Genomic DNA, 52552 nt, shown 5'->3' with positions numbered 1-52552 from the left:
GCCGAAGGCCGTGGAACAGACCCAGGTGTCATGGGTTGACTGGCTTGAGATGACCGGCAGATGCACCGACTGCGCTCCCCACGATGCCAAATGCTCGACGTTTTTTTTTCCGCCCCGCGCTCCGATCATTGCTTGTGAGCGTCCCTCTTCTTACCGTCCAGTTGTTGATGGAGGGCGGACTGCCTCCAACTGCCCAGCAGCGTCCTTCACGAGCCTCCTCCGCAGAGGCCGATCTTGACACCGCTGGTACCGCTCATCAGCAAGTCCAATCGGCTACACACCCTCCTGCACCACGTCAGGCCATCTCTTCTCTAGCCCGTGTAGTCCCCCCCCCCACCCCCTGTAACCTGTCCGAGTTCCACACAGACACGGGGGCAACACAACTGTGGATTCACACTCGCGAGAAGCGTGCGTCTCTCTCCGATGGCGGCTGTGGGTTATTCCTGGGACAAGTCCCCACGTGCCAATGACAACTCTCAACATTCCAACACCCTCTGTACATCGGGAGAAATAAACCCGAAGGAGAGTGCGAGCAGGCTGCAATCAACTAAGAGTACTAATGATGACGATAATTATGATACATGTAATTATAATGAGCAGAGTACGTGCAGGAGGCGTGAGATGTGATCAATTGTCAGTGTTTGTGGGGGGTTTTTTATTTGATTTTAATGATGGCTTTAGTGCCTCATTTCAGCAGGAATAGTCCATAACGCCGTTTTCAGGAATTATCTTGGCACCCACCCACATCCGTCTCGCGAGTATCATACGATTATTGTGGATTGGCGTACCTCGAATACCCAAATGGCAATGCCTTACGCCGACAGCCTCGATTCCTCAAGTCAGCCTCGAAGCGTTCTGGGAAGAAAAAAAATACATACCTGTCAACCCATACACGGTTTACCCCGTATTCTTGTGTAGGGAAATTGAGTGTTCAGCTCCATAATTGAGTTTTCAGGTCCATACGGCATATAGCCGTTTCAATACGGGCAAGAACATGTATTTTAGTCTATTTGTGTTTCTCCCTTGTGATGGGACTTTTGTAGGGTGAACGTTGAGATTTATAAGGGGCACGGGGTGGCCAATAATGTCTGAATTGTTCTGTAATAAGGTAGGGCACTGATAAGGGGGTTGACAGGTGTGTAGTGGTGAATGCAGTGGTGAGTGTAGTAGTGGCGATTGTCCGTTTGTGAATCCGCGAATGAGGACTACGGCGGAATGAAAATCACGAAATGACGAAAAGGACTGCCACTGGCAAGACAACACGCCCGACGCTGCTCCAACCTCCACGCGCGGCCCCAACCAACTGGACCAACGTCGTCCCAAACAGCGTCAATGTTCACCGGGCAAACCCACGGGAGACTCCAGTACGTCCGACTGCGACGAGACGAAACGAACTCGTCGAGAAATAAGTATGCAGACCAAGGCAATGTGGTCACATTTTTAGAAGGCACGGCGAGATGCGTAACCGTGTATTTAAAAATAAACACATATATTGTTTCCCTTCTACGTGACGTTACCGAAAGAACCAAGAATATATATACTAGCTTGTTTGCCAGTCCTCGGACGGAAGCTGTAATATTGTCGAAAACAATTGTCCAGAGTATAATTGTATCTTGTGTAAATTTAATGGCAGGGAATCTTGCACGAAAGTATGTCATCAAACACTTCACTGCATTTCGCTGTAGCACTGTATTAATAGCAGTGAATCTGGCACAAAATGAAGTCATAAAACACTTCACTGTAGTGCACTGTAGCACTGTATTAATGACAGTGATTCTTGTGGAGCGCTGTAAATGGGCTGCGTGCACTTACCTGCAGTAGCAGACAGGGCCCATCAGGGGCAGTACCTTGCACCGGCATGGGGGTCGCTACATTCCCCAGCCCCAAAGCAGGAGGGGGCTGCGGGGTGTCCTAGGATCCCCCGAGACCCCTCCCTGGAATTCTCTGGAAGGGAGGCGTGGCCAGAGGCTCACACACCGGGGAGGTGTATAAAAGCCGGACCTCTGGAAGGGTCCGGGGCCATTCAAGACCGAAGGCAGAAGACCAGCTAGCCTAAGACCATGGGACCCCTAGCCCCGCTGTCCTTGTAAGGGCCGGGACTCTGTGGGCCAGTGGTGAGACCCTGGGAACCCCCGGCCCGACGTCCTTGTAAGGGCTGGGTCCGAGTGGGCCAGTGGTCGGGACCCTACCTTGGCTGGGTCGGGTCAGTGTAGCCTGTCCTAGGTCACTCGTAGCTGGAGGACTTAGAGCCGTAGCCCCGTGTTAGGGCACGCTAGTTCGGAGACCGTACCTCCCCAGGCAGTGGGTGAAAAGGGTCGTTGCCCTGGTGAAGGCTGTGACTGTTGCTGTTAGCGTTTATTGGAATAAACGCGTTGCCTCTACGAGTCGTCTCAGCTCTCCGTGAACCCACAACACTTGCACAAAACTACGTCATAAAACCACTTCATGTCACTGTAGCACTGTATATAACTGACCCTCAATTTGTTCAAATTCACTGCTCTCATACTTTATTCTCTTCTGCTTTCGGTCGATACAAAATCTGGAAAGTCACCGAGAAATGTCTATTTTACCAAAATATAGAAGTATATATATATTCGACTTACCTTTTGCCTCAAGTGCTGAATAAATCAATAAAGACACCAAATACACTTTGTTTGCTGCGTAAAATTATTTATTAGATTCACTTTCAAGAAAGAAACGTCAAACTTAAAGCGAATTTGCGGAAAAAAATATTTCCGCTCGATCTTCTACGTGAGTGTAAAAATCCACCCGCTCATGAATATTAATGACGGGGGGGGTGGGTGCGGCATGTGGAGTGACGTCACGCGCTCATGAATATTAATGACGGGGGGGTGCGGCATGTGGAGTGACGTCACGGGCGTTACACACAAACAGACATTCTTGGCTCATTATAGTCGTAATTTTTACCGGGTTCACTATTTTACGCCCCTCACAACAACATTAAAGAACTAACAGTGGACCCACCTAATTGACTGTTTTAATCAACGATGCCAAGGGGAATGACGAAACGAAATCCAGCGAGTTTAATTAACGCGTAGGAGGCTTTCGCGACCAAATATCATCTATAATAGAGGTTTTTTGGGTGACATCGCGTAAATATCCCCACCCCCACACACATTGTGCAAGAGCGCAGCTGCGTGGTCAACACATCAACGCCTCTATATAAGGAACGAAACAGTAAGACTACACAAATCTGGCTGTCGCCTGATGAAGCTAGTTGTAATTACTGGCGAAACGTCGTACTCAGATTGTAAATGTTGTGCCTTGTCTCTCCAACACACAACCGGTGTGCTGTACTAGTGACGAATTGGTACGTTATGTTTATGTGACAGCCCTTACTAGTTGGCTGTGTCGGGTGGTGGCGGGTTTTAACGACACATTTATATATTTACGCGATCTAACCCAAAAAAAAGCTATTTTGGAAACGCAGCGACTAAAAGCTCAACTAAAATCCCACGTCAGGTTGTCGTGACTAGAATTTAAAAAAACAACAACACGGTCTGTCTAAATTATCACCGCCGCTGACTCACGACCGTGCATAACGCAAATGTAGAAATCACACTTCGAGCGTATGACCGTATTCTCCTGATTATAAGACGTTCCACAAAGTCAGACGCACTCCAAATATGTGCTCGGTCAGACAAAGACTGCCCGTATAGCCTTTGGCAGACTGTTGGGGCAAGTGCTGTTTGCGAGCACCTCTGAAGGTCGTGCGGCACGGCACACGATGGGGTTGAGCGTCAAGCGCCATGCCCGGCCGCCTTTGTCTCCTTGGTGGCAATGTTTTTTAAAGTTTTTTTGCACATCGTACCGGGTACTCATTTGAGGCTGAGTCGACCTAGAGGAGGCCCAGGACCGGTTCACTGGTGTTGACCGTGAGCGGGAATCGAACTCGGGCTCGCCGGGTTCGTAGCGCAGCGCGCTAGCCGCTATTCTGTCGCTATTTGTCGGTCAGACACAGGCACACACATTTACCGGATATGTAAAATCATACCGAAGATGTTTGCTCTGAAGTGCGGGTGTACTCAGTGCGCAAATAATCGAGAGAATGCGGTATTGCTGCGTGATATATCGCGCAGCGGTGGCTATAGTGTTAGAGCGATCTGGGGAAAGGGTATCTGAGAACAAAATGAACATTAAATGCAACTCCTGACCTAAATAAAGCCCATCTGAAATGCATGAATATTCACTTAACATTATAATAGATTTGTACGGTGCTCGAATCGTCTGGGGAAACGCAGCAAATTGAAAAAACTGACCATTGATGAGTCGGCCAGGACTGCAGTTGTACTTAGCTGGGCGAGCAGAAATGTTGGCTTTGGGTCCGACAACCTTGGTGCTCGATGTGAGTCTCGTAAACTGGACAACTCCCACTGCGGGAGCCACCGACAGCGTCTTTGTCTGTGCTGTAGATGATTATCAAAGCGGCCACGAAACTCGATTCACATCTCGGCGGCGCAGTTCATTTCCCGTTACCCTGTTGGATTTCGGCCAGGTGAGCCAAACTCAATTTTCGTGGCTAAAATTGGGTTTCGTGGCAAAATTGGGTTTCGGGATTTTAGGAGGCGTTTTTTGTGGTCGTCTTCTCTTTCTTGTGACTGAAATGGGCCTTGTAAAGATTAATGGTGCCGCCCTGAAATGCCACGCTCACCCTCACTGCTAGCGGGAAGGGTCTCTCCACTAGAGGGGCCCCGAGTAAAAAGCCTTCGGGTGTATTTGGCCTACTCTTGCACGCCGGCCAGACGCCTTTCAGAGCAAAAACAATGGGGTTTTTTTGGGTGGAGATTGTACGTAGAACTTCTTTCACACCGTACCTAGCCAACCGTATTAAATCCGAGAACAGCAGATAAGGTTGATGCTACTGGGTCTCGTCGAGTAGCATAAAGCATCACGTGAACTTCGGTCATCCTCACAACAGCGGCTTTTGGCTAGCCACCGAACAAAGACGGTGGTCACTTGCATCGCGCGCTTTCCGATGCGGTTCTGCGGCCGTCTGAAACGCTCTTCCTTCCGATATTAAGAAGCCACTTGGAGCTGTGCACTTTTAAATCATCTCGATGGAATAATCATTTCCTTCGAACTGATTTTCGTGTCCACTTCGTTTTCCTTCCCCCCGCATCCTCCGATTGGCACGGTCGGCTACGTGCGGTGTGAAGGAAGTTCAGCGCGCGTCACGCGCGTAACGATGCAACAAAAAGCGGAGCGGAAGACATCGCCGACGGAGCTGAGACGACAGAGAGCTGTTTACGAAATGAAAGCCGTTTGGCAGCTTGCCCAAGGAGGCAACCTGGCTCTAGGAACCCCGCGATTCCTTGCGAGCCTCGTAGGCCTCGTCCACGTAGCCTACGAACGCGAATTTGTCCCAAAGAGGCACGTCTCAGTGCGGGTCAACCAGGGTCGTCCGCGATATGGCGATTCTACGACGTGTCCGTACGATGCAAAGTCCGCGGAAATCGTGCCGTCCGTTTTAAGGGATATTGTTGGTGAAAATCGTGATTATCGTAAAATATTTTTTGGATTAAACGTTTGATTTATTTTGCGGAAGTATCTCTGAACCGTCGAAGTAGTTCATGTTGTGAATTAATATTCAGCTATTAATTTGGTGCTTTGCTAAAAAAATGTTTTATCCACGACCCTTTAACGGAATGGCAATTACATGACGTCATAACCGCCGTCGTCAATTGAACGATCGATCAACGTAGCGACCGAACGAAAAGAACATTATGCGTCCGTTATAAGCGTCACAGATAGCGAAGTGACACCGAGCACCAGAAGCCCCACTGATTATATCGCGATGATCATTGCGTCGTCAACATTGATTAGGGCATCGTCACAGGCGCAGCGTTGCCAGTTGCTCGCCAGCAGAAGCGCCTCCACTCGAGGCAACTCTAGACCCCTTCCTTCGCCAGAGTGGTATTTGGCCTACTCTTCCACGACAACGAGGACAGCCCTTGGAACGAGTGTCGTACATCATGGCATTATTTTTTTTTCTTTTGCATCTACACATATCGCGGCAACCCTAGCACGCGCCCGCAAAAAATGCGACGATGACGGCGGGCGAACGTCAGGCGAACGTCACGTTGTACGTGACCATGTTGTAGTTGTCCCAGGCGTAGAGGCGGCGCTCACTCGGGTTGTACGCCAGCATGGCCAGGTACTGGTAGCGGTTGGTGAACGGCACGGCGATGGAGGCAAGCGACCCCGTGCGGGTGTCGAACACGCGGTTGAGCGCCGCGCGCCGCTGCGCGTAGCTGCTCAGCGTGTAGAGGCGGCCGCACGCCACGAACGCGTTGGCCACGGAGCTCTTGCGAACGCCGCGCACCTCGAAGCGCCTCGTCACCTTCAGCGACTGCGGGTCGAGGCTCGCCAGCACGATTTCGCCGCGGTCCGCCGCCGTGCTGTAGACGGCCCAGAGGCCCTCCTCGTCCACGGCCAGGTCGATGTCCGTGTAGCCGCCCCACGAGTAGGGGTAGTGGCCGTGGTAGCCGGCGCCTTCCAGGTCGCGTTCGGCCAGCACCGCCTCCGCGGTCATGTCGTAGCGCAGCAGGCGGCGCGAGTTCCTCCGCTGGTAGTAGAGGCAGTTGGACAGCACCACGGCGCCCGTGCTTGCTACGGCGTAAGGCAGAGCGTACACCTTGCGCGGGTAACCTGCACGGGAGGTGGGTGGGTGAGTGGGAGGAGAATGCGAGATGTTAACTCCCTCGCCTGGTATGCAGGAGGTCGTTGGTTCGACCCCGACCGTGACGCCTGCTGTATTTTAGAGTTTGCGTGTCTTCCCGTGGTCGCGTGGATTTCTCCTCTGGGTTTTCCCTCCATATTTAGAAATATGCGCTTAGAGTATTTGGCTGCTATACATTTTCATATGATAGGCCACTACTTTGAGCTATCATTTGTGGCCAGGTCGCTACTGAAAAAGAGCTGTATAGGTCAGTGGGCATTACCTTGTACAACTTTTTTTTTAAGCTCAGCTTTAGTTTAGTCTTCTGGGACAAGCTCAAATTGGTTTTGTTTAACCAGGTTGGGAACCCAAGTGACCGGGGGATATACAGAAACCTCATTTATAATAGTTACTGCACTGGGTCACCAAAGTGACGAAAGCGACGTGGATGCTATGACGTTTCAGCAATGCAGTAAAGAGAAATCGGAGGCAAAAATAACCGTGTGAATGGCACGTGGGACAGTTTCAAATATTGATATTCAAAATATCACTCACTACACTAATTTCTTCAAAAAAACAAAACAGTTTGTTTTCTTATATTTAGCTTACTGTGTGTAGGTCATCGTCATTCAAAAGACAAAAAAAATCACAATTCCGTACTACCGCCCTCTCTCGGCTGTTACTTCAACATGGAACAGAGGGCCTACAGAAGATGAGGGCCCTAAGGCCTTATGAGCCTGCGGGTTAAACGGGCTCTGGGTAAGCCGGGTGAAAATTATTCTGTTCAATGGTCAAAGACGCGACCCAGACACAACTGGGCAGAAAGTAAACACCCGGTTAGCGCATTACTTAAATGACAACTGTGTCGTCTCGTCCACACGGCGTTTAACCACCACACTGCAGGTCACACCAACTCACTCACTCACCACACTGCACGTCACACCAACTGACTAACTCACCACACTGCAGGTCACACCAACTCACTAACTCACCACACTGCAGGTCACACCAACTCACTCACTCACCACACTGCAGGTCACACCAACTCACTCACTCACCACACTGCACGTCACACCAACTGACTAACTCACCACACTGCAGGTCACACCAACTCACTAACTCACCACACTGCAGGTCACACCAACTCACTCACTCACCACACTGCAGGTCACACCAACTCACTCACTCACCACACTGCACGTCACACCAACTGACTAACTCACCACACTGCAGGTCACACCAACTCACTAACTCACCACACTGCAGGTCACACCAACTCACTCACTCACCACACTGCAGGTCACACCAACTCACTCACTCACCACACTGCACGTCACACCAACTGACTAACTCACCACACTGCAGGTCACACCAACTCACTAACTCACCACACTGCAGGTCACACCAACTCACTCACTCACCACACTGCAGGTCACACCAACTCACTCACTCACCACACTGCACGTCACACCAACTCACTAACTCACCACACTGCACGTCACACCAACTCACTCACCACACTGCACGTCACACCAACTCACTAACTCACCACACTGCACGTCACACCAACTCACTCACTCACTCACCACACTGCACGTCACACCAACTCACTCACTCACCACACTGCACGTCACACCAACTCACTCACCACACTGCAGGTCACACTAACTCACTCACCCACCACACTGCACGTCACACCAACTCACTCACCACACTGCACGTCACACCAACCCACTCACTCACCATACTGCACGTCACACCAACTCACTCACTCACCACACTGCACATCACACCAACTCACTCACCACACTGCATGTCACACCAACTCACTCACTCACCACACTGCAGGTCATACCAACTCACTCACCACACCGCACGTCACACCAACTCACTCACTCACCACACTGCAGGTCACACCAACTCACTAACTCACCACACTGCAGGTCACAACAGCTCACCACACTGCACGTCACACCAACTCACTCACCACACTGCACGTCACACCAACTCACTCACTCACCACACTGCACGTCACACCAACTCACTCACTCACTCACCACACTGCACGTCACACCAACTCACTCACTCACCACACTGCACGTCACACCAACTCACTCACCACACTGCAGGTCACACCAACTCACTCACTCACCACACTGCACGTCATACCAACTCACTCACCACACTGCACGTCACACCAACCCACTCACTCACCATACTGCACGTCACACCAACTCACTCACTCACCACACTGCAGGTCACACCAACTCACTAACTCACCACACTGCAGGTCACAACAGCTCACCACACTGCACGTCACACCAACTCACTCACCACACTGCACGTCACACCAACTCACTCACTCACCACACTGCACGTCACACCAACTCACTCACTCACTCACCACACTGCACGTCACACCAACTCACTCACTCACCACACTGCACGTCACACCAACTCACTCACCACACTGCAGGTCACACCAACTCACTCACTCACCACACTGCACGTCACACCAACTCACTCACCACACTGCACGTCACACCAACCCACTCACTCACCATACTGCACGTCACACCAACTCACTCACTCACCACACTGCAGGTCATACCAACTCACTCACCACACCGCACGTCACACCAACTCACTCACTCACCACACTGCAGGTCACAACAGCTCACCACACTGCACGTCACACCAACTCACTCACCACACTGCACGTCACACCAACTCACTCACTCACTCACCACACTGCACGTCACACCAACTCACTCACTCACCACACTGCACGTCACACCAACTCACTCACCACACTGCACGTCACACCAACTCACTCACCACACTGCACGTCACACCAACTCACTCACCACACTGCACGTCACACCAACTCACTCACCACACTGCACGTCACACCAACTCACTCACCACACTGCACGTCACACCAACTCACTCACTCACCACACTGCACGTCACACCAACTCACTCACTCACCACACTGCACGTCACACCAACTCACTCACTCACTCACCACACTGCACGTCACACCAACTCACTCACTCACCACACTGCACGTCACACCAACTCACTCACTCACCACACTGCACGTCACACCAACTCACTCACCACACTGCAGGTCACACCAACTCACTCACCCACCACACTGCACGTCACACCAACTCACTCACTCACCACACTGCACGTCACACCAACTCTTCTTTGCTGCTTCTGCCCTCGCATTGCTTCATTTTGGAATTCCTTCCCAGCGTCTACGTCTTCCCAAGCTCTTACAGCAACAACAACAACCACCTCTTTCATTCCAAGAGCTGTATCCGCTCGTCTCTTACACCCTCAATAGTGCTGCCCGTTGCTGGCCGCTTGGCGTTTTTACGCCTTTGGACACAGTCGTACTCAGCAACCATGACTTTAAAAATTGAAATGCCCAGCAACAACAACAACAGATGTGGCCAAATTCAGTCCGGGTTAACACAATTGTTTACCGGCCACGTTAAGTTAAGTTAGTCGGCAATTAGCCACATAAGGCGTGGTGAAACAAAGGCGGCCGTGGCCACCCAGTAAGCTTTATTTTACCGGCTACCATTGGCAACCTGTGCATGCGTACAGCTGGCGACTGTTGTAAACGCGCTCGTCAATCACCCTGTCACAAGAGAGTTAAACACGTGCGCTCATCCTCGACACCGGGCAGCGGTGGTGCAGCGTCTGGCGCACCGCACTACCGACCCGGCCACCCGCTCGCGACCAACAATGGCAACAACAGCGGCGAACATTTGAAGAACGATCCAGGGCCTCCCCTAGGTCGACACGCACTGAAATGAGTGCTGAGTGCGGTGTGTAAACATCAGCACTGGGGAGACAAAGGCGGTCGTGCGTGCCTTTACGGCCTCCATCCTTCTCTCCCTGCTGCTGCTCATCTAGAGCCGCGTCCTCTATGTCCATCTTGGGGACTCCCATCCCGGCATCCTTTCAGAAGGAGGTTCACTTTCATTTGTTTGTCTCCGGGCATTACCAGTAGTAAGTAGATCCTTGACTCTATTCCGCTTCCCGTGGTGCGCAACAGGTTGTTGTTGTTGTTGTTGTTTTTTAAGCCTTTCGATTGTTACAATTCACACATCGGCGAATGCGGTGAAAACGCATGCGACGTAAAATTCACAATGCCACCCACGCGCCTGATGGCGTGGTTCAGCGGTAGAGGGAGCGACTCCTCACTCGGAATGTTGCGAGTTCAGATCGCGTTGTGTGTGGGGGGGAGGGGACTCAGCCCATCATCCCTCCAGGGTCGATACAATAGGTACCACTTTGTCGCGGAAGTCAACGGTGGTTGCCCTATGGAGAGACTGACCCCCCAACGAAGCAATGTGGAATGTCCACGACGCTTCCCACAATGTGTTTATCACCCCACCGGTTCCGAGAAATCACTCACTTCGACCTCCCCCTTGTTTGACCCCTGCCGGGGGACTCACCTTTGCGGAAGCCCTCGTCGTCCTCGTACTCGAACAGCTGACGCACGTTGGAGCCCACCGTGAAGAGGGCCCACACGAGCCCCGGCTTGAACGGCTCCACGGGCCTCGGGTCGCGCATCCACGCGCCGTACTTCCCGTCGAGGCTCTCCGCAGTGCGCCGCGTCTCCGGCTCGCTCACTCCGACCACCACGCCGCACCCTGCCGCTCAGCGTGGGGCATCGGCAGACAGCCAAGGTCAATCAATCCACTGCTTCGTGAAGGACCCCGCTGCCCACGGGTTTGAGGCCGTCCATCACGGTGGCTAGATGTTAACTACCTCGCCAGGTATGCAGCAGGCCGTGGGTTTGACCCCGACCCTGACGCCTGCTGTATATTTGGAGTTTGCGTGTCTCTCTCTCATCATCATCACGGTGGCTAGGAGATGGTAACTACATCGCCAGGTATGCAGGAGGCCTTGGGTTTGTTCCCGACCCTGACGCCTGCTGTATATTGAGTCTGCGTATCTCTCTATCATCATCATCACGGTGACTAGGAAATGTTAACTACCTCGCCAGGTATGCAGTAGGCCGTGGGTTTGACCCCGACCCTGACGCTTGCTGTATATTTGGAGTTTGCGTGTCTCTCTCATCATCATCACGGTGGCTAGGAGATGTTAACTACATCGCCAGGTATGCAGGAGACCGTGGGATTGATTCCGACCCTGACGCCTGTTGTATATTTGGAGTTTGCGTGTCTCTCTCTCCCAGTGGTCGTGTAGATTTTTATCCGGGCCCCCCGGTTTTTCTCTGCACGTTTAGAATCAACATGCGGTTAGGGTATTTGGCTGCAATAAGTTGCCACGTGATAAGCCACTTCGTTGAGCTAGCATTTGTGGCCAGGTCGCTTCTAAAAAAAGCTACATAACTCAGTGGGCCCTACCTGGTAAGATACATAGTTTAGTTTAATTTTCATCTTCACGGTCCCGCGATGCGAACTTCCGCTCAGCACCTACGCACGAATTGGCCTCAAGGCTCCACCTCCGAAGCTGCGAGCGGCTCTTTAAGGACTGCTGCTTCACGACGTTATTCATTTCGGAACAACCGTCTCGTATTCACTTGCGTTGCGGCTCTTGAACATGTTAGTAATTGTTTTTCAGAATTCGAAAGAAATGGCTCCGATCATTAATGTGGTTGGCGACCCCTGACCTCTACGCGGTTGTCGTCTCTCTCGGCCCCCTGCGTTGCCCTCCCCCTTGGCTGCCACTCAAGGGGTTATCCTCACCCGCCGACCGTCATCGCTTCGAGCGACCCCTAATTCATAACCAAAAGTGCGCGGACGTGCGCGTGTTTTCCAGGGCACGCGTTCATCTTTCGATTCCTTCACCGTGATCCCAAGCATGCCTTTTCTCACGCTTCTTGTTATTTTGGTTGCCAAGCCAAAATAACAAGAAGCGAAAGACAATTTTTCGAAATCGTAAAAAAAAAAACCTCAAAGTTCAATATTTCAAGAGCCCCAGTGCAACTGCGGTGAATAACATCACGAAGCAGTCCTTAAAGTGCCGCATGCGACTCCAGAGTTGCAGGTTGATGACCCCCTGACCTCGGCTGACTTGGGCATTAGATCGGGGTATGGTGCTACAGTCGAGAAGGTGGCAGCCCTGCTTGGAGCTAATGCTTGGAGCAGTCATCATCGGGCGCGTGCAGCGCGTAACGACTCAATTTGGAGTATGCAATGTTGAACGGAGGTATAGTCTTTGGGTCTTTCGGTAAAGTCGCGTAGATAGAAGAAGAAAAAATAATAATAACAATAAAATAATACAAATAAAGTGAATGAAAAATTTGAAAAATACCACGACGTTTCGATCGCAACACAAGCAATCGTATTTTTTCTCCTGATCACGATTAGCTTGTATTGCGATCGAAACGTCGTGATATTTGTATAATTTTTTTTATTTGCTTTATTTTCCATTTTTATTAGTTTATTGTTATTTTTTTCCTATCTACGTGACTTTACCGAAAGACCCAAAGAATATGAATTCCTTGCAGTCACGAAAGCTTTAAGTCAAGATTTGAACGGAGGTAGGTCATGATTTGGTGGTGGGTCACGGGGAATGAAGGTTGGGGAAAAAAAAACCGCGTTGCACTCTGGGTGCAATCATTATTATTGACTGCTGCTCGCCTTTTAATTCGAGCTGCAATTCTTCAGAAAATCAACCCAATTAGTCGACTCGTACTGCGATCGAGTACACTCGCTCTGTCCGTCCATTGTACTCCGGCCGCGTGTAATATCACACTCAAAAATAATTGTGCAGCTGCTTGAAATTAGACATTGCCAGAAGGGCTTTTGTGGCTGAAGGGATGTGTGAAGACTATGCTTTTTTATGCGGATGGATAAGAAATATGCAAAAGAGGAGTTTTGTCCGCTTCTTTATTTTGGCCCCTTTAAAATATTGGAGTCGCCCCAACGCTCTGCCTTCCGAAGGCGGGAAACCCCCTAAAAGCCACGCCCGATTATGCCTATGACGTCACTAAGCCTCACCCATAACCTCCCGCCCAGTCGCACACGTGGTAACAGAGGTGAGGTTTTTCAACCATTCTCGCGTTATCCGAATGATCGATAATATGTTACTTAAATACATATTTAGTAGTCGTGCAATTAGTTTTAAAAAAACGCGTTTTTACCCAGGAAGAGGTTCGCAACAGGAGTGATTGATACAATATGGGCTTAGGTTGATTTCATTTCATAACTTTATGTTTTTTGAGCCAGCCGGCCAGGAATTGGGCAACATTTAGCCCACTTATCACCCAGACAACTGGAGAGCACACACACTCAGTGTTACTACCTGCAACATCACCGAACGCCGCGAGGAACGTTTTTTTTACAAATGTAAACGAGCGTCGCTACCCAAGTTCTCCATCTGGCCGCTCTGCCGGTCCTGGGCGCCCTGCTGAATGAAAGCGGTCACCGCCGTGGGCTCCGCAGCCCAGACCCAGGACTCGCTGGCTCCAGTGGCATGGGCTCCAAACGGCTGCACCTTCAAGTGGCCCGCGCGCACCTCATCGTAACTCATCCTCTGCAGCACTGCACGGGTGGGCGGGGATGGGATGATCGGGGTGTTAGGATTGTTCAGCCTCCGAGCGATTCAATAGCGAATCCGGGCGATCGCCATGGGCCCCGCGCTTTTGGGGAGGGGGAGGCGGGATGTCACGTGTCGGAGGTAATACTGCCGCTTTAGTTATGAAGGCGTCGGCAGGCCCACACAGTGGGATTTGCCCCGGGGACCCGCTCCTCCATTTGGCGGCCCTGACTCCATCATCAATATTACCTCGCTTGTTTATCCAAGAAAGCCTCACTCAGTTTCCTCATTCTTTTTTTTTTCCAGAAGGATCCTGCCAAGTGTTTTTTGCAGCAGCAGCAGCAGCAGCATCAGCAGCAGTAAAAGTAGCAGTATCATCGTCATCAACAGCAGCAGAGGCAGCGGAATCAATCTGAGCAGCGACAGTAGCAGTTGCAGTGGTGTTGGCATCATCAGCATCATCAACATCATTGACATCATCAGCAGCCTCAAGGACAGCGGCGACAGACGCATAAACCACGGCGTCATGTTCATCACCACCATCATCATCAATAGCATCATCATCATCATCCCTGGCGGTTAGTAGCAATGGTATCAGCAGAAGTAGCAGTTTTTCCCATCAGCAGAATCAACAGCAGCAGAATCATCATCTTTAGCAGCAGCAGTAAAGCACACACGTGTAATGAGAATAAACTAATACATTAATTAAATTAAATAACACAATAAAATTCTCACGACGTTTCGGCCACAACACAAGTGGCCTTCTTCAGGTGAAAGGAACAGACCTGTCGGGACGACAGAGCTTCAATGAACGTTGTTAAGATTCGTAGCGTCTTTTAAGCTGGTTTAGAGAAGTGAGGCACTTTGACAAAGGGGTTTACATATCAAACAGGAGAATTTCGCATTGAAATAGCTGAGTGATTAGCTTGTGACAGGTCGTAGAAATAGCTATGTTAAAGTCAAAGCTTACACATCCACAGAGGCACCTAGTACAAATCAAACAGGAGAATTTAGCATTGAAATAACTGAGTGATTAGCTTGTGACTGGTCATAGAAATAGCTATGTTAAAGTCAAAGCCTACACATCCACAGAGGCACCTAGTACAAATCAAACAGGAGAATTTAGCATTGCAATAACTGAGGGATTAGCTTGTGACTGGTCATAGAAATAGCTATGTTAAAGTCAAAGCCTACATATCCACAGAGGCACCTAGTACATGGACGCCAAAGGGGCTGCAACAACTCGACTATCATATAGTAAACCGATGTGAAAAAACCTAAGTCTAAATTACATCAATATAATAAATGTACTCAATATATTCTTCAATAAGCTGAGCTATTAACAGTAACTGGGTATACACTACACTATATAATGAATACCATATAGTAAACCAATAAAAAACAAAAATATAAACTACCTCAATGTTCTCAATAGACTATATATTCTCCAATCAGCTAAGCTACCAACAATAAGTCGTTATATATCACAATGCTATTTGGCGAACAAAAACGGGTGGATTCACACACGTGTGTCGTATAATTGTTTTTTTATTATAATTTTTTTCATCATTATTATTTCCGAGGCATAAGAGGACGCGTGGCCAAAAGCTGCACAAAGTTGATGATGACGCGGGCAGCCGAAGTAAATTAGATTAAAATTTAACTAAAAACTAAACTGGTTTTTTTTTTACCAGGTAAGCCCCACTGAGCTGTATAGTTGTTTTTCAGAAGCGACCTGGCCACAAATGAAAACTCAACGAAGTGGCTTATCACGTGGACATTTATGGCAAACAAAAAATACTGTAAACGCGTGACGTTTATTCGAAATGTGGAGGGAAAACCCGGAGGACCCGGGCAAAAATCCACGCGACCGCGGGGCTGAGAGACACGCAAACTCCAAATATACAGCAGGTGTCGGGGTCAGGATCGAGGCCACGATCTCCTGCAGACCAGGCGATGTAGTTAACGTTTCATAGCCACCGTGGCGCGCCAAATTACCGTGACTCTCCGACTCACCGTACGTACGGAGAGACGTCACAATGGACCAGTTGTGACGTCTGTTGACCAGGTGAGAATGCGTTGAGACTTGGAGTCTCTTTTTTCACGAGAAGTTTAAAGTATATATTACTAATATAATGAGCCAAGAATGTGTGTGTGTCCCGCGCGTGACGTCACTCCACGTTGAGCAGCCCCCCTCATTAATAATCATGAGCGGGTGACGTCACTCCACATGGGGGGGGGGGCGAGGCGCCTCCTCCCCCCTCCTCAGCGTCAACTGACAACCCTCACTACAAAGGCAGAACCCTCACGTCACGCGATCTCCGTAACGCTATTGAGACATAAAAGTAATAACGACGTCATGATGAACAAGGGATTATATAACCTTAAATTGAAACAGGTCTGTGTCACCGCGGCCTTACAAATTGCACACGAATGGATGCAATGAATATCACGTCACGATCTGCTTTTCGCTTGCAAGTTTCAGATTTACTGCAGTACACCCGTCCTTGGACGGGCTATAGGCAAGTAGAAAATAATCATCAGCCATCGGTGACAACATTTGTTCGATTGTTTACATTGCTCTCCAGCGCATCGGTGGTGCTGAGGCAGGACGGTGACACATTGGCAACGTTCGTTCACCATGTGACAACTTTATGAACTGTCTGTGCCGGGTGGAGGAGGGGGGTTGTACGAGGCAACGTTTGATTCACACGGCGATCCGACCCAAAACTCGCTCATGAATCGTAATGTTTGGTCGCGAAAGTCTCCGTGTGTCAATCACGCGTTTGGATGATTTGGCTGCTATACACTCCCACGTGATCAATTATCCACGTCATACTCTTTGGGTTCTTTCGGTAAAGTCACGTAGTTAGGAATCAAATAAAACATCATCACGACGTTTCGATCGCAGCACAAGCTATTTGTTTTATTGAATTGGATTTCTAACTCCGGGACTTTACTTGGTGCAGCGATTTTGCTGTGACTGGTCCCACCTGAAGACGGAAGCTTGCGTTGCCTCCGAAACGTCGTGTTTTAATTGTTTCTTTAATTTTATTTTAATTTGTTTTACCTACGTGACTTTACCGAATAAAACCAAAGAGTATGGATTCCTGCAGTCACGAAAGCTTCAAATCAAGAATGATCCACGTCGGTTAGCTATTATTTATGACCACGTCGCTTCTGGAAAATAACTAATAGGTCGGTGAGCTTTACCTGGCAATATATATAAAAAAAATTGTTACATTTTGGTTTATTTATTTTTAGCGATTGACTTACATTTCCGATACTTTGCACGCCTATCGGGGTTTTTTTGGCATTGTTTGTTGCTGTAACTTTCTGACTTTGGCTGCAATTCCACAATCGATCTCGTCCACCTGCCATCATCACGTCGAAAGATGTTCTCTATCCCAAGTCAATTTGCCCTTTTTTATTTTTTAGAGTGAGTCGCGTATTATCCATAATGACTTTCTTTTTTCTTGGGTTACATCGCCTAAATATGAATGTGTCATTAAACCCGCCACCACCCGACGCTAATTCCTTTGTCAAGGCACCTTGTTTCCTCGCACACAGCTTAAAGGTCGCGGTCTGAGCGTGGCTGTGTTCCACTCCAGCGCTGTCCTCGAGACAGCCTGATCCCTTCACCTGATGAAGGCCGCTTGTGTTGTGGCCGAAACGTCGTGATTTTTGTTGTTTTATTTTTTACCTACGTGACTTTACCGAATAGAACCAAAGAGTATAGTAAGGGTTGTTACGTAAACAAAACGTGTCATTTCGTTACTTGTACAGCACACCGGTGTGTTGGAGAGTAAAGCCCACAACATTTACAATTCGAGTACATTATACTCGCGCTGCAAATTCAAATAAAGTTCTAGAAGGGCTATAAAGTTCTGTACTTGTACATTATAATAATGCTTTAGAAGGGCCAAGTGATCTGACATTTGGCACAAATATCGTTGATGGCATCCTCTTTAAAACATAACAATCCAAAAACATTAACGAGGCCTCGGAGGTTGATTTGTGGCTCAGCGTCATCCCGAGATCGAGGTCTACAAGTCTAATGCAGAACACTCACACACAAAAGGCAAAGACAAAGATTCCCCGTATAGCCTTAACAGACTGTAGGGGCAAGTGCTGTTAGCGAGCACCTATGAAGGCCGGAACGGTACACGAGGAGGTGGGTGGCCAGCACCACGCCAGACCGCCGTTATCTCCCCAGTGGCGATGTTTACACACCGCACCAGGTACTAATTTCAGGCTGACTTAACCTAGGGGATGCCCAGGACCGGTTCAGATAATCGTCACTGGTGTTGGCCGTGAGCGGGAATCGAACCCGGGTCGCCAGGTTCATAGCGCAGCGCGCGAACCGCTACACTACCGCTCCCCACACACACACACACACGGACACACAGACACACACACACACAGACACACACACGTACAGTGACCGTCATCGGTGAACCGAGGAGTTCGCCTCTCCTGGAGCCCGACGCTACGGCTAATAAAAAGCGTAATAAGCCCGCTGCAGTCTACTCGCGACACGTGCGCGTGTTAGGTACGCGGTAATGTAAAGCTCGGATCAGCACGGTTGGATGCGTACGGTGCGAAAGAAGTTCAACGTACTCTTTGGTTCTTTCGGTAAAGTCACGCAGGTTCGAAAAACAATAGATCAACTGCTGAAGCAGTTTTCCTGCTGTGGTTGTCTCACCTGATGACGATTGCTTGCGTGGCGATCGAAACGTCGTGATCTATTAATTTCTCGACCTGCGTGACTTTACCGAAAGAACCAAAGAGTGTGGATTCAAATCAAGTTCAACGTGCGCAGAATGCGACGAACCCCGGATGGGTGGCGCGGTGAAGTGGTGAGAGGACCCGGAGCCACGGGGGGGGTGAAAGCGACGTGGGAGCGTGGAGCCCATCACCTGGAGTCACGTGAGGGTGGAGCCGCGAGGGAGCGTGGGGCCCATCACCTGGAGTCACGTGGGGGTGGAGCCGCGAGGGAGCGTGGGGCTCCTCACCTGGAGTCACGTGGGTGTCAGGGCCGTGTCTGATATCGGACTTGGCTCTCAGCAGCGCCGCTTCTGCAGTCAGCACCACCACCCTCTTCTCCAGCTCGGCGTTCTCCCTCGCCAGCTGCAGCTTGTCCGCATGCAGCCGGTCCCTGTCCTTCTGCAAGCTCTCCTTGTCCCTCTGCATTCGCTCCATCTGGTTCTGCATCACGTCCCTGTCCCTCTGCATCCTGTCCCTGTCGTTCTGCAAACTTTCCCTCTGGAACTCTCGCCGCTCTCCCCTGGCGTCCCTCTCGCTGTCCCTCTCCCTGTCCCTGTCCCTCTCCCTGTCCCTCTCCCTGTCCCTCTCGCTGTCCCTCTCCCTGTCCCTGTCCCTCTCCCTGTCCCTGTCCCTCTCCCTGTCCCTCTCCCCGTGGCTCCCGTCGTCGTCGGGACGGACTCGGCCGATCACCGCCGCCTCCAGGCGTGAGAGGCGCCTCAGGATGCCCGCGAGCTCCGCCGAGTCGGGAGTCGCGGCGCAGCGCACGTCTGGCGCGCTGGCCACCGCGAACGAGTAGACGCAGCGTGCCGCGTCGGGCGCGTTCGCGGACGGCGTGGCGGAGGTGGCGGCGGCTAGGCCCTCTGTTTGGCAGCAGCAAGGGACCGGCACAGTGGCGACGATCGTCATGATGAGAAACACCGCAAAGTGCAGCGGGTCGTGGTGGTGGTGGTGGGGGACACCCATCACTGCTTGCTCGGGTCAAGCGTGGTTCCGGTCAAATGTCATTAACTTCAGTATGCAATGTGTGTGTGTGTACGTGCGTACGTGCGTCCACGTGGGCTATGTGTGTGTGTGTCTGTGTGAGTGCGTAACTTGAGCAGATGTCGTCTGTGCTCCTGCTGGTACGGATGAGGTTGATGTTCTGCAGCGCTTCTGAGAGTCCCCCCCCCACCCCCATCCCCCTCCCTCCCCCTCTCCATATTTAAAGAGCTCCTCTGGCGACGGACGACGAAGTCCACTTTTTATTTCGAATTCCCCCCCAGGCATTGGATAGCAATAAATAATGAAATAAAAAATGAAACGGGTATTTAAATAAATAATGAAATGGAGACGAAGCCAAAGAAGAAGGCCTTGAATGTTTCAAATGTTGGCACAAAGTCTGGCAGCGGGTTTGCTTCACTTATTTATTTAATCGGGGTTTTTTTTTCTCTCTCTCTTCTACATATGCGGATCGTTGCCCTCCAGTGTATGAATGTGATGGGGACATCTCCCTTGCTGATGGGGGCATCACGAAAGGTGGAGGGGGGAGGGGGAGGTTTGCACCCCCCCCACCCCCAACCCAATATTACTTTACAGATAACATTACTTTAACTCATATGCTTTGGTTCTTTCGGTAAAGTCACGTAGATAGAAGAAAAAAATAACTAAGTGAATAAAAAAAAATATATAATAATAAAATAAAAACAGTAAAAACAGACGACCGCTTGTGTTGCGATCGAAACGTCGTGTTTTTTAATTTTTTTAAATTATTTTTTTGTATTCACTTTATTATTATTTTTATTTAAAGCTTTCGTGACTGCAGGGATTCGACGACCACAGCAAGAAAATGTTCTTGCTGTGGTTTTCACACCTGATGATGATTGCTTGTGTTGCAGTCGAAACGTCGTGATAAATTGTATTGTTTTATATTTTTATTATTTTATTGTTTCCCTATTACGTGACTTTAATATTATTTTTCTATCTACGTGACTTTGCCGAAAGAACTAAAGAATATGCATTCCTGCAGTCACGAAAGTTTTAAGTCAAATTTACTTTGAACTCGTCTCAGCCTTCCACAGAAACCCCCCCCCTCCCCACCACTCCTATCAGAGGCGAGAAGCAAATTCGATCTCACCTCCGCACGAGTACAGACCCCCGCGAGACAACGTTCTCCGTTCACGCGTTAGCGCCGTCCGTCAGCCACTCCAGCCTCACGCTTATGTTGCTCTTTGGAGTTGATCCACTGTGAGAAAAAGGTGGTGGGGGGGGGGGGGTGGTGAAACCCCCGGCGACATGGAACAAAATGTGTTGAGCAAAATATTCAGGAGATCATCCAAAAAACCCGAGAGCGCGTAGGACGACTTGCGATCGTGCACACACATCTTGCCCCGACCGCCAACCTCGCGTTTAATACGTGAGGTTAGCGTGATTTTTCATCCACCCCCCCCCCTTTATTTGTGCACGCGTGTAGCCCGTCTTTTCTGTTGCCATCGGGGGGGGGGGGGGGGGTCATGCGATTAGCAGGAATTTATTTGGAAATTTCACAGAGGAGCGCGTCTCGTGTTAGAGAACGGCCCGTGGAAGGTGATATGACTGAACCAATTCCGAGGTCTCTTAATCTTAAAATTCAAGCGATTTCTTAGCAACACCGTGTTTAGACATGTGTGGATAAGAGATCATTGCAGGTCACGTGGTCTGCTGCGAGAGGCATCATGCATATCCCGTTAAATTAATCCACTAATGGGTTACGCCCCCCCCCCCACCCCGCACACTGTGTGCGGGTCATTGGGGTTATTTGACCATACTTCACCATACTTGGTTGGTGAAGACAGAGAGCATTGGACGTGGAAGTGCAGTACATTACAACAATGGCATTTACCGAACGGCCCACTGATGTCCACAACGCAGCTCTGCAGTCTATAGCCTATAACACCTGGTATGCATGGTGGTCGCCCATCCAAGCAGAGCACAGTTCAATTCGAGATCTAAATCCGAGATCTCAATCCGAGTCCGAGATCTCAATCCGAGATCGGAGCACGTTTCAGGTCACTTGGTCACAGGCGAAGCGAGAGAGGAGGAGTTAAGGTCCAGAAATACACATGTCATGTTATTATATGGATGAATTATTTTTTTAGCAGTATTTTTCAGTCATTGGTTATACCCGGGCTGAGACCATCAGCTAGCTTGCACGCCAGATCCCCGGTTCAATCGCGGGGTCTCCGTGTCTCACTCAAAAGTATGTTCCACACAAGCGTCGTTCGTTGCTTCGGGTGTTTGCCCATCTTATTTGGGGGCGGGGGGTGTTATTTATTTTTTCTTTAACTGTGAATGGAAACTTCAGGGTCCAGAGATTTTCCAAGCATTCATTTCCTTCTGAAACCTACAGAGACTAGAATAATATTTGCAATGAGCATTATTCACAGCCCTCTGTCAATCTATTGTTGAATGAAGGCCGGCCTCCCCACGCCGTGTCAATCATGGCGACGGGGGGGAGTGGTTAACCATACTTCACCAAGGTGGTCAGAGCGCGTTGGTGAAAACCATGGATGGGGAACCATTATTTACCAGTCCCAGATGTCACTCAACAATGCATGCCAACAGGGGCCTGGAATCGAACTCTGGTGGGGTGAGTGTGAAGCGAAAACTTAGCATATACGGAATAGATAATACGTCAACGTGAAAACATGTAATGTGATGTTGTTGCCTGTGATCTGCCGAACTCAACAGGCATTGTTTCTGTAACTGATCCTCATATCCCGTAATGTTCTATCGTCCACCTACAGCTTCGTGTTTTTTTTAAATGTTGAAATCCAAAGCATCCGAACCATAAACATTGTTTTCTTCCAATTCTACTAAACTATTATTTTTTATTTTACCGGATGAGGTCCACTGAGCTGTATAGCTCTTTTTCAGAAGCGACCTGACCACAAATTATAACTCAACGAAGTATCTTATCACGTGGAAATACATAGCAGCCAACTACTCTTAAACGCTTAATTTATAAATGTGGGTTGGGGGGGGGGAACCTAGGGAACCGCAGAAAAATTCACACGACCACGGGTAAAGAGACACCTCAAACTCCAAATATACAGCAGGCGTCAGGGGTCGACATCGAACCAACGACCTCCTGTATACCGGGCGAGGTAGTTAACATCTCGACACCGTGACGCCTATGACCAAATCACCCGAAATGCGCTCAACCTCGGCAGATCTCCAACAACTAAGCCGGGATGACCCTGGATAGTGCTTGAATTGGACACTGACCAAGCATTACGGGTCGCTATAATAGGACGGTTATGGCATACGTGGTGGGCGTCAGAAAGCGGTGCGGCAAATTTCATGGCTTGTTAGGTACTTCTGCGACACACCCTTGTATATGCTCCCACGCCTTCACCAACTCATGCTGCCTGGCGTGTTGAAGTATGGTCCGATAGCCTCAACGACCAGCACGCCGTGCGGAGGTGCTCATCTGGCAATGGATTGAGATGTAGCTACGGTAACGTCATTCCGTCCGAGAAATATGTCATGTTCATATTTTAAAGCGCCTTATTTGGTGATTTTGCGTTGGCAGTGGTGCAAAGGCACAAGCGACGTTTCTAAAATTTAATTCTTAGCAGGCCCGATGGTGTAAAGTGCACGTCGTCCACTCCATCTCTCCGGCCTCCGTGTGTCTACTATGAAGGAGGGGCATCGCTCGAAACGTCGGTAATTAAAAACAAATTCTCCTTTTAAGGCCACAGACTTGTATTTGTATTATTTGTATATACTGTATGTTAATAGGAACGTATACTGTACATATAAAAAAACCTAATTAAATTACTGATGAAAACAACTGCCCACACGACTCACCATTACTCACACACGTGCGCGTTGTTAAAGTGATTTTGTGGTGCGGAATTGGCAACGTGCTGCGGCGTTCCAGCGCGATGAACGCACGCGCTTTGCAAGGCACGCGCTTTGCAACGCACGCGCTTTGCCAGGCACGCGCTTTGCAACGCACGCGCTTTGCAACGCACACGCTTTGCAACGCGAGCCAAACGCAATCGAGGCTCCCTTAACGGACAGGCTTGGCCAGCGTGCTGCCCTTAAAATCCTGCTATTTAAATGTATTTGCAAACACAGGCGGTCAACTTCAAGGGTGTATATGTACGTTAACTGAGTGTTAGCCGACTCTCTGCGTTGCATTGCATTACATTTCTAAAAATGTGCTAAGTTTGTTGTCTCAATGCCAGACTTGCTGGGTCTTTCTTCCACACAGCTCTCGCATTGACATGCTAATTTTTCTGCTCCAGGAGACCCACCTCTCTCTCTGCCCCCCCCCCCTCTCTCTCTATTTAAGGCCACGACACAGAGGTATTGGGTCTCTGTGTATCTATGTTGCGTGTGTCTCTCTCTGTGTGTCTCTGTGTTGTCTCTCTCTCTCTGCTTGTGTGTCTGTCTGTGTGTCTCCGTGTCAATGTTTTGTCGCGCTCTCAAATGTAGTTCTACCTGATGACATCTGCTTGTGTTGCAATCGAAACGTCGTATTCTATTTAGTTTATTTTCTTTTTACGTGACTCTACCGAAAGAAACAAAGCGGTGTACATGTTGTTCATAAGTCGACGAAGGCTTACCCGTTCTGAAGGCCGCCCCCACGCCAGTGTCGCTCACAGGATTATTGGGGTTTTTCTTTAAGCCATACTTCCCCATGTCGGTCAGTGCGGTTTCGTGAAGGGGGGTGAGGGCAGGATCCGTTTTGATATCGCCCCGCCACTGGATGTTGGCCGTGGCATCCAACTCGGGTCCGCGAGGTGTATAGCGCGCCGGGCTCTAATCGCTGTCACTACACTAAACTTTATTTGACCAAATTTTGATTTAAAGCTTTCGTGACTGCAGTAATTCATATTCTTAGCTCTTTCGGTAAAGTCGCATATGCTAAGTTTTCGCTTCACACTCAGCCCACCAGAGTTCGATTCCAGGCCCCTGCTGGTATACATTGTTGAGTGACATCTGGGACTGGTAAATAATGGTCCCCCGTCCATGGTTTTCACCAGGTAAGGACCACTCAGCTACGCAGCGATTTTTCAGAAGCGACCTGGCCGCAAATGATGGCTCAACGAAGTGGGCTTGTTGCGTGGAAATGTCTCGCAGCCAAACACTCTGAACGCGTGTTTATAAATGTTCACCGCTCCACAACCACGCGTATTTAAACCAACCAATGTATGCAGTAGAGCTGCGTTATAGCCACCTATCTGATCATCAATAAAATACTTTATTGATGTGTTAAATACTATCTGGGATGGGCGGCCGCCGTGCGTAACAGGTGCTATAGGCTTCGAGACAACGTTGCGGGCAGCAGAGGGCAGTGTCGCAGTGTGAATTCTACATCACTGGCCTCTTGTGTTCATCCGCCATCACCAACCGGCACGGACCAGCGCGGTGAAGTATGGTCAAGTAATCCTCCCAGAATCCGGGCGACGTGTGGGTGGCCCTCATCCAGCAGTGGATTGACAGAATGACTGCGTTCGTGCATTCGAACGTCAGTGCTGCACTGGCTGCAGGGCTCCATAAGAAGAAGGGGGCTTCACCATGCAACAACCACAGGGCTCGGGGTCTGTTGGTTTGCCCCTCTTCTGCACTGAGCGTGATCAGGTGACGCCTGCAGCCACCAGAGGGCGCAACATTAAGCACATGGAATACACCGTTAACTATTACACTGTGTAACATTATATTTAAATATTCATTGTTCCTGGGTAGTAGGTGATATTTCCTAATTTAATATTCCTCTAATGAACAGAAAATGTCTATTATTTTCCAAATTCTTTGCTTTTGTGACCAGGACATTGATATTTTGAAATTTACCTATTTTTCAAAATATTCCAGATATATTGTTCTGAGTCAACTTGGAGTAACTTTTAGAACATTCTAGAACTTTGAAGTAACATAAATAGTAGTATAAATATAGGGGCCTTAAGCCCACCAGTTCAGTTTAATTCCAGCTGCCTAAGTGGATACATATCTGCATTTTTCTGAGAAGGCATCAAGAGGCTGCAAGCATCCGGCAGACGCATTTTGCTATGTCTGCGGCCAATTTATTAAGACAAGAGCGGAAAAGTACTCTGTGGAAGCATCTGCTAAGATGTGTGAGGCCTACAAGGCATATTTCGGCATGCCTGTCAGGGCTCAAGACAAACCCTGGGCACCTCATTTCACCTGCGAGCAATGCAAAAAAAACCTCTGGAAGGTAAGATGGACAATTGTTGCTCGGAATTTAATGTTATAAAATTGGTTTAAAAAAAAATAATTGTAAAAGTTTTTAATTTTAAAATATTTTACAATTTTCAATGTAATTGAAAAAATATATAATACTAGCCTTTTGCCCGTCCAAGGACAGGTGTATTGCAGTAAATCTGAAACTTGCAAGCGAAAATCAGACCGCGACGTGATATATTCATTGCATCAATGCGTGTGCAATTTGTAAGGCCGCGGTGACACAGACCTATTTCATGTTAAGGTTATAATCCTTTGTTCATCACGACGTCCTTTTAACTTCTATGTCTCAACAGCGTTACGGAGATCGCGTGACGTGAGGGTTCTGCCTTTGTAGTGAGGGTTGTAAGTTGACGCCGAGGAGGGGGGAGGAGGCGCCTTGGCCCCCCATGTGGAGTGACGTCAGCCGCTCATTATTATGAAGGGGGAGGGGTGTCCATTTGGAGGACGTCACCTCTTTCATTTTTATTAATGAGGGGGGCTGTTCGATGTGGAGTGACGTCACCTGCTCATGATTATTAATGAGGGGGGGGGGTCCATGTAGAGGACGTAACCTGTTCATGCTTATAAATAAGAATCTCTTACACATTAGTCATGGGTAAAATAAATGTATTTTTGTAGGATGGTACGGAGGGGAAAAGAGAGCCATGAAGTTCGCTATCCCAAGAATTTTGCGGGAACCCACTGACCACTCAAGCAACTGCTACTTCTGCATGGTGGACCCTTCCAAACGCCGGACTGGCAAGAATGCACCTGTTATCACGTATCCGGACCTTCCTTCTTCCATCGCCCCGGTGCCACACTGCCATGAGCTCCCCGTACCCACTCCTCCAGAGAGAGAGCAGCCGTCTTTAGAAGAGAGCAGCAAGTCAGAGAGCGAGGAAGACGTTGTAGATCCAGATGACAATTTCAGAGGTGGAGCTGAGGAGAGAAAACCATACTACCCCAACCAAAAAGACCTCAACGACTTGATCAGAGATCTTGCTTTCACCAAGTCCAATGCCGAGCTTTTGACGTCTAGGCTCAAGCAGTGGAATTTTTTGGATGAAAGTGTACAAGTCGCAGATCAGAGGAAGCGTCACCAACCTTTTTGCAGCTTCTTCACCCGTCAAGATTGGCTCTGCTTCTGCCACAATGTGACCAGTCTATTCGAGGCAATCCGAATCGCCTGTAACCAGAATGAGTGGCGCCTCTTCATTGACAGCTCATTCAGGAGCCGTGCTACTCCATAATGGTAACAAGTACCCGTCTCTTCCCCTGGCTCACTCCGTGCACCTCAAAGAGGATTACAACAGCATCAAGACCTTTCTGGACGCCTTGAAGTATGATAAGTATGGCTGGGAGGTCATCAGAGACTTCAAAATGGTGGCATTCCTGATGGGTCTTCAAGGCGGTTTTACCAAGTTTTCCTGCTATATTTGCCTTTGATACAGCAGGGACACCAAGGCGCACTACCACAGACAGGACTGGCCAAAGCGCACCGAGTTCTCTGTGGGGAGGAACAACGTCAAGTGGGAGTCACTGGTGGACCGCCGGAAGGTGCTGATGCCACCACTGCACATCAAATTGTCAGAGCTGCAGATAAGGAGTCGGCAGCCTTCAAGTACCTTCAAGACTTCTTCCCTAAGCTGTCTGAGGCAAAGGTCAAAGCCGGTGTCTTCGTCGGACCACAGATAAAGAAGATCCTGGAGTGCAATGAATTCCCCAAGAAGCTCACTAGTAAGGAGAAAGCGGCTTGGGATAGCTTTGTCGCAGTGGTTCGTGGCTTCCTGGGCAATCACAAGGTCTAAAACTAGACTACGGCACAATGGGCTGTATGATGTCCCTCAAAGTCCATATCCTTGATGCTCATCTTGATAAATTCAAGGAGAATTTGGGATCGTACTCGGAGGAGCAAGGCGAGCGCTTCCACCAGGATATTCTGGACTTTGAACGCCGCTACCAAGGACAGTATCACGAGAACATGATGGGAGACTACATTTGGCGCTGATTCCTGAAAGTGATTTACAGTTTAATCGTAAATCTCAGAAAACTACTCACTTCTAAATCTTTTGTAGTATTTTTTGTATTACTTTAGTATAAATACATGTTAATTTTGATTCATATGTTGTTTTTTTATGACTTTACGTGAACGAAAAGACACAAATTAGCCCGTTTTTTCATTGAAAATAGGTACATTTCAAAATATCACTGTCCTGGTCACAAAAGCAAAGTTGTTCAGGGCGAGCTTGGCCCTGATCTCAGAGAGAATTAGACTGCTCCGTACTGAACTAGATCATGTAGACAAGACACTTTTGAAATCACACTTAACATTGACAGAAAAAAAATATCTACATCTGATTGGGAACATGTAGAAGGAAAGTAACCCATACTGACGCCTACCTAAAACCTGATTCCCACCACCATCCATCCCAGAAGAATTCCCTCATCAAAATGCTACACCATAGAGCTCAATGTATGTCCGATCATGAACACCTAACCAGTGAACTCAAACACATACACCAAGCTCTAAAGGCGAATAGATATTCTGACTACACAATCCACAAAGCCATCACCCCAACCGTGAAGAGGAGCCATATGAGGATTCAATAAAAACCATCACCCTGACATATATAGCAGGGGTAATCAAAAATATTTCCAAAATCATGAACAACACACAAGATCCAGGTCCGATTTAACACAGTATATAAAATTCGTAATCTGATCCCATCTGTGAAGGAGAAGATTCCTGACATGCAATAGCCCGTCATCTACAAACTAAGCTGTATCTGCGGAAGTAGTTACATTGGAGAAACAACGCGACATGTCTCAGACCGTGTTCGTAAGGCAGATTTGAAACACGGTAGGACCAATACTTCTGCCGTGGCTGATCATTATTTTATGCGGCTGGCTCACACGAAATTGATTTCTCTAAGACGATGATGGTACTTTGCAAGCCTACTGGCTATCAACAAAGATTCGTTCATGAAGCCATCCATATATACAGACACAGACATAATTTCAACCGGGAGGAAGGTTATAGACTCAGCAATCATTGGAAAGATATCAGCCACTTTGGGTCATGACTTCACTTGTGTTTTCTTGTCAATCAACCTCCACCGTCAACAGTGTGGTGTGTGGAGCGGGGTGCAGTGATTTCCTGGCGGCCCTTTGCTGCATTGACATTGCTGCTGCATTGGCATTGCTGCTGAATTGGCAATGTTGTTGAATTGGCATTGCTGCTGCATTGGCATTGCTGCTGCATTGGCATTGTTGCTGCATTGGCATTGTTGCTGCATTGGCATTGCTGCTGCATTGGCATTGTTGCTGCATTGGCATTGCTGCTGCATTGGCATTGTTGCTGCATTGGCATTGTTGCTGCATTGGCATTGCTGCTGCATCGGCATTGCTGCTGCATTGGCATTGCTGCTGCATTGGCATTGTTGCTGCATTGGCATTGTTGCTGAATCGGCATTGCTGCTGCATTGGCATTGCAGCTGCATTGGCATTGTTGCTGCATTGGCATTGTTGCTGAATCGGCATTGCTGCTGCATTGGCATTGTTGCACCGCCCATGCTGCTGGTGCTACTGACACACTTGGGCTGCGCCCATCTCCAAACCTTTATAAACAGTTTGCCTTTAGAGGCTAACCCCTTTGCTTGATGACGACTTTTGTGTTGCGATCGAAACGTCGTGGTATTTTTATTCACTTTATTTTTACTATTATTGTTTCTATCTACGTGACTTTACCGAAAGAACCAATAAACAATAATAGCCATTTTCTATGCTTGTTAGGCATAAGCAATTACGAAATAACACTTACTGCCCAGGAACAAAAATTGTGTTACATCGTGTTATAATCGATTATTTATTCAAATCGCCCACTATTCGGTTGACTCGCCGAATCGTTTCATCTTTACAATTCTAAGACAATGATGACCTGTTTTCGGAAAAGCCTCACTGAGTCTCAGGAGGCTGAAGAGAGACTTTGTTACATTGAGGTGTTTGGCCAACGTCTTTAAACATTGCGAACATTTGGCTTCGTGTGGATCTGAAGCCGCAGTGTCTGGGGCCACCCCAACACGCAAGCGAGGGAACAACAACACTCAGAGCAAAACTCCGCACAGCTGCATTCAAGAAAAAAATCTACCTGTTCTCCATAACACATTTTTTTTATCAGTGGTGGTGGTGCTGGTGATGATTGATCAATGTTTCTGGATCTCAGGCGTGCCGGTTCTGGTGGTGGTGGTTGTTGTGGTGCTGCTGGTGCTGGTGATGTTTGATCAATGTTTCTGGAACTCAGGCGTGCCGGGTCGATTATGTGCGGCGATATATTTTTTAAAAATAGCTTGGACACACACTTCTCTCATTCACTGGGTCTGCTGGCCACGAATCACAGCTGTACCAGGGTCGCAGCTGTCACCGCTCCCCGCAGCTTTGTCTCTCTCTTTGCAGACAAAAACCTTCACCATACGGCCAACTCACCCTCCGATCTCGAAGGCTCCCAGAAGCTAAGCCACCGATTAGCCTGCTCAGTACTTGGATGTGGTTCCCCGAGAGCACCACCTCCGCGGGCTGACCAGGTGTTGCGACTTACGGACAGAAGATGGCAGTGTTTGAGTGACACCGTTGGTCGTGGACCGAATTCTGTTTGCTTCGTTGCTGTACTTTTTTTTTGTGGGGGGGGGGAGGTTGCTTTTGTCATCATTTTAGTCACCCATGTCACGGACACTTGCAAATGAGACTCATCCTGGTCTCATGAATTCTCACCACTTGGCTTAGCAGATCACCTTGAATGTTTGAAGCAACCTCGTGGGACGCGCGGTAAGTCTTCTCTGGGTTCAACAAAAGATGGAAAATCGGCCACAACATCCCAATATGGCAGGACCCTCCTTGAAGTGGTCTTGAGACTCCGTTGAACGACTGCCGTTCAATGCAACCAGTTACTAATGGGGTAGCGCTTCCCACCCACCAGACGATATTGCATTGTATGTAAGTATGTTGAACTTCTTCCACGCCGTACATAGCCAACGGTGCTAATCGGAGGTGCGGAGGAAGGACAAACAAACTAAACACCAAACGGATTTCTCAATAAATTAGTTTTCCATTTCGATTTAAAAGTGCATTGGTCCAGTGGCTTCCTAATATCGGTAGGAAGATAATTTGGCGCCTCCATGGGAAACGTGAACCCATTGCGTTACAGTGTGATACCTAAACTCACAGCACATTGCCAACCGACTGCTCATCTTGTTTTTAATTAATGTAGCGCCTTGACCATGACATGCGACCATCCGTGTCGGTAATGTGGGTTGTTTTATGCACACTTCACAACACGATGGTCAGCGCGATTTGGTGAACGCGTGAGTCGGAAGGCGGCTCGGACCGGTTCAGATATTCCCTCGCCACTGATGTGAGCCGTAGACGGGAACGGAACTCAGGTCCGTAGAGGTAGGGGGGGGGGGTGGTGCAGCACGGCCCGCGACTTCGTTCGAGACGGGGCCGCGGTCACGCGAGGCCCACTGCTTCGAATCCTCCCACCCCGAGCGATACCTCTGCGTCACCGCCCAAGCGTCTTAGCCGCGCTAATCGGGTACTAGAGTGGCAACAGCACCGCGTTTCTAAAAATAGAGCGCGCTTCAGTCGCTTCTGTCACCGACAGGAGTGACGACAGTGAGTGAATCGCGCGGGTGTGTGCGCGTTTGTTAATTGCTCCAACCCCCCCCCCCCCCCCCCCCGAAGTCGAATGTCCCATTCGGCTCCTGCAAAATGCGTAGAGAGAAATGAGCAGTTCTCCTGCTGTGCTTGTTTCACCTGATGACGGTTGCTTGTGTTGCGATCGAAACGTCGTGATCTGTTAATTTTCTATCTACGTGACTTACCGACAGAACCAAAGAGTATAGAAATTAAAAACAAATTTTGGAATGACATTGCAAGCCAGGCAGAGTGACCACGCCGATGAGAGAACACACGCAGGTTTTAAAATATCATTCAAAGTGTTGAGTCAAGTTGGGGCTTGGGGCAGGACGCGTCGCGGCCAGCAGGGTTGATGGGCCGCGGTGTACTCGAGGCGAGTGACGGCAGTGACGAGAGGAGGACGCCCTCCGGAGTCACGATGCGAGGTGATGCGAGGTCAAGGCGTGTGTAAGACCGAGAGGGTGGTCTCTCCGCTCGTGAGTTAAAGTTCAGGATCGCGAGAAACAGAGCCGGCTTTGTTGGTGCGGCGGTGGAGGTGGGTGTGGGGGTGGGCTTCATCCAGCGGTGGATTGACCACGGCTGCTGATACGATGCTGCCGGTGCTGCTGATAACGACGCCGATTTGGCTGCCCGTAATGGCAAAGTCGCCAAAACGGGACCCGAGAGAGAGAGAGAGGTCGCAATTTTTCACACTCCCCTCGGCACGCGCGCGTGTCCCGTGCAACAGGGAGCGCTGCGGAGAGCGAGAGGGAGGGGTCGTGGTGGTGGCGATGATGATGGCGATGATTGTGGTGGTGGTGGTTGTGGCTGTTATAAGGGCGGGGGAGAGAGAGAGAATGCGCGCATTGTTGAGTTAGCGCCCCAGCGTCTAGCGCACAAAGGCTCGGGCGCGCTACAATGCGCGCTTTTATAGCGGCCTCGCCACTCCTCTTGCTCTCGACGTCAGGCGACGGAAGTTGCGAGGGGGGCGCTTCGCTAGATGTGGCCACGGCAGAAGCGAAGCCCCACGACACCTCCCGCCCCGATCACACTCCCAACCCCAGAACCCCCCTCCCCCCAACCCGAGAACCCCCCCTCCCCCCAACCCGAGAACCCCCCAACCCGAGAACCCCCCCTCCCCCCAACCCGAGAACCCCCCAACCCGAGAACCCCCCCTCCCCCCAACCCGATAACCCCCCTCCCCCCAACCCCAGAACCCCCCCTCCCCCCAGCCCGTGAACCCCTCTCCCCCCAACCCGAGAACCCCCCTCCCCCCAACCCGAGAACCCCCCTCCCCCCAACCCCAGAACCCCCCCTCCCCCCAGCCCGTGAACCCCCCTCCCCCCAGCCCGTGAACCCCCCTCCCCCCACCCCGAGAACCCCCCTCCCCCCACGAGCCGGAGTCTAAGTCCCCGTAATCTTCGCGAACTGCGCTCTTCCTCGGTCCGTACCGCCGACTTCGAGAGGCCGAGCGAGCGAGCAGATCATCAGCAGCAGCAGCCAGCCAGCAATGGCTCCAGGGACGGCGGCCGAGAAATCAAAGCACGACTACCAAGGTGAGTGATGTGACAGCCTCCCATCATCGACGTCGTCGTCGTTGTGAATTAGCAGCAAAGGCAAGCGGTTGCGTGAGATTTCCCTCGCGCTTTCAAATCCGTTGCGTCACGGCCACTTGAAGCCGCGCGTTGTCAGTTTGATTGTCATGATTGATGACGATGATGATTTCAAATGCTGATGATTGTGGTTTTTGCGGTTGCGTCGCTAGTTGCGGCTGTTGTTTTATTGTTGTTCTCTCTGCCGCAGATTTGTTTTAAGTGTGGCGGTTGTAATTTGTTTTGAATGAAGTCGTAATAAAGTATAATAAAAATTGATAAAAGTTACAAGCCCACGCTAATCCGGTCTTTCTTTTCCCGTGTTACGCGCTGCTGGCTGTCGCCACTGATGCGACTTGTCGCGTGCCCTGTGGAATGCCCTGTACACCACCCTCGTCAAGTCGAGACCGTGACGATAACAAAAACTCCCTGCCACGACCACGGGACACGACTGCTACAATGTAGTGCGCTATGAAGGAGGGCCATTGCCCAAAACGTCGCCTTTGCTGTTACAAAGTAGTTCGGCCGAACACAATTTGAAGGACACGTTTCGTCTGCTTAGTTATTTACTTATGTCTGTCCGTCGGTGTGTCTGTGACTCGGGGGGGGGGGGGGTGGGGGGTGGTCACGATAACTCTCGTGAGGATCCAATATCAACGAAATTGTCCTCTGATGCAGCTCGTATTGGTGGCGTCTCCTGGTTCTCTGCCATCTTTCGCCGTAAGTTATTTTCTCTGTTTAATACTCTTTGGTTCTTTCGGTAAAGTCACGTAGGTAGAAAAATAATGGATCACGACGTTTCGATCGCAACACAAGCAATCATCATCAGGTGGGACAGCTGATGACGATTACTTGTGTCATCAGGTGGGGCAGCCACAGCAACAAAAAAAAAACTGCTTCAGTTTTTTTGCACCTGATGACGATTGCTTGTGTTGCGATCGAAACGTCGTGATCTGTTATTATTCTACCAACGTGACTTTACCGAAGGAACCAAAGAGTATGGATTCCTGCAGTCACGAAAGCTTCAAATGAAGATTATCATTTTGTTTCGTTTCGCTATCGGTCTCTTTCTAGGCGGAAAAGCTTTCGGGAAGTTGAAGGCGGCACAGGACAATCGACTGGAGGTCATCAACAAGGTCATTGCGCTTCTGCTCGACCGAACCATCCGCCGCCGGCGTAGCGGAAAGTCTGTGATGACGACGCAACGTAGGCTGCCGATGATCTAACCGCGTTGTAAGGTAAAGGCGCAGGGCCCTGCGAAAGAGGACCTCTGCTTAGAGTCGGCTCTCGAGAGGCGCCTCCCTCCCCAGTCGGGTATATGGCCTGCTCATCCACGCAAACCGAACCTCCACGGAAAAGCCGTGTGTTGTAGTGTGTGTCTACAGACACTTGAAGCGCAACGTCGCGCATCCGCCCTGACCAATCAACTGCCCCCCCCACTGTATATCAGCACTCGTAAGACAGCGGCACGCGTGGGAAGGTGGCCGAACGCCATTGGACTCACCACCAGCTGGGCGGTATAACGTGATTGTGGGCATTTCTAGGAATTAATCAATGGCTCATTACCATTAGACCACTGTTTCCACCCAGCCGCCCTCCACCCCCCCGGCATGCAAACTGCCTTCCACTCCAGAGAACACCATTGTCCTTTCTCCCTTAGAAATTCCCTTCGCTTACCAATGAATAGGGAGATCACCCCCTTCCGATGCTGCTCATACAGTCTGGGAATTGTCTTGAGAGGTTCGCTCGCTGTCACTAATCGCTAATGCCACAGAATCCTGCAAATAATTATGTCTAAACGTGTTTTAAGCCAGCTCACGGCATCTACCTCATATATAATGACACTGGTAGGAACCTCCTGGTTCCACCAGCCCACAGGGGATTATTGTGTCCGTCCGTCCGTCGTGCATCCAAAAGTGGGAGGTGTGGGGCTGGGTGAAGAGGGGATGGTGGGGAGGGGCTGGGTGGGGAGGGGAGGGTGGGGAGGGGCTGGGTGGGGAGGGGAGGGTGGGGAGGGGCTGGATGGGGAGGGTGGGGCTGGGTGGGGAGGGGAGGGGAGGGTGGGGAGGGGCTGGGTGGGGAGGGTGGGGTGGGGAAGGGCTGGGTGAGGAGGGGCTGGGTGGGGAGGGGCTGGGTGGGGAGGGTGGGGCTGGGTGGGGGGTGGGAGGGGTGGGGCTGGGTGGGGAAGGGCTGGTCACCCCGTGGTGCCCTTATCAAACTCAACGTTTAACCTACTCACTCCGGCTTGTGCCCGCCCTCACAGTCGGGCATATTTGCGGAATACACCACGTGGTGCTGCCGTTGACCCTGGCCATTGACCGAGCAACCCAACGTTCCTACCAGCTCCCTCCGCAGGAATGCGTCAGAATATGGATAGAACCCACGACCTCCTGTATACCAGGCTCCCGCGGTGCCACTAATTTGCATTAGTTGTTCTAATTCAGTACTTAAAGTAATTAAGCCTGAGCTCATCGTCTTTGTGCACTGCCAAGTCATCACTCCACAGCGTCTACAGATATCCGAATAAGATTGACACAGCATAACAACATGTTGTAGCTGTTTGCATAACTTAACACTCGGGTTCTTTTCATTGCGGCCCATCCGTATATAACAGTATATAACAGTATATAAAAGTATATAACAGTATATAACAGTATATAAAATTATATAACAGTATATAACAGTAGGGTTGACCTTTGTGTGTGCATGCGCGTGTTTGTGTGGGGAACGGTAGTGCAGCGGTTAGCACGCTGCACTACGAACCTGGCGACCCGAGTTCGATTCCTCCTTACGGCCAACACCAATGACGATTATCTGAATCGGTCATGGGCCTTTCCTAGGTCGACTCAGCCTCAACTGAGTACCCGGTGCAGTGCGTAAACATCACCACTGGGGAGACAAAGGCGGTCGGGCGTGGTGCTGGCGACCCACCCCCTCGTGTACCGTTCCGGCCTTCATAGGTGCTCGCTAACAGCACTTGCCCCTACAGCCTGTTCAGGCTATACGGGGGATCTTTGTCTTTGTGTGAAAATAAATGAGTATGTCTTCCGCGGATTTGGAAACACAGCGAGTAGAAGGGACAATTGGCTGTTAACTGTCACCAGTGAGGGACTGGGACTTGAAATCGGCCCAGGTGTTTGTAAGCGAACACCCCGGGATACGCAAATTTCCGTGTGCGATCCCATTGACCGCATTTGGAGTTGGGTCCATAAAAACACTAAACGGGTGGCCGGTTAGGAGGAAGAATCTTTTGGGGCTGCCGAATATTGAGAGCGTACACAAGCAATGAAGCGTACACATTAGAGGTAATAAAATATTTATAAATATTTTATTTTTATTTTACTCTGATCACACCTGCAGTTCTCCCACACAGACCGGCCCCACCGGCCATTTTCCCCGGCGACTGCTGCCCTATGGCCATAACCCGGGCCTCACTGTCACCTTAAAACTTTCGACAGGCCACATCTCCTGTGGCCCCTGTTGGGCCCTCTAAACACGCCTCGGCGACGCAACGTGGGCCCCCCCCCCCCCCCCCCCCGTGGCTCCTTGCCACCAAAACCCAATTTACGAAAAAAAATCCTTCCCATGCCCTCCGTGATCTCGCCAGAGCGGTTGAGCAACAGGATTCAATTAGAGTGCCTTTAATGATTACACGGCGGTCGGTAGCGACGCGGCAGAGTTGGGTTTCACACGCGCGTCCTAATCGTGCCAAGTGCGATTCGCGGATCGTTGTTGAAGTGACTGTGAAAGGCCCGGCATGTGACGGACCTCACTCACATGAATAAAGAAAACGACACAACATGTTCAACTTTGCATAGGCAATGCATTCGTTGGGGATGCTAATGCGGATCATCTACTGTAGGCCTATTACTTAAACGCTATAATCGGTTGCCGTACGCTGCAGATTATGTAAAGGTGGCCGCGTCTATTTTGGCTTCAACGTGTGTGCGTGCCTCCACTTAGGAATTCCTGGAAGATGAATTTTATCAAGATGTGGACGATCTCGCCGAAAAGCTGGAGCGCTACAAAGGTGCGTGTCAAGATGTTTGTTGTCAAATCACCGTTCGCTTAAAACACGTCGCTTCTTACCGGCACGAATCTGCCACTCATAGCTGCTTCATCTCCTCTGCGGGGATAACCATATTCTGATGTTTATGCTTTTGTTTTTTTCTCTCTCTCTTTCTCTAAATAGAAAAATTTCTCGACTTCGACCTGAACGATGAAGAAGAAATTGGTGAGGAGCTTGGCATTTTAATGATGTTAACTCTTTGGCTCACTCGTGTTGATGTTGCATTCCTGGCGTGTATATATATAAACAACTACCCCCACAACGTTAATACCAAAACTGTGACGACACACATCCCACGCTCCGGGGAAATTGATATCCCCCCTCCACCACCACCACTATTGGATAGCTCGCCACTCAGTCGCCATGCTTCCATTGACTCTCATCTGCCCAGTGGATCTCAGCACAGTCGCGCGATCAATGGCACGCTTTGTACCGTGCCACTGGTTAAACAGTAAACACGAGCGTAGGGGTGGAATGATTAACTCCGGCATATACGCATGTGTAATAGAAATCTTGGGGAGCGGTCGCGTAGTGGTTATCGCGCCGCGCCACGCCACGAACCCAGAGACCCGCGTTCGACTCTCGCTCACGGCCAACATCAGTGACGAATATCTGAACCGCTCGTGGGCGTGCCCTGGGTAGATTCAGTCTAAAATGAGTACCTGGTACGGTGTGTAAAACATTGGCACTGGGGGAGACAAAGGCCACCCCCTCCTGTGCCGTGCCGCCCTTCATTCGTGCTCGCTAACCGCACTTGCCCCAACAGTCTGTTAAAGGCAATACCTGGGGAGGGGGTGGGGGGAGGGAGAAATCTTTGTCTTTTGCTTCATGTGTATGTCCTTTCACGCCACTCCATGCCAACATTTCAACTCATCGTCCTCTATATATCCAGCAGACATCTCAATAAGATTTAAAAAAAAAGTAGGAGGTGACCACGAGATCACTTTTTTTTAATAATGGACGGGTCAATGATTTTTAAAATCGAGTTCGCCGGCAACATTCCACGTCCGAGATGAAGATTCCCGCGCACAAGCGGAGCCCCGCGCGGGCCTCCAGCAACATTCGCCCGCGCGCGCCGGGACGATGCGGCTCAACTTGCGACGCGCGTGGCTCCATCGATTGACCCCCGGCACATGCCATGCGAGGCCGGAGGCTGACGCGGGGAGGGGGGGGGGTGGGTTGGTGACGGTGGTGTTGTTGGTGGCCCCCCGACGTTCCCTCCCGTGCTTCCGAGCGCAGACCTGATGGCGCTGAAGAAGATGCTGGAGCGCGTGGGCACGCCGCGCACCCACCTCGAGCTGAAGAAGATCATCGCCGAGGTGACGACGGGCAACAGCGACTGCATCGGCTACCGCGACTTCCTGACGCTGATGCTGGGCAAGCGGTCGGCCGTTCTCAAACTGTAAGCGTGCCCAGCAGCAGCGGCGGCGGCTGCCTTGAACGTCGTCATTATGTCATCATCGTCGTCATCACCATCGTCTACGACATCATCTTCGACATCATCTTCAAGACCGCCGATTGTATTGCCATCGTCATCTCTGACATCAATGTCGTCTTCACCGGCAATATAATCGTCATCGTCGTCGTCGTCATCATCTTACCTTTTATTTCCATCATCATCGATCATCGTGGGCGTCAGCGCGTTCGCCGCTTGTTGTCGCAGAGGTTCGCGGTTTGAATTCAGCAGCCGCCCTGGTTATTACTGCGAGTGTATTGACCGAAATATGTTAAAGATCATCTGAAGTCGTTTGCAAAAGTAGGCCATCGTGTGCCAAAGTCAGGGTCCGAATTTTGTCAGATTTGAAAATGACCCATAGATTATCAAATTGTGAAAACATGCAAACTGTAAATTTACAGCAGGCTTCAGGGTCGGAATCGAACCCATCGCCTCCTGCATACCAGGCGAGGGAGTGAACATCTCATCGACACCGCTGCACCCCAGCTATTTAATGATTTACTCCCTACAGCATTTCCACGAATTGTCTCAATTTGAGGTCACGATTGGATTTCAGGAGTTAAAAAAAATTTCTGGCATAATACATTTCTTATTTTTTTCCCATTCCGCGTGTAGTTCTGTTTGCTCCATTAGCCTGAAAACGTGGGAAAAAAAACAGCAAATTATTTTGCAAATATTTCCACTCCACATTATACGTAAACATCTATCCTCGTGTAAATTTGACACGCGTGTCGTGAGCGTACGAATCCGCGAATCGATGCATCACATACAATCCCAACAACCACTGCCATCTGAATCATCGAACAGTCGAGGGACGTCAAATGGACATCCCTCACTCCCCACAAAGCCACGTTGATTCTCCCAGGGGAACACAGATTTAGTGTTCCTGCGTGGGTGTGTGGGTGGATGGTGGGCACGGGGCAAATGTTTTCACCGCATTTTGCGACGCGTTTGGAAACATTTCCCTCTCCGAATCACGTCAAGACCCACGCAGCAACATTTTTCTGCAGAGAGCCTTTTTAATGTTGCTCGCAGATGTCAGAGTACTCGGCACGCTGCCTTTCTCAAACTTTGGGGGACATTTGTTTCAGACAGGAGCGGAGCCTGCTCTGGTCAGATGGTGCGCACCCACGCGGCCCCTTGCCACACGTGTGTGTGTGTGTGTGCATGCGTGCGTGCGGGTATACGGTTGGCTGATTTATGATTTCCTGCGTGTGCCTGGCTGTGCTAGTCGCGAGGCTCTACATGGTTTCGCCTTTTGAATCAGCTTCGCGCGAGCACAGATGTAGATCACGAGCCTGCCTTCAATTCTTCATTTTAGTCGTTTTATGGCACACTTTAGTTGCGTGCGCGATATGGCCGGCGGCAAGCGCATTCCGCTGCTGGATGAAAGCCTCCCCAATACCGCGCGGGTCACTCGACCGTACGTCGCCTCTTTGATCAGTGCCGGCTGGTGAGGGCACACGTAGGGAGCATAGACCTAAACTCACGGAAGTGCAGTGCGACAAAATGATGTTGCCGCACTGCCCACCGCATAGCTCACAGTAGCCTATAGCACCCTATTGATGCGGTGGTGGTCACCCATCCGAACACCGCCCAGGCAGAAACCCAGCTTAGCTTCTGAGGTCTGTTGAGACGGGAGATGATTCGTTCATCGGCAGAGGTGACGTAGCCACCGACGTTCTAGCGTGGGTGTCGACAAACAGCTTGGAGCGGTAAAGATTGACGCATCGATCCCCGGGCCCCCGCAATGACCGTCACTCACAAGCACGTACACAAGCCAAGCCACGTGCACGTTCAACCCAAATAACACCGTCACAAAGGGATGCTGCCGTGGTGAAATGGTTATCAGCACGCCGGATCGTCTTGTCTGTCCAGCCATCAGCGCGCGCGTGGGCACACAACGGCCAGGCAGTTAGTCCGACGAGCAGGTCACGTGCGGTGGGGGGCAAAGTCTGGGTACTTCCGTCTGGCCAGCGTGGAAGTGCAGGCCAAAAAATTACCCTATTACCTGAGAACTTTCGTGACCGCAGGAATTCATATTCTATTATTCTTTTTTTTTGTTTAAGTCACGTAGATAGAACAAAAATAATAACAATTAAATGATACAAATACAAATGAGCATAAAGTGAATAAAAATTACAAAAAAATATCGCGACGTTTCGATCGCAACGGCCGCCGCTTGTGTTGCGATCGAAACGTCGTGATGTTTTTATGATTTTGTATTCACTTTATTTTTTATTTTTTTAATTATTTTATTGTTATTATTTTTTCTATCGACGTGACTTTACCGAAAGAACCATAGAATTACCCTATCACCGTGGAGCCGACCCAATAATAATAACCACCTCTATTTTATAAAGCGCCGAGGTATTTCAAAGCGCCGTGCATAAAAATCAAACTGGGCTCACAAATAAAGATCAAATGTAAGCAAAATAGGAAGCTCATAATACCAACACCAATGTCAATGACAAACTCTCGAAATTCCAATCAAATGAAGAACGACGATAAAAAGCCATCCACGTGGGCTCTGTCAGGTGTGCGTAGAGAGAGAATGTGGGGGCAGGGGGGGCAGGGGGGGCAGGGGGGGCACTCTCTAGCGCCGCCTCTCGTTCCACGGGCCCTCTCGGCCTGCAGTGGCGTGGGATGGGCCGAACTATTGCTGCAGGGCTGCCCTTCTTTACGTTAACGTGGCCACGAGTGCAACCGTGGGTTGTGGGGATAACGGCGGTCGAGCGGCGTAATTGGGATTCATCGCAGCAGCTTCCCCCCCCCTCCACCCCCACCCCCCCCCCCCCATCTGAAAGCGTCGCCTCCGTGCCGGTTGGCCCCCGCAAACTCGGCAGGCTGCCGCCGCGCGATAACTGCGGCAAGCAAAATACGCTGAGGCCACCTCCTTGTGAGCGAACGCGAAGCGCTGAAATTTCTCATCTTGTGCTTTAAAGGTTTAAAAAAGAAATACTGAAGAACTAAACGGGAATAATAATTGACTTAAAGCTTTCGTGACTGCAGGAATTCATATTCTTTGGGTCTTTCGGTATATTTTTTCCTGCCTCAGAAGCTCTCCCGCGAAATTTTTTCACCTGATGACGATTGCTTCCGTTGCGATCGAAACGTCGTTCCTTTTTTTAATTACTTTTCTATCTACGTGGCTTTACCGAAAGACACAAAGAATGGGAATAATAATGTGGCCCCTTTCGTTTAAAAAATGCGAAAAATGTGCAGCGTGGCTTAACGGCGTTTGTCCCTTTGGCATGGTGCTCTTTTGAAAAAAAAAAGAAATTCTAACAATAATAAAGATAACATTAAAATAACAGGGGGGGGGGGGGGGAGCAGGGGGAATTGAGGCTACAGGGCCATGTTTGATGTCACCCACCACCGATGTTAGCCGTGGCCAGGAATCTAACTCGGGTCGCTATTGTTCAGGCGGCAGCGCGCCCACCACTGCGCCCACTGCCTCACCATTAAAATGTACAAATGTGTACGTGCACATTGCAACAAATACTGAGTCGACTATTACAGCGGCGTGACCTTCAAAAACCAGCCAAGCAAGCGACCTTCATTCCCCTTGCCCGCCGTGCACATCGCGTATCTACAAAGAGGCATTGCGATTGCACCACGGACGGAGCGACGTGAATATTTAGTAAACGACGTTGGGCTGGTTTACTTTGGAGCGGTTCAAGGACGTGGTTAGTTGGCGCCGGCTTGACCGGGTTTCAACGCGCCGTGGCATGTGCCAGCCCGTGGCTGGCCCCGTGCGGCACGTGCGAACAGCCTGACCCAACACAAAGGTCATTCGAGTGTGCGACACTCACGCTGGCAGGCAACCCGGTCCGACGTTTCCCCGCGCCTTTTGCCTCCAACCCCCCCCCCCCTCCCCCAAGAGGCGCTTCCCTCGGGCTGCCGCGATAGCCAAGAAAGCCAAGCCTGCAACAGTCGCCGGAATTGTTCCACTGCAGGAGAACGGGTTGTTTCCATTTTTTTTTTGGAGGGGGGGGGGTGGGCCGAGAGGTGACGCGGGAGCCAAGACCGAAACGCTTGGCGCAAGTGTCCCTTCGAGCGAGAACTTTAATCGTACGCCTCCGTTCATCAGTTTCGCAAAATAAGAACGTAGCTCTTTAAACCATGAGGTGTACAAACAAAACACGATCAGGTTTCAAAGACACAAAGGCAAAGATCCCCCCCGTATAACCTTAACAGACTGTTTGGGCAAGGTGCCGTTCGCGAGGACCTATGAAGGCCGGCATCGCACATGAAGAAGGTGGGTGGCCAGTACTACAAAGACAAAGATCCCCCGTATAGCCTTAACAGACTGTAAGGGCACGTGCTGTTAGCGAGCACCGATGAAGGCCGGAACGGTACACGAGGGGGTGGGTGGCCAGCACCACGCACGACCGCCTTTGTCTCCACCAGCCGCGATGTTTACACAGCGCACCAGGTACTCATTTGATGCTGAGTCGACCAAGGTGGAGGCCCAGGACCGGTTCAGATAATCGTCACCGGTGTTGGCCGTGAGCGGGAATCGAACCCGGGTCGTTGGGTTCATAGCGCAGCGTCGCGCTAACCGCTACACCACCGCTCCCCAGCACCGCACACGCACACACAGACACGTACGCGCAGCGAGCGCACTAACATCTCTCGCGCGTGCTCGTTTGCAGGATTATGCTGTTCGAGGGGAGGGGGTGCGATGGAAATCCCAAGCCGAGCGGTCCTCCTCCCAAGCGAGACTTGGCGAGCCTGCCCTAGAGCCCACGATGAATGGGGCCGTGAGACCGCTCGTCTGGACGTCGACAGGAGTGTGGCTTTATCTTCTCCATCTTCTCCATATATATAAAAGGCAAAGTTGTGAATATGTGTGTCTGTTCAAAATGTTTAGCGTACTTCCCGACATGCAACAAACTGGAAATTTGCCATGTGGGTACTTTTCCAGACTGTACACCATGCAAAAAATATAGAAATACACTTTTGTGGGTTTTTTTTTGGGGGGGGGGGAAGCTCAATAATGAATTTATTTTTTGCACGGCAAGTGAGCTGTGACGTCAAATCTGTCACGTGACCCGCGCATATGGAAGCGTAACGCATTGTAGTGTAGCGGTTAGCGCGCCGCGCTACGAACCCGGCGACCCGAGTTCGATTCCTGCTCACGGCCACCACCGGTGACGATTATTTGAACCGGTCCTGAGCCTCCCCTAGGTCGACCCAGCCTAAAAACAAGTAACTGTTGTGGTGTGAACAACGCCACTGGGGAGACAAAGGCGGTCGGGTGTGGTGAATCCAAGTCCCGGGCGAAGCCGGGTAGTACAGCTAGTCTATAATAAAGTGGGGGGTGGTTTGGTGGGGGGGGTTAGATCGTGGCAATATAAATGTGTCGTTAACCCGCCACCAAGCCCGACACGCGGCTAATTGGTGAGATTTGTCACGTCGACAAAGCGTGCCGATTAGTCACTACTTCAGTAACAGCTGGCGTGTTGGGGAGCACTCACAACAGTTACAGTTTGGTTACGACGTTTCGCTGGTGATCACAACCAGCTTCATCGGGCGATTTGCCAGAATTGCGAATAAGTCTTCCTGTTTCCAGGTCTTAAATAGAGGGGTGAAGGTGATGCCTTTCAGGTGCGACAACCAGAGGGGGTACTTTAAGCGTGCGAGCCGCCGAAGCTAGCACGCCCCGTAATATTTGTCTCTGCAGTCCCGGTTTAGCTCATCGGGTTTTCTGTTGTCGCATTGCAACGCACCGCACAACACGTGGCCGGGATTGTTTTCAACGGCGGAAAAACATTTCCTCCGCCAACAAGTGGTGAATAATGTTGTGAACAGTCCCCTTCGAGCGCACAGGAAATGTGTTAAACCTAACGGGGAGAAAAGCTGTAGAAAATATTGCTGTTTTTAAATGTTTTTTTTCAACCTTAGCTTCTTTCTATAAAGCATCAATAATTGTTATTTCCATTAGTGAAAAGCAATGTTATAACGTAATAATGTTTTAATGATGTAGTAAATATATGGGTTCTGTGATTACGGTAAGCTAGACGCTATTGCCTATTTTTAGGCAATAGCGTCTAGCTTACGGGACCAATCCGTGCCATCGTGGAGCACGTTTTGATATCCGCTCAGCAGATTTTTTTTCGGTGAAGTTTTAATTTGCCACACGTGCGGAGAGGCATTGACACCGCTGCGACTAAACCGCCGTTCTAAAGCGAGACGAAAATGTTCCTGTAGGACTTTGGGCCATTCCGCAGATTTCTCAGGCGATGGGTGAATATTAAAAGTGCGGCTTAAGCGCGTGCGTGAAAACGTGCTGCTTAAGCGCGTGCGTGAAAACAGCTCGCGAAAGTCCGTGGTAAAGGTGAGCTACTGGACGTCTACAATCCCAGGGCTCTTGAGATTAAACGCGGAGTACCCGATACGTACATCTGCTGTGGAGGCGCTGACCACGGGCAGTGGTGGAAAACAGGACAAATACGCACACTGTGTTGGGATTCAGTTCTTGCTGGTAATTTACATTCTTCCCAACAGTATAATCAGCAAACGGGCCATGACCGGAGTTGTAAGTACTGTCGAGGTCAGCAATGTACATATTTTTGCTATTAAAATGGTATGCCAAGGCCCAACTATTACATGGACTTATAGGGTGGGTTCAGGTCACACTTTCAAGAAGAAGTCGACACTATGGAAAATCGATATTTAAGAAAATGCGTTTTAGTTTTTATTGATCGCGTGAAACAATTACTCTTAAAGACTACTCTTTAGATGGTTTAATTATACGATAAGTTAACCGTTTATTATTAGCACGAACCGCCGTGACAGTTTGACCTCGATTGTGTTAGTAGTGCTGTGTAAATAAAGTATTTAATTGTGCAATACGTTTGTCTGTTGTGGTTGCAGGCTGTTGTGTGTATGGAAAAAGTACTCGGTCTGAGTTTAAAATGCAGCAATGTTTTTTTTATAATGAAATAACAATAACATCAGTGTTCAATATCAAGCTTGGAGAATACTATTTTTTACAATTAATCAGCACGACCAATCGTACATTACACATTTATCAGGTCTTTCCCAACTCTAAATATGTTTTTTTAAATGTACACAGTGTTGAATAATTATGCTAAATCAATATTTATAATGATGTGTTTAAATAATAACTTCTACAGCCCCTTTGTTAATCCTCTTCCGGATGAATGCCTCTCCCTACACGATGTTGGGACATGGTGGTTGTTTGACCATACTTCACCATGGTCACTGGCACTTGGAGACCATGGGCGTATTAATTATATATTTACTTTGTAAACGAGTACTCGCTCTAAGTCAGCCATTATAGTGGACCAATGTGGAAAATAAAATAAGTCGACGCTCTTCTGTATCTCCAAAAAATGGTTTGAGTCTCGTGGCACATTGCCCTTCGAGATTAACGAAAAACCACATTGCGCAGCTGTTTCAAGGATAACGCCGAGGAAGTTGCTATATGGGGAGATAATGTGCGCTGTGCACCGTGGAGTGAATCGTCGGCAAAATCTGCCAAGCGAGTCGGGCAGCGTCCTTCGGCGAGAAGATTGGAGGTTCGCTTCAGCGGTGAAGTCTCTGTGTGTCCGGGAAAGCCTCACTAAAACTCGAGGCCTTTCGGCGGCTGCATTCAGATGTTTCGGTGAATTTCATCAATTGGGCTTTGACGATTGAGACGAGACCAGAATACCCAAGTGACGAGATAACACTCTCAAGGCTCCGCACTGATGACTTCGATGCACTTGGCTGACTACGGCGGCGAGATGCTAACCACCTCGCCTGGAAAACAGGAGGTCGTGGGTACCACCCAGACCCAGAAGCCTACTGTATATTTGGAGTTTGCGTGTTTATCTCCCCGTGGTCACGTGGATTTTCTCCACGTCCCCCGGGTTTTCCCCTCCAGATTTAGCAACACGCGTTTTAAGCAAATTTGGCTGCGAGGATGTCCATAGGTTAACACTTCGTTGAGCTATCATTTGTGATAGCCAGGTCGTTTCTTTCAAAATATATAACTACATAGCTTAGCGGGCCCTGACCTGGTAAAATAAAAAATGGTAAATCTCATGGCCACTGTGCAGCCCAGAGGGAACTTGAAAGTTTCACAAACCCTTGCCTTCAAAGTGCTGGAGCACATCCGTGTGCTGCCACGCCGGGACCCTGTTGTCAATACAATAACGTCTCTCGACAAAGCGCAGTATCGGACGAGCAGATAGTTTAATGATCAAGCTCCACAGAACAGCCATCCTTGCACACTCTCATTCTGGACAACGTACTGTATGTATGTTGAACTTCTTTCGCACCGTACATCACCAACCACGCTAATCGGAGGTGCGGGGGACGAACAACAAAACTAAACACAAAAAGCGGTTCTCAAGAAATTACTTTTCAATCTGAATGGTTTTCAAGGTGCAGAACACCAGCGGCTTCCCAATATCGGAAGGGAAGAGCGTTCCAGACGGCCGCAGAAGCGCATCTGAAAGGGCGAGCGATGCGGTGACCGCCGTCTTTGTTCGAAGGCTTAGCCCAAAGCCACTGCTGTTGTGAGGATGACCCAGTGACCTGCAGCTTTTGATGTTCGCAGCAAAATTTGTCTGGCTCGCTAACAACCCTGGGGGGATGGGGCAGGGGGTGGGCATGTTTTTGTCTGTCAGTTGAAAGTAAAACAGTGGCAGCTACACCCTCATAAATCATTCTTGAGAGAGAGAGAAAAAAACCCGCATTCGCGTCTTTTTTCATTATTATTTAAAGCCACACCTTGTGATTAACAGAAAACGGATTTCTTATAAAGACGCACCCTTCCTTCAAGAGGTGGCGAGGTGGTGTCTCTGGACAGAATGCTGCGAGCACCACTGAGATCCTGGGTTCGTAATCCCGGGAAGTAACTACCAGGGCTGTTTACTTCTAAGATACAAAAAATAATTTGTACGTATCATGTGAAGAAAAATACCTTGCAATACCAGAACAGAGATTAGAGCGATGTTTTTTTTTTAAATACTGTAATTAGGCACTGATAAAAAAACAGATTCCAGACATTAAAAACTGCATTTCAAATGTAATTGTTTAAATGTACTGAATTTTACCTACGAGTGTTATTTTTATTGCCTTTTGTCATCGTTCGTTTTTTTTCAATTGCATCTATATTGAGAGTATAGTTGTCATTATTTTCAGCAGCTTTTATTGGATTACGATTTCACTTTTATTGTGAGCATAGTTTTTATGGACTGCGATTCGGGATATTTTTATATTAAAGATTTTCTATGGAAACAAATATTCTTATTACATAAAGTTGTAAAAACGCTGCAAAGTTGGATAAACGTGGGAAAAACAAGTCACACATAATGTTTGCTTAACAACGAAGTGATTGGAGGGGCACAACTGAAGGCCACAGGATCATATGTGTGCAGTAAGTTTTCGTTTAATGCGGTTGATGAGTTCCTGAAAGTGCCGCATTAAGTGTAAAATTTGTTAAACGAACACAAATAACGTAACGATAACGTTTGGCGAGGTCCTTTGTGGAACTACTATGCACACCACACAGTGAGATGACGGGACAAAGTACTGACGGTACACCGCCACGTTACTGTATCATTCCGCGTACTGCATCACTCTACCGCTCAGCCGCATAGCTCAAGAAAGTAGTCCGTCGGTTGGCCGCTCAGAAACAGCATTGACGGGCGCGTTCCACATTACGTCGGGCGTCTCCGCGTTATAACGGTTGCCGCGTTTCGCATTGCGCGAAAAGCGTTACTTCAGGTTGCACCGCATGTTGTTTGGCACGATGTCCGACGTTTCGCTCCACGCGCTGGGAACCTCTTCAATGAGCAGAAACCCCACGCAAAAAGGGGATGGGAGTGCTTTCGGGCAAAACATTGATTTGATAAATGAAAAAGCGAGAGACCAAGGTCCCTGAGGAGTCATGTTTGACGTGTGAATCAGAAACATGGGGGACGCTGGCACTGTCAATGAAATAAAGTTGAAAAGTGTGCCAAGAAGAAAGGAGAGAGAGAGAGAGATGCATGCTTGGAATTACACGGGCAGAAGGAAGCTTCGCTGTGAGCCGGAGAAGAAATACAAATTGGAGACATCGCATCGAGCGATGGGAAAAAAGTGGGCGCACGGCGTGAGGACAGACGATGAACCAACGGACACGAATGCTGACGGAACGGCAGCCGAGGGAGAGAACTCACCCGTGCGGATCACCACCGCATCGATGGAGCGTTGAGACACGTTCAGGTGCAGCAGCGAGTGGGATTATGGCATCGTAAGACAGTGAGGGGATTTCCAATTGGCTGGGGTGGCCTTCATCTAGCAGTGGATAGATGACGGTTGTTGATCGTGACGACGCGCAGCACGTGATTTATTTATTCACGAAAATATCACCGAGTGATCAAACTGTTTGTCGGAGGGCCCTGCATCGGGATGATTTGCCAATTCCTTTTTTAAGAGAGTGTGGAAAACACATTCCACACCAGACGGGTTCACGAACCCATTGGCTGTACCGCCATCTTCTGGCCAACTCGTAGACTGGATGGTTTTGGAGTTTCACAAATATCTACGCGATGGACCAACGCTACCAATGTCATTTCGGGCGTAACGGGATTTTCCAATTGTCACTGCAAGGGAAGGAAGACCTCAACGTTTTGGATGACTGGCCTTCTGCGAGGGAATTTCCTGTATTTCCAGGGACTTAAATAGTCTTGGTGGTTGAGGGTTGGTGGCGAGTGATATCAGATGATGGGAATTCCTGGGATGCAACGAATACGCGACTGAACAATTTGAAATGCATTCCGGGAGTTAATATTTATAACGTCTGATTGAAGTATAATGAGTTTTCTGAGTGTGAACAGTAATTTATAGGCATGAAAAATAAGAATAGGTTTAATCCTTTCCGGCAATAACACTTTTGCAAGGAATAAAGTTTACCATCACCGCACGTATTCTTATGGTGAACATGCAAATAAACATGCTTTGATAATTGTATTTTCATAAAGATATCTAGCTATTTAGTGTTTCAACATCTTAACACTAGTTTTGTTGCAAAGAAAGGCTCGAACCTAATCTTATTTTTCATAATTCATAGGGTTCACCAGCTGACCGAAAATGACTGTTTAAATAGGCCGGCTGCCATGCACAAGGTTGTGAATGTAAATAGGCTGCTTTAAACACAACATGCCTGCACAATCTGTGTTGTATCCTGCATTCCTGCATGTGTGAATGGGGGGGGGGGGGGGGGGGGGCTACGTGGAATGCTCACTGCTGCTTTAGAGAAAGAAAAAAACATTAAGCCGCGTCCAAACAAATACACTAAACGAGTCTCCGTAGCACACACAACAGCCTAATTGTGACCAACAGCAAGGATTCCTTCACCCGCGTTGAAGACTCAAATCTTTCGGCGACCGATTCGATCCATCCATACTGAAGGAACACAAGACTTCTCCCTCTTCTGCTTCCCCCCCCCCACCACCACGCTTCTGGTCTTTGGAATTGCCTCCCATTGTCTGTTTTCCAAAGTCATCAACCACCTTTGCATAATTGCAGAAACCCATTTAAATTATCATCTGTTTATAACAACAAAAAGTCGGAAGCAATTTCCTGTTTCACACGAGCGTTGAAGCATCGGTGCTCATATCGTGCTTACAGCCCCGAGCCAGTGTTGGAAATATCTACACATTGCGATGGCAGAGGCGAGCCTCTACATGGAACAACCACTGTTGAGTTCCCCACAATAGTGGACTCCTTTATTAACCCCCCCACTCGCCCCTCCAAAGGAGATGAAGGGCTGAGTCAACCCCAATCAGGACTTGAGCCCTCAACTTTCCGTTTGGGAGTCGCTCGCTTATCAATTACGCCCTTGAAGAGTGCCCCGATTGTCGATGACCGCTTGGCGATGTTTGGGCCTTCGGGGGTCAGTGCTCCAGCGACCGTGGTTTAAAGAAGAAAAAAAAAGAGTGACGCGCGGCACGTCTTGTGCAACAGGCCCGCTAACCGCTGCAAGAAAATGTGCTCCTGCGGCAGATTTATGCCGCAGCTGCCACACATCTGTGGAAATGTCTACTGGCGTGGCCGCGTGCTTTGAAAGCCAACGGGCGCATATTTTGCGAGGCGCTTTTGCCAGTCCCAGACCCCAACCCTCGAGCCTTGCTCGCATGGGGAATAGCGCTCAAAAGAATACCAAATGTGAACCGACCGTTGGTCCAAAAGATGTTTTTTTACCTCCACGATGAAGAAACTCCTGTTTACCATGAATTACCTTTTCGTTTTTTGGCAAAGTGATATCTTAGAAAAGAGAAAATGAGTGTCGTATGTCAAGGCAGAAAAAAATATATAGATTAATAGCATCCTTAATGTATACGGGAAAGCTTTGCCGAGTCTCAATACTTGCAGGAAGGTCCTGAATTGGGATGCGTGCTCATTTCCATGAAACAAAAATCAAAGAATATTTGATACTGGATGAATCCGATGAGCTATAAAGCTCTCACAGATCTCCAGTATGTTTGTCATGCAGAACTACACGGAGAATACCCCCACCACGCATCCAAGAAAATGTTGTTGAAAACTCCACGCAGCAAGTTCAAGAATTAACTTGAATATTGAAAGAAACTCGCTGTACTGCCATCTCCTGGCCATGATGCAGCCCAGTAAAGTTTGGCGTTTGAAAGTTCTGGATGATTCACCAAACCTGGCCGAGGAATCGGTGGATCACAGACGGTGCACCACTGCTCCCAACGATACATTTGCACTCATCTTCCATTGGAGAGAGGACGCTTTAAGGAGCATGGGCATTTGGATTGAATTATCAAGAAACCAAATGTAATATATATTTATTAAAGGAAAACACCGAGGACTTTCAAGGCAGAGCCTATAAAAAAGAAAAAAGTCCACATAACCAACTATGTAAAATATGTATGTATAAATCAGTGTATTCTTTCAATATTCACGATGTCCTTTGTGAGTTCATAACACATCTATCGTGTACCATAACTTATCCTCCTTGTGCCAAGTATTCACACATTCCACGTTAATATAGATTCACCCAGTGTCCCAAGTTATACATTTTAATTAAAACACTCTTGCTAATGGACTGAAGTTCAAACAGTTTCCGAGTATTGGGCCATTTTGTAATTTGCACAGCGATATACACAGCGATATGCACAGTGATATGCACAGTGATATGCACAGCGATATGCACAGCAATATGCACAGTGCAAATTGCTGGAACCAACTGGTTTTGTGACGAAAACATTGAAACTCAGGAGAGTAATAACCATCAAACATTTCATATGGAATATAAATAAAATTCCTTCACTTTATACGTCCTGGTTATTGGCCAAGGAAGCCTACTGCACAGAAATGGTTCGTACATTTTCTTTTTGCATTAAATTTATAAAAAAACACATCTTTATCTGCCTTAATTGTGTAACGAAATATGAAAATATGCCCAATAATATATTTTCTAAATATACAGCTGAACTTGGAGAAACTATGTAATCGTATAATAGAAAAAAATTCAGTTTCAAATTCCAGAACAGCATTTAATAAAGGAAACTGTCAACATTTTTACAAAACATCTTGAAAAATATTTA

General features: G+C 49.1%; 2 protein-coding genes across 6 annotated transcripts; one reads left to right on the top strand and one right to left on the bottom strand.

Moving 5' to 3' along the window:
* Positions 1 to 2633: 2633 nt before the first annotated feature.
* LOC116945079 (myocilin) lies at positions 2634 to 20124 on the bottom strand. 5 transcript variants are annotated; one of them, XM_076068794.1, is made up of 4 exons: positions 19132 to 20124; positions 14041 to 14217; positions 11158 to 11361; positions 2634 to 6669 (listed from the first exon to the last, which is right to left on the bottom strand). In XM_076068794.1, exons 1-4 carry the CDS (start codon positions 19940 to 19942, stop codon positions 6086 to 6088), a joined length of 1776 nt encoding a protein of 591 aa, XP_075924909.1. In that variant the 5' UTR covers positions 19943 to 20124; the 3' UTR covers positions 2634 to 6085. The 5 variants fall into 5 exon arrangements, with proteins under 5 accessions (XP_075924909.1, XP_075924911.1, XP_075924910.1 ...); XM_076068796.1 differs by having other exon boundaries at positions 19180 to 20124; XM_076068795.1 differs by having other exon boundaries at positions 2635 to 6669; positions 11158 to 11355.
* A 13110-nt stretch (positions 20125 to 33234) lies between these two features.
* AIF1L (allograft inflammatory factor 1 like) lies at positions 33235 to 45833 on the top strand. The gene is made up of 6 exons (XM_032958756.2): positions 33235 to 33414; positions 34525 to 34586; positions 37414 to 37480; positions 37643 to 37684; positions 38759 to 38921; positions 43634 to 45833. The coding sequence occupies exons 1-6, from the start codon at positions 33369 to 33371 to the stop codon at positions 43719 to 43721; spliced, it is 468 nt and encodes a 155-aa protein (XP_032814647.1). The 5' UTR covers positions 33235 to 33368; the 3' UTR covers positions 43722 to 45833.
* The last annotated feature ends 6719 nt before the right edge of the window (positions 45834 to 52552 follow it).

The sequence above is a fragment of the Petromyzon marinus genome, chromosome 22, assembly GCF_048934315.1.
Source record: "Petromyzon marinus isolate PM22_M1 ecotype Great Lakes invasive population chromosome 22, UKy_Petmar_22M1.pri1.0, whole genome shotgun sequence".
Classification (NCBI taxonomy): Eukaryota; Metazoa; Chordata; class Hyperoartia; order Petromyzontiformes; family Petromyzontidae; genus Petromyzon; species Petromyzon marinus.
The sequence above is the reverse complement of the archived record's forward strand: the minus strand, read 5'-3'. Positions and strand labels throughout refer to the sequence as shown.

Excerpts from the sequence above, each read along its gene's own strand:
- AIF1L (XM_032958756.2), top strand. The coding sequence starts at position 33,369 with ATGGCTCCAGGGACGGCGGCCGAGAAATCAAAGCACGACTACCAAG. Across the intron at positions 34,587-37,413 it reads GACTGGAGGTCATCAACAAG|GAATTCCTGGAAGATGAATT; the intron begins GTCATTGCGCTT and ends GCCTCCACTTAG. Across the intron at positions 38,922-43,633 it reads CGGTCGGCCGTTCTCAAACT|GATTATGCTGTTCGAGGGGA; the intron begins GTAAGCGTGCCC and ends GCTCGTTTGCAG.
- LOC116945079 (XM_076068794.1), bottom strand. The coding sequence starts at position 19,942 with ATGGGTGTCCCCCACCACCACCACCACGACCCGCTGCACTTTGCGGTG. Across the intron at positions 14,218-19,131 it reads CCACCCTCACGTGACTCCAG|TGCTGCAGAGGATGAGTTAC; the intron begins GTGATGGGCTCC and ends CCACCCGTGCAG. Across the intron at positions 11,362-14,040 it reads CGGCCAGATGGAGAACTTGG|CGGCAGGGTGCGGCGTGGTG; the intron begins GTAGCGACGCTC and ends CCCCACGCTGAG.